Source organism: Brassica rapa, chromosome A08 (assembly GCF_000309985.2).
Source record: "Brassica rapa cultivar Chiifu-401-42 chromosome A08, CAAS_Brap_v3.01, whole genome shotgun sequence".
In the NCBI taxonomy this organism is placed as follows: Eukaryota; Viridiplantae; Streptophyta; class Magnoliopsida; order Brassicales; family Brassicaceae; genus Brassica; species Brassica rapa.
In genome coordinates this window covers 10,922,753-10,983,700 of record NC_024802.2, presented here as the reverse complement: position 1 = coordinate 10,983,700, position 60,948 = coordinate 10,922,753, and the positions used below count along the sequence as shown (strand labels likewise).

General features: G+C 35.6%; 9 protein-coding genes, 2 long non-coding RNA genes, 1 other non-coding gene and 1 pseudogene across 15 annotated transcripts; 5 read left to right on the top strand and 8 right to left on the bottom strand.

Annotated features, from left to right (window-relative positions):
• Positions 1-3,607: 3,607 nt before the first annotated feature.
• On the bottom strand, positions 3,608-5,870 carry LOC103834316 (two-pore potassium channel 3-like). Its single transcript, XM_018653751.2, has one exon. The coding sequence runs from the start codon at positions 4,640-4,642 to the stop codon at positions 3,689-3,691; it is 954 nt and encodes a 317-aa protein (XP_018509267.1). The 5' UTR covers positions 4,643-5,870; the 3' UTR covers positions 3,608-3,688.
• A 2,138-nt stretch (positions 5,871-8,008) lies between these two features.
• On the bottom strand, positions 8,009-12,243 carry LOC103834049. 2 transcript variants are annotated; one of them, XR_004450263.1, is made up of 4 exons: positions 9,226-9,985; positions 8,930-9,094; positions 8,668-8,824; positions 8,009-8,558 (listed from the first exon to the last, which is right to left on the bottom strand). It is a non-coding gene; the product is annotated as an uncharacterized LOC103834049 (long non-coding RNA). The 2 variants fall into 2 exon arrangements; XR_626386.3 differs by having other exon boundaries at positions 8,668-9,094; positions 9,226-12,243.
• Positions 12,244-12,338: 95 nt separating this feature from the next.
• LOC103834315 lies at positions 12,339-17,907 on the bottom strand. The gene is made up of 7 exons (XM_018653561.2): positions 16,594-17,907; positions 15,814-15,857; positions 15,601-15,715; positions 15,445-15,514; positions 14,133-15,363; positions 13,771-14,025; positions 12,339-13,500 (listed from the first exon to the last, which is right to left on the bottom strand). The coding sequence occupies exons 1-7, from the start codon at positions 16,730-16,732 to the stop codon at positions 13,243-13,245; spliced, it is 2,112 nt and encodes a 703-aa protein (XP_018509077.2). The 5' UTR covers positions 16,733-17,907; the 3' UTR covers positions 12,339-13,242.
• Positions 17,908-20,284: 2,377 nt separating this feature from the next.
• Positions 20,285-21,266, bottom strand: LOC117127334. The gene is made up of 2 exons (XR_004450282.1): positions 21,071-21,266; positions 20,285-21,040 (listed from the first exon to the last, which is right to left on the bottom strand). It is a non-coding gene; the product is annotated as an uncharacterized LOC117127334 (long non-coding RNA).
• Positions 21,188-22,295, top strand: LOC103834046 (60S ribosomal protein L32-1). The gene is made up of 2 exons (XM_009110103.3): positions 21,188-21,411; positions 21,827-22,295. Exons 1-2 carry the CDS (start codon positions 21,322-21,324, stop codon positions 22,136-22,138), a joined length of 402 nt encoding a protein of 133 aa, XP_009108351.1. The 5' UTR covers positions 21,188-21,321; the 3' UTR covers positions 22,139-22,295.
• A 1,189-nt stretch (positions 22,296-23,484) lies between these two features.
• LOC108869316 lies at positions 23,485-25,749 on the top strand (annotated as a pseudogene).
• A 105-nt stretch (positions 25,750-25,854) lies between these two features.
• Positions 25,855-27,767, bottom strand: LOC103834045. Of its 2 annotated transcripts, none has more exons than XR_004450259.1 (4): positions 27,504-27,767; positions 26,567-27,060; positions 26,313-26,473; positions 25,855-26,267 (listed from the first exon to the last, which is right to left on the bottom strand). XR_004450259.1 is itself a non-coding variant. In XM_009110102.3 (4 exons), exons 1-3 carry the CDS (start codon positions 27,586-27,588, stop codon positions 26,381-26,383), a joined length of 672 nt encoding a protein of 223 aa, XP_009108350.2. In that variant the 5' UTR covers positions 27,589-27,767; the 3' UTR covers positions 25,855-26,163; positions 26,375-26,380. The 2 variants fall into 2 exon arrangements, 1 of the variants encoding a protein (XP_009108350.2); XM_009110102.3 differs by having other exon boundaries at positions 25,855-26,163; positions 26,375-26,473.
• A 1,007-nt stretch (positions 27,768-28,774) lies between these two features.
• On the top strand, positions 28,775-30,598 carry LOC103834044 (eukaryotic translation initiation factor 4E-1). The gene is made up of 5 exons (XM_009110101.2): positions 28,775-29,155; positions 29,761-29,926; positions 30,013-30,138; positions 30,228-30,293; positions 30,381-30,598. Exons 1-5 carry the CDS (start codon positions 28,860-28,862, stop codon positions 30,429-30,431), a joined length of 705 nt encoding a protein of 234 aa, XP_009108349.1. The 5' UTR covers positions 28,775-28,859; the 3' UTR covers positions 30,432-30,598.
• Positions 30,599-31,176: 578 nt separating this feature from the next.
• TRNAC-GCA lies at positions 31,177-31,248 on the top strand. Its single transcript has one exon. It is a non-coding gene; the product is annotated as a tRNA-Cys (tRNA).
• Positions 31,249-33,328: 2,080 nt separating this feature from the next.
• On the top strand, positions 33,329-35,942 carry LOC103834042 (AT-hook motif nuclear-localized protein 13). 2 transcript variants are annotated; one of them, XM_033277380.1, is made up of 5 exons: positions 33,329-34,604; positions 34,713-34,768; positions 34,862-34,993; positions 35,080-35,241; positions 35,322-35,942. In XM_033277380.1, the coding sequence occupies exons 1-5, from the start codon at positions 34,001-34,003 to the stop codon at positions 35,676-35,678; spliced, it is 1,311 nt and encodes a 436-aa protein (XP_033133271.1). In that variant the 5' UTR covers positions 33,329-34,000; the 3' UTR covers positions 35,679-35,942. The 2 variants fall into 2 exon arrangements, with proteins under 2 accessions (XP_033133271.1, XP_009108348.1); XM_009110100.3 differs by having other exon boundaries at positions 33,513-34,628.
• Positions 35,943-36,006: 64 nt separating this feature from the next.
• On the bottom strand, positions 36,007-37,225 carry LOC103834041. The gene is made up of 3 exons (XM_009110099.3): positions 36,670-37,225; positions 36,434-36,606; positions 36,007-36,358 (listed from the first exon to the last, which is right to left on the bottom strand). The coding sequence occupies exons 1-3, from the start codon at positions 37,174-37,176 to the stop codon at positions 36,247-36,249; spliced, it is 792 nt and encodes a 263-aa protein (XP_009108347.1). The 5' UTR covers positions 37,177-37,225; the 3' UTR covers positions 36,007-36,246.
• Positions 37,226-40,053: 2,828 nt separating this feature from the next.
• On the bottom strand, positions 40,054-42,048 carry LOC103834040. The gene is made up of 4 exons (XM_009110098.3): positions 41,779-42,048; positions 41,282-41,479; positions 40,993-41,211; positions 40,054-40,643 (listed from the first exon to the last, which is right to left on the bottom strand). The coding sequence occupies exons 1-4, from the start codon at positions 41,839-41,841 to the stop codon at positions 40,449-40,451; spliced, it is 675 nt and encodes a 224-aa protein (XP_009108346.1). The 5' UTR covers positions 41,842-42,048; the 3' UTR covers positions 40,054-40,448.
• A 9,672-nt stretch (positions 42,049-51,720) lies between these two features.
• LOC103834039 (ubiquitin carboxyl-terminal hydrolase 20-like) lies at positions 51,721-57,144 on the bottom strand. Its single transcript, XM_009110096.3, has 8 exons — positions 55,286-57,144; positions 55,080-55,200; positions 54,893-55,003; positions 54,643-54,791; positions 54,235-54,555; positions 54,035-54,154; positions 53,441-53,939; positions 51,721-53,342 (listed from the first exon to the last, which is right to left on the bottom strand). The coding sequence occupies exons 1-8, from the start codon at positions 55,712-55,714 to the stop codon at positions 53,164-53,166; spliced, it is 1,929 nt and encodes a 642-aa protein (XP_009108344.1). The 5' UTR covers positions 55,715-57,144; the 3' UTR covers positions 51,721-53,163.
• Positions 57,145-60,948: the final 3,804 nt, after the last annotated feature.

Here is a 60,948-nt window from a genome sequence, read left to right as displayed (position 1 = left end):
CCTCAGTACCCGAACTGGAACACACCTTTCTGGCAGAGTCCGTACCCGACGTGGCCACAGCAGCAGTTCAACCCCTGGACTCAGCTGCCTTATAATGCATACCCACAATCAGGCATTCTTGGACCACGACCACAACAACCTATCCCTCAGGGTCCGCACAACAGCGCTGATCAGAAGTTAGTCCCGACGGTGGACTTCGCCAATGCCTTCAACACAATGACACTGATTGATCCTTCAGATACACAATGGTACATGGATTCCGGTGCAACAGCTCACCTCTCAAACACGGCAGGTAATCTTAAGTCTGTAGTTAATTCCAGCACCGGAAAAATGGTCACTGTGGCCAATGGTGGAAAGGTTCCAATTAACTCAACGGGTTCTTTTTCTTTTCAAACGCGCACTCGCCCTCTTGCTTTAAAATCTGTTCTTGTTACTCCCTCTTTGATCAAAAATTTAATTTCCGTACGTCGGTTTACCAAAGATAATTCCTGCTCAGTTGAATTTGATCCTTTTGGTTTTTCTGTGAAGGATCTGCAAACACAGGAGACGATTCTCCGCAGTGATAGCACAGGAGAGCTCTATCCCCTTCTCCCGGCCTTCAATAATTCGACTCAGCAACCTTTTGCATTTCTTTCAGCTTCTTCTAATGTTTGGCATCGTCGTCTGGCTCATACCAGCGATGAGAATTTAAATTTGTTGCTTTCTAATTCAGCTTTGTTTTGCAATAAACGCGATTTACCCCATTTATGTTCAGCTTGTCAATTCGGAAAACACACAAAACATCCCTTCATCACCTCAAAAACGATTGTCAACAACCCTTTCGACATCGTTCATTCTGACATATGGACATCGCCAATCCAGAGTCTAAGTGGAATCAAATATTATGTTCTTTTTCTTGATCACTTCTCACACTTTCTCTGGGTCTATCCCTTGAGGTACAAACATGAAACATTCTCTAAGTTTCTGCATTTTTCAAATTTTGTGAAAACTCAATTTGGCAGAGATATAAAGTCACTCCAGTGTGACAATGGAGGTGAGTTTGACAACTCAGAATTTCATGCTTACTTCGCCTCAAAAGGGATAACTTTCCGCTTCTCGTGTCCATACACATCTCAACAGAACGGAAAGTCGGAGAGGATGATACGTACCATCAACAATGCGGTACGCAGTCTCCTCTTCCAAGCAAATCTACCATCTTCTTTCTGGGTAGAGGCGCTTCATACGGCGGTGCATACTCTCAACATCTTACCATCCAAAGCTATCGGTAGTAAGATTCCTTTTACGGTATTATTCAACAAACCTGTCTCTTATTCTCATTTAAAAGTCTTTGGGTGCTTATGTTTTCCTAATATCAACAATTCTCATCACAAAAAGCTTTCTCCTAGATCTTCTAAATGTATCTTTCTAGGCTATCCGAACAATCACAGAGGGTACAGATGTTTCGACTTGACAACAAGGAAGATCATCATCTCACGCAATGTGAATTTCGACGAAAGCATCTTTCCATACGAAGATTCAAAACGCCATAAAGAATCAACGTATGATTTCCTCTCCGCTGACGTCGAACTCTCCCCTCTGTTTCAACAGATATTACTCTCGCCTCCTGCAGTCCAGCCAACACAACCTGCAGCTCTTCCTGAGGCGCCAACTCTCCCTACCCAAGTGGTGCGAGAGGCTCCAAGGCACTCCATGTCTACTCGTTCAAGACATGGAATCACAAAGCCTAAACACATTCTCTCTCTCAACACTCAAACACAATCTCCACTTCCAAAAGGCCATCTTCAAGCTCTCGATGATCCTAATTGGAACCCTTCCATGCATGTTGAGTACGATGCTTTTATTAAAAACAAGACTTTTGATTTAATGCCTCGGCCAGCTAACTCTAACATTGTGCGTTGTATGTGGCTTTATAAGCATAAGTTTGATGCAGAAGGCAATTTTAAAGGTCACAAGTCTCGTTTGGTCGCAAATGGGAGATCTCAAGAACAGGGAGTCGACTTCGATGAGACTTTTGGTCCAGTCGTAAAACCGGTCACAATAAGAACTGTCTTACACCTTGCTTTGACAAATAATTGGCAGGTGAATCAGCTAGACGTCCAAAACGCTTTTCTACACGGCACCCTGGACGAAGACGTTTACATGTTTCAACCTCCCGGCTTCGTCAACCCTGCCAAACCAAACTACCGTCTGCAAGTTGAATCGTTCTATCTACGGCTTAAAACAAGCTCCTCGAGCCTGGAATGCAAGGTTTGTCAACTTCATTACAGCAAATGGATTCACACAATGCAAGTCAGATACAAGCTTATTCATCTACAAAAAAAATGGATTAATGGCGTATCTAATCCTATATGTCGATGACATCATCGTGACGGCTTCCACTACAATGCTACGCGACACGATCATTCAAGTTCTGAAGTCCGAGTTTCCCATGACAGACTTAGGCAGAATAAGTTCTTTTCTTGGCATATCTGTGAAGTTCAACGACAAAGGCCTCTTCTTGAATCAATCCACTTACGCAGACGATATCATCAAACGCGCAGGCATGGCTGAATGCAAACCATGCACGACTCCAGTGGATCTTAAGTCCAAGCTTGCAGACGACGACGGCAAACCAGTCGCGAACGCAACCGAGTATCGCAGCTTGGCAGGGGCGTTGCAGTATCTCACCTTCACTCGCCCAGACATCACTTACGCGGTACAGCAGCTGTGCTTGTTCATGCATGATCCGCGTGAACCTCATCTAGTAGCTTTGCGACGAGTTATCCGTTACCTCCAAGGAACCAAACAAATGGGCTTGCAACTCCTCCGGCATCACGCTCGACTTCGGGCTTCTGTCTTTACCTAGGCGACAACCTCATTTCGTGGTCTGCCAAACGTCAACCCACCGTCTCACGCTCCAGCGCCGAAGCAGAGTACAAAGGTGTTGCGAATGTTGTTGCAGAATCTTGCTGCTACGCAACTTGCTCCTTGAAATGGGAAGACCCCTTCAGCAAGCAACTGTCGTCTACTGTGATAACGTGAGTGCCGTCTACCTCTCCAGCAACCCTGTTCAACATCAAAGAACCAAACACATAGAGATTGACATCCACTTCGTCCGTGAGAAGGTTCTTATGGGCCAAGTTCGAGTTCATCACATCCCATCAAGCTTACAGTTTGCGGACATCTTCACAAAAGGGCTACCTTCTTCACTCTTTTGTGGCTTCCGGTCCAGTCTTGGTGTGACAGAGCCCACGCTGCAACTGCGGGAGGGTATTAGAGGATAACTATCAGTTGTATAGCTTAGATATTATTCCTCGGATATTCTGTTTAGATCAGAGATGATCCCTAGAATCTCTCACGTACTTGTACTATATATGTTCATATCAATACACATAATCATTCAAGGGAAACACATTAACTTACATCGGTGTTATGTCTTTATCTGTTATTTTCTCCATCTCCTTGAGTTAAAGATAATAAAAGATATATCAGACTAGATCTAAAGATTCATTAGAAAGTTAAAGGAGTGTGTCAAAGAATGAGTCACATACCTGACACAACCATTGTTATCAATATCAGCAGCAAAGAACTGAGAGACAGACATTGTCTCACACAGCACTCTCTTAGCCCTCTCCCTATTCCTCTTATCAACTCTCGCCTCAGCCAAGTACAAGAAAGCCCGAGCCACGGCTAAGGTAGACACAAGCAGCTATACCGCGGCGAAAAGCCTACCAGGCAAGGTCTTAAACGCCCTATCTCCGTACCCAACAGTAGTAACCGACATAACCGAGAGATAAAACGAATCCAACCAATCAATCTTCTCGATAAAATGCATTATCCCAACACCAAGAGCAATGCATGAAACCACAACACCTAAAGCCAACGCCACTTTCAACCTAATCCTCATCCTTCCCTTCTTCACATCGATAATATACGATCTTCTCTTATCAGGCTCCTCCCTCCGCTTAGCAGAGTCTAACATGTAGCTCTCTTGAAGGTCAAGAACGTAAGAGACCATCCCGCTAAGCAAAATATCGATAAAACCGAACCCAACGAGAACGAACATGATCGAGAAGAGCTTAGTAACGACACTGTTTGGTGTGATGTCTCCGTAACCGATGGTGCACATTGTAACGATGCAAAAGTATAACCCATCAACGACGGGATGGGTTTGATTCACTACGTAGTGGTCACGGTTCAGCCAGTAGATAAGGACGCCTAAGGAGAGGTAGACGACGAGTAGAGCAAAAGCTTGTCTTACTACAGAACGTGATGATGGCTCGAGTTTGATTTGCTGATGCATTGGGTGGTGGAGATCGTCGATTATGGCCATCGCCGGCGCGGTTTTGGATCGGTGGAGTGGATGGCCGTGCTGCTGTTGTGGAGTGAGGAGGGGATCTAGCGGTGAGGAGTCGGGGAAGGTGTCTGCGGCGGCGGCGGAGGAGGACGGCGAGTGTTTCTGAGAGAGTGAATGGAAGTATTGAGAGGAGTCTCGCGGCGAGGGTCCGAAGATTAAACGGTCTTTGAACTCGGACGGTGTCATCGGAATAGTGACTTCGTCGTTTTCAGGTAAGGGTAATAGAATCGGAGGTGGTTTTCTTATTTTGGGGCTGATCATGTATTCTATGTTGTTGTTGTTACCGTCACCTCCCTCGTTTGACATCTTGTTCTTTTGTCGGAAAAGTTAAAACCTGTGGTGGGTTTCTGCTTATGAGGTTACGGATTTGTCGGAAGAAACTTTATCACAAGGATGCAAGTAGAAGCATTAGAGATGGTCCTTTCTCAGTTTCTTGTGGCTTTACACTGTAGTCAAAGGTGAGTAAAGATGAACCGGCAAGATGTGTCGTTTTCCCAACGAATCTCACATGAGGTGATTCTCCTACCGATTAGATAAAGTACCATTATCAAATTAATTATGTGTGGACACCCAAACATGAACACATGATTAGCTGTCTTAACAAATAGTTAAATCATTATCTAGTGATCTTGCTTTTATAATCCATGCCTCTCAATAGATCCTCAGTTAGCAAGGACTGGCTATGATTAATTGAGACATACTGGTTCGGACCAGGACCGGTCTGGACTAAACAATGTTTTTAAAACCGGATCGAATACCGATTCGGTATAGCTGCTGGTTGAGTGGTCGGACCAGTTCAACCGGATTTTCTATTTCAAAATAAATAAATAAATATATATATATTAGGTGATAATCCGCGCCATGCGCAGAATGAATGGATTAGAAGAAATTATAATTTTTAATCTATAGGTATTAGAAATATAAAAGTCATAGTCACAATATTACATTTTATATAATGAACGATTGAACGAAATGATTTACCAAATATTTCTTCACATTTGTTTTCCTTTGAACTAGGAAAGGGTCGAATTGATTTATCAATCTCTCTTAACATTTGCATGAATCTTATCTCGGTACGAAACAAAACAATATTGTAAGTTTTTAATAATTATATATTGTATTAAAATACATAGTAAATACAATATTCATTCATGTGTAAATGTAATATAAAATACACATATTAGGGTAGTATTGCCCATTTGTAATTTTTCTAATAATGAAAAAATGTATGTACAAAAAAAAATATAAACATACAAAGAAGTTGGGTTAGGCTTCAATAAATATTTGAACCGCCAGTGAAATATAGTATAATAAGGAGTGGAAAGACTTATTCTTGGGTTCACCCTAGGGGTGAACCTCTAGATTCACCAACCAATAGGATTGTGTTATTTTATATTCGAAATCTTTTAAAAAAGAAAACAAAATATTTTCTCAAGCTATAAGTTATATTATATTTTTAAAATAAAAAGGTAAAAATAAATAAATTAAAAAAAGTAGTAACTAAAAAAATATATTTTTAACGTCCTCAGCAAAATACTAAACCCTAAATCCTAATCCCTAAATCCTAAACCCTTGGGTAAAGCTTAAACCCTTGGATAAATCCTAAACTTCAAATCAAAAACACTAAACACTCAAGGGTTTAGGGTTTTAAGATTTAGTGTTTTTGATTTAGAGTATAAATTATCCAAGGGTTTAGAGTTTGCCCAAGGGTTTATAGGGTTTATGATTTAGGGTTTAGAGATTAGGATTTAGGGTTTAGTGTTTTGCTGACGACGATAAAAACATTTTATTTTAAATTCGTGTTTCTCTAACTAATATTTTTTTCTAATTTTTTTAACCTTTTTATTTTAAAAACAAAATATATCTTGACAATATTTTGTTTTCTTTTCTAAAAGATATTGAATTTGAAATAATGAAATCTTATTGGTTGGTGAACCCAAGAATAACTCGAGTGGAAATATCAACACCGTTTCAATATATTCTGAATACGTGAAGGAGTGAAAACCAAACTATAAATATATTCACGTTAGACACAAGATACCGAAGAAAAAAAAAACACTTTCTACAATTTCTTTTGTCTATGTAAGAAAGTATGTTAATAACATCTTCTTTACGTATGGAGACAGATCTTTAAAGAAGAGTTTTGTGAATCTACCATTTGCCTCTCACCAACAAAATCAAAACCAACCATTTTTGCAAAAGAAAGCCTAAATTTTATTGCAGAAAATTTAGTTTATGATTAGAATGCAGATTAGAACTGCATACCTTGGTGTTTATATAGTAGAACCATGCCTTACATTTCTTAAGATGAAAAATATCTAATAAAAAATTTGTATATATGTCATTTAATGTGAAAATAAAAATCGCAAATCTAGTCTTAAAATAACTTACACAATTCGCGGATTTTACCATAATGAATTACCTTTATTAAGAATTATGTGGTCAATTAATATTTTTTTCACTATTCATTGCCATATATTCATTTTACAGTAAATGTAATGAAAAACCTTTTATTATTTTGGAAATCGAATATATATATTAATACTAGGGTCGGATCCGCCCTACGGGCGGATAAGCAAATAAAAAAATATATTTAAAATTTACATGAAATTTTTGGTTTATTTTAATAATAATTTTCACTATTTTTACTACATATTTGACTATTTTTTTATTTTCGAAATTATATATTTGTTACTATATGAAAACAAATATATTTATTTCACTGTGTTCAAAATATTTAATTTTTTTGAATTTAATAGATTTTTAATATAATTCTTCTTAAATTTTATAATTTAAATAATTAGAAGAAAATCCAATTTATTGTATTTTTCTTTAAAAAAAAAAGCAAGTAGCTTAAAATAAGATATTAATTGTTGCTGTTTAATATTTATAAATATCATGTTAGGTTATAATTTATGAATTATGTTTGCGAACATATTCTGAAATCCCTACGAACTACCCGCAAACCTATCGCGATAAACACATGTGTGCCAATAGTAAGGTATGATGAGACTCTTCTCTCTTATTCCATAAGTTTAAATCATAATAATCACACACCACAAACTTTTATAACAATTGTGAATCGAAGATTATGCGAGCATAAATCAAATCTTCATCTACGCAACCCTTAAAACTGAAAATAATACAAACTCCTATGAGAAGTCATTTTCTGTCCCCCCATAAGCTTGTTCTGTATGAGATGACCATCCCTTCATCACAGACGTTGGACACCATTTTTAGGTCGAATTCTTAATTTTTTTTGAATATATATATGTTAGAATTATGTATTAAAATAAGTTAGTATACAAATTTTAAACTATTACTTTATTGTTTTCTGCCTAATAAATCTGAAAATTTTAGAACTTATAGTTTGTTGAGGGTTCTATAATATAACACTATAGAGATGATGGTATAAGTAAGAAATTAATGGTCAGACATGAAAAATTCTCTAGCTAGATTGTTACTATAAAAATTGGTTAAACGATTATAGTTTAACCAATAATTTAAGTGTTACTATTTAGTTTAACCAATAATTAAGTGTTGCTATTTATAAGGCAAGTCAAAATGACCAAAACAACTGAAAACTTTTGTCCACCAAACCAATTTATGGAAAGCCATTACAAATGAAAGGTTAGACGAAAATCAAACTAAATGACAAATTCTTAAGCAAACTACCACCCAAAAGACCAAAACTTTATATTTAAATCTTACAAATCAGGCCATGAAACACAAACCAATTTTTTTTACTCTTGAGGAAATGGAAAGTGTCAAAAACACCATAAAGATTCAAAAGGAACCTCAAACAACAATTGAAATTACACTAAAAACTAAAAAGCGAATAGAAACGCTAAGAGCTTAAAACTCCACCTTCTCTCCAAAAACACATAGCTTCACCATAGACATTCAACTCCACCATCATCTGTTACACGCTGTTCCCCATACCTTCCTCTGCAAGCAAACCATGTAACAAAGAAGGATTACCCTGGGCCACATAGGACTGAAGTCTCATCTCCTTTGTCACGCTTTGAGCAATCAAGAAAGCACCCCAGTTAGCCTCTCTTATCACCATATTCACCTTCCAATCTGTAAGATTACTCAGCACTTCAGTTAACTCCAAACCATACGCTCGAAAGGCTGGCCAGGCACGTGGTCTATTAATTGATCCAACCAATTCTGAAGCTTCTAACTCAAAAATCACATGCTGCAACCTGGTGTATCGTCTCTGTTAGAGGCCAAACGCAAACCAATTAATCTCTTTTCATTTCTTTATTCTTATTTATAAATAAGCTAAGCTTCTTCTACAGGGAAGAAAAATTCTCATTGCTGCTTACCCTATCCTTCTGGTGAAAACTGAAAGCACAGAAGGTATAAACTCAATAAACTCGTGATGAATCTCTTATCTAATGGCATCCCAGGTTTACCTTCCTCCAGCTTGCAGCTAACTTCAGATTCAATCTCTTGGACAACATCTTTAAACCCTTTTTCAACCTACAAATTTCAAACAGACCTCTAGATTTCAATACGAAAAAAAATCCGGATTCATGACAGGAACAAAAGTGTAAGCCATGAAGAACCCTATCACTGCAGCACGACCTGCAAGACAAAAACTTCAAATTTCACCGTTAATTGATGAGTTGATATTCTTGTGATGATATTGCTTCATCCATGCCCACCATTGGATAATCGAGGTATCAAAGAGAAAAAAACCGTTAGTAGTTGTTTCTGAGTTATCTTCAAGCCACTTTCTCCTCTTTGTCTCTATAAGTAAAACAATAGCACACATTAAACAATCAATCACTCATCTCCCTATACCTTATTACAAAACCAAAGCAATAAGCTTACATAAAGTGCATAACTGAAATAAAGATTCGAGCTTTAGAGGATCTAACCATGAACTATCGCCGAATCCCGATCTGTTTTGCCTCGGATTGTTTCAGATCCCAGTTTCCAGTAACTCACTTAGCATCTTGAAAGAATGATCTCACTCGTGGTGGTTGGCAAATCAGTCTCGTCTCCTCCATTATCAGACACAGAGGATCTTTTCGTTGGAGATTTAGCCGGCACCTTCTCTACAGAAACGAAAGCAGGCTTCGGAATCTCCACGGTGGTTGCAGAAAGAGGACCAGAAGAGTGAGAGATCTTGGGGATAAGATTAGGGTTTTGAAGTGAAGCAGAGATCGCTTCCATATAACCGTAAAGTAGAGAGAGCTTGGTCTGATCGAGAAGAAACGGACATGTATAGATATTCAAGTGAAGAATGATAACCTTTATATAGGTGTAGATACACCTTCTTACAGAGAGTAGACACGCCTTTAATGTCAGATAGTGCTTCACATTGATCTGTAACTCTCAGTTTTTCAACTGATTATAAGAGGAAACGGAACAGTGATAAAAAAAACAAAAGAAGAAGAGGAAACGGAACAACGCAGATGAACTCTTTTTTGGTGTTAAGAAGAGGCCAAACCTTAAAACAACGTGTTGTTCATGAACAATATATGGGCCTCTGGGTATCAGGCTTAACTCGGTAATCAAAACAAACAATGGAATGCAGGAGCCCAATGTCTCATTAATGAAACGCAGTGTATTGCAAGAAGGGACACGTGTCAGGCTCTTGTGAGCCGAATTTGTGACGTGTCTGCTGATGTGGAGGGTCCTGGAGAGAAGAAACTCTACTTTATATAATAAGATTAACTCAATTAAGTTGCTTACCAAACTGGTTAACATCTTCCAAATCACGCTGCGTGATTAACTCAATTAAATTGTAATACTATTATATTAAATGGCCACATTTAACCACATTGCGTGGTTAACATGCAAAATATATGTTTGGAAACTTTTGTTTTCAACTATTATAATATAATTATCCTGTATATACTTATATAACTATAATATAATTATTTTGTATATACTATTAAATTATAGTTATATGATTAAATTATTATTTTCTTTTGTATATAGTACGACCATATCAATTATATAATTTAATTATTATATATATATTTATATATTTATTATAGAATTTTTTTGTATATAGTACGACCATATCAACTATATAATATAATTATTATACATATATTTATATAACTATTATATAATTATTATTTTTATATATAGTACGACCATATCAACTATGTAATATAATTATTTTGTGTATATTTATAAAAGTATATAACTATATAATTTACTTTATATCTGTTCGGCTTATGTGGACATTGTAAACACGTTCTATCTAGTTTAATATACAAAATTAATCATCATAAATAATATCATAGTTTTGATAAATAATATAAATTGTAAACACGTTCTATCTGTTCGGTTTGAATGTTTTGTAACAATATATTTATTATAGTTTTCATCGAGCCATTCTTACTCCCACAAATGATGAAGTGGATAAAATAAATGATTACATGCTTTCTTAGTTGCCAGGTAACATGTTTTATCATTTATTCTTATGTTCAACTAACTTTTTATATATCACTAAACAAAAGGATTTACATATGCTTTCAGGAGAAGAGAAGGTTTACCTTAGCTCTGACAGTATTATCCCATCCGATGTTGACATAGAAGAAAATGTAGTATATCCTGCAGAGTTTTTGAACAGTGTTAAAGTGGTTGGACTGCCTAGACATTGTTTGAAGCTCAAGGTTGGTGCTCCTATCATGTGTCTTCGTAACATGGATGTTGCATATGGTTTATGTAATGGTACTAGGCTAATTGTTACTCAGTTATTGCCCCATGTGATAGAAGGTAGAATTATAACCGGAAACAAAATTGTTGGACATCCGGTTTGGATCCCTAGAATGTTTGTCACACCAGCTGACACAAAGTTTCCTTTCAAATGCGTCGAAGACAGTTTCCAGTTATTTTGGCTTTCGCGATAACCATCAACAAAAGTCAAGGTCAAACACTGGAAAGTGTTGGGTTGTTTCTGCCTAGGCCAGTGTTCTGTCATGGTCAGCTCTACGTTGCACTTTCAAGAGTTAAGTCGAGATCTGGATTAAAAATCCTAATAACTGGTAAAGAAGGGAAAACGCAGACAAAAACATTGAATGTTGTCTACACACAAGTTTTTCAGAATATTCCGTAGTCACGGTATGTAATTTTAATCTACTTTCTTTTCAAATACAACATTTTAAGTATATAAACTGTTACAATTATTTATTTTTTGTATTTTCCAGATGGGTAGTGATGAGTTAGGAGACCGATTGTATTCAGGAGCATCTCGTTTTTTGACTATTTCGATGACTGTCTGTCAATTTAATGTTATTTCATGTTAACTTTTATTTAGAAACTTATAAATCTATCAAATAATGTTAACCCGTCAAATTACTTACAAAATTTATTTAATTTTTTGCAGGTTTCTAATTGATTTTTCTTTATTTTTCGACAATTGTACTTCATAATTTATATTGTTTATGGATAATATTTTGAATTTTTTTTTATTATGTTTTCTTTTACTATGTCTACACAAATGTTTTTTTATTATTAATGGAAAAAAAATATTATTCACCAACATTAAAAAATTACGACAAATATACAATACATTTCTAATTAATGATAATATAAAATCTGATACTTCTAAAACTATGCACTATTTATTCCATATTTTGAATGAAAGTTTCTTCGTAAACATACAAATTATTTTGGGACGTTGCAATTATACGTACACACAATATCTACCTCTTCATACTGAAGTTACTTTGTTTCCTCTCGTCCATCTCAAATATTGAGTACAAGTTTTTTCCATGGCTGATGAATTCTCCCAAGACGGTGGTATTATATTATAAAATCTGTTACTTATAAAACTATATAAGATTTAGTCCATATTTTAAATTTTCTTATGCCCGCACAGGGTGCGGACCGGTCACCTAGTTATAATATAATTATCCTGTATATACTCATATAACTATAATATAATTATTTTGTATATAATATTAAATTATAGTTATATGATTAAATTATTATTTTCTTTTGTATATAGTACGACCATTTCAATTATATAATTTAATTATTAATATATATATATATATATATATTTATTTATTATATAATTTTTTTTGTATATAGTACGACCATATCAACTATATAATATAATTATTATACATATATTTATATAAATATTATATAATTATTATTTTATATATAGTACGCCATATCAACTATGTAATATAATTATTTTGTGTATATTTATAAAAGTATATAACTATATAATTTACTTTATATCTGTTCGGCTTATGTGGACATTGTAAACATGTTATATCTAAGTTTAATATACAAATTAGTCATGATAAAGAATCATTGATGCAACTAACTATTATAAATGTTTAAGAAGGTTCATTTATAACAATGGCAATACTTGTAATTATTCTAGTGAAAAAATGGCTTCAGTTAAAAGGTGTGAGAAGAGCTCTTGTAATGACACGTAAAAAATGGCATTTTGGTTAATAACACATGAAGATAAGGTTAGTTTGTAGGAATGCTTCTCTTTTAATAAGAAAGGGATATATAATCATTATATATATATAATCATATATTTACACTATTTGGACCTAAAATGTAGTTCTATATAGTGTGATCTTGTTTTTATAATCCATGCCTCTCAAATAGCAAGGACTAAACGATCACTAGCGTGAAATCTGGTCTAATAATATGATGTCAAGACTGAAGAGTTTAAAGAGTAAAGACAAAAACAAAAACAAAAACAGAATTTCAAGTCAACAAACCAACCATTAAAAAAGTCTTTAACAAACCCCCTCATAAATCTTATTAGCCAAACATGCAAACACACACAACACCATTTTCATAGTTCTGAATCAACTCATCGCTGTTCGGGAATAACAAACATCACAAAAGTAAAAAAGGAAAGAGAAAGCAAGGCATGGAGAGAGGGGTTTTTATTTTGATCACTAGTTGTTATTGGGCCATAGCTGTTCTTGAGTCTGACTAGACGCCTCTCCAGCACTTTGTTGATGATGCTGATGCTGATGCTGATGACGGAGTTGGTCCAGTGACATTAAAGCTTGTTGAGACAGCTGTTGCTGGTGCAGTTGTTGGGCTTGAACGAAACCGGGAGGCTGCATGTTTGGATTAACACTGTAGATGTAAACTTCGCTACTGGGAGCCACACGCATGTGTGGTCGTTGCCAGGCAAATGTGTTTTCGTTCTGCGGATCAAAACAAAAGAAAGAACCTACAGGTTAATAAGGGTTGCAAAATAGATATCCAAAATTCTTCTAACCAAAAGCCAAACAAAAATTCACCTATTAACCTTTATAAACATGGAAACTCACTAAATTTTCACACCAAACGGAGCCAAAACTAAATTCCAGTTCTAATTCAGCATAAACCAAACCATAGAAAACAAAACCAAACCAAACCAAGAAAAGAACTAGAACTTCAGATGCTCACACCAACAAAACAATATATTGGTTTACCTGCTGCTGCTGAAGTGATGAGGCAGAGGGAGGAATAACCACAACTAGAGGAGCCTGATGGTTACCAACAGGAAACCCTTGCTGAAAACCCGGATGCATGTAACCATGGGGCATGAATGGATCACTTATGAAGTTACCATGATACCCTAATGGCATTCCATGTTGATTAAAGTATGGGTATAAGGCGGGATGTTGATAAACAGCTGCTGCTTGTTGTCCTCCACCGGGAGGAGATATACTCTCATCTCTTAGATCCTGCAAGAAGAATTTTTTGTAAGCAATTGGTGTCAAATAATTTATATGGTTAATATCTTTTAAATGAAATTTCGATTACTTAATGGATTTTAAAAGGAGATATTTACCATTACGTTGGTGAAGAAGCTGTCAAGATTCTGCATATATGGATCTTCTTGAGGAGGTTCTTCATGATGTGCCGCTTCTCTTTCAGAATCTGATGAAGCATGGTAGTTTCTAGCGGTCGAATCTATTTGATAGGATGTTTGTTCATCAGTAGCATTATATCTAAGTTCTTCCTCCCCTCCATAGAAGTTAGTGTCCTGTTGTCTGAAAGATGAATCCTCCTCTGTCTCTTGCGTGTCCTCCAAGTTATAATTAAAGCGACTACTAGCTCGGCCTGATCCTATCAAGCCAAAGCTACCAAACCTCAAGTGTGACAATTGCGCAACCTGGTCTAAATCAGGATGAAATGCAACTTGATTTGTTTTCGTCTCGAGGACCTCATCATCCATTTGAGACTCATCCACATGTTGATGAAATGCAACTTGGTCGGCATGTGTTTTAGGTACAGAAAATGGTTTCAAGAGAGAAGGCACTGGATCAGAAACATCTTGCTTCTCAAATGAAGACCCTTCATCTTTCAAAGGAGCTTTGCTTCCACTCTCTTGCTTTCCAAATGAAGACCCTTCATCTTTCAAAGGAGCTTTGCTTCCACTCTCTTGCTTCTCAAGTGAAGACCCTTCATCTTTCAAAGGGGCTTTGCTTCCCCTCTCTTGCTTCTCAGTTGAAGACCCTTCATCTTTCAAAGGAGCTTTGCTTCCCCTCTCTTGCTTCTCAAGTGAAGACCCTTCATCTTTCAAAGGGGCTTTGCTTCCCCTCTCTTGCTTTCCAAATGAAGACCCTTCATCTTTCAAAGGAGCTTTGCTTCTACTCTCTTGCTTCTCAAGTGAAGACCCTTCATCTTTCAAAGGGGCTTTGCTTCCCCTCTCTTGCTTCTCAGTTGAAGACCCTTCATCTTTCAAAGGAGCTTTGCTTCCCCTCTCTTGCTTCTCAAGTGAAGACCCTTCATCTTTCAAAGGGGCTTTGCTTCCCCTCTCTTGCTTCTCAGTTGAAGACCCTTCATCTTTCAAAGGAGCTTTGCTTCCCCTCTCTTGCGTCTCTAATGAACGAGGCACACTGACTTTCTTCTGATGAAGAGGCTTACCCATTTTCACAATCTCAGCCATAGTTTTCTTCCCGGGGTTAGCTTTGGCCCAAGCGGATTGATACGCTGGTGGTGGCAGCGAAGAGGAAGAAGCTGCAGCACCAGTTGAACCCGCTGGTGCTGCTTCCTGAACTTCAGCGTTTTTAGGATCACTAAAAAGCAAAGGAGTTAGACACACACACACACACATGATATTAAACTATGATAAGAGTACCACATGAATAGATGAGAACCTTTTTGGTGCTGAAGAAGAGCCAGCCCAATGGTTGCGTGCTCCCTTCCCTCTTTGAGCAAGTCTTGTCTCTGAACCAAAACAGATCAACAAGTTTAGACATTGGTTCAGACTATCAACCACAACTAAGAGAAGAAAAACATAACCATATTATTACCATTGGAGTTAAATTTGTTGCCGCCACCTCGAGCGGTGTTGTAACTGGACTTAGCACTGTTTCTAGCTCCACGATTTGGGATTCCACGTCTCCATGACTCTGCGTGATATTTAGTCTGACCAAAGAGACAAAACAAGAAAAAAATGAGTCGAAATGGAACTAGTCATCTGAAAACTATAACGGCATTATAATAAACAATATGTAATAACTAACATCTTTATTTTTGTTTCGCTTGCTCTTCACCTCTTGAAAAGCATCTGAAATGTTTGAAACGAAACAGCATTATAAGAAAGTCAGAATTGAACAAGCAGAGAATTATAGAAAAACACATAATCAATACCAAAAAAACTAATTTTATATACTTCCATAATCAGGTAAAAATGAAAATCAGTGTTCTAAATAATGGTTTAGGCAGACGCAAATCGGTAATAACCAAAACTATTTTTCTAAAATCCGATTTAAACGGTTCTAGAAAATCCAAATCGGTTTAAATGGCCACATATCATTTTAAATCAATCCAAATTGGTCTAAATCAATCGAAATTGGTATAAATCGGTTAAATTTCCAGTTTTTTTCATGTGCTTTTTAGTTTTTTTTTTCGAATCACATTTTTAGATAAATTAAAAACAAATAAAAAATATCAAATTGAATTATGATCAATTTAATTGTATCATCATCTTTACTTTCAGTTTGTCTATAATCAAGCGGTGATCCTTTCTCCCCAACTTTTTTTCTTTATGCAAGTTCACAAATTTGTTTGTGTTTTTATTTTGTAAATTCAATTTTGTTTTATATTTACCAAAATATTTGTTATTAAGCGCTGGAAATTTATATATAATGTTAATATAAAATTCTAATCAAAAATTAATAATTTGCAAATGTCTAAGCCCGTCGAGGTCCCCTAGGCGCTAGCCATTAATGTCTATCTATTTTACGAAAATTCACCCGTGAAGCTACAAGAGCTTGAAGGAAAGAAGAAAGACGAGAAAAAACCTTGAGAAATGAGACGAATAACGGTTTCGTTAGGATCCATATGGCACTCCACAAGCATCGTGTAGATCTCTGAGTCGGAACAGTTCACGATCTCTTTCAAACTCTGAATCATCTTTTGAACGCTGCCTTTAGAGCCCATTTTCACTTTCTCTCTCTCTCGAAAACAGAAATCAGATTCGAAATCAAAATGCTTTAAAGTCAAGCTTCTTTATTCAAGCTTGTGATTTTCAATCGTAAGCTTCGAATATTGGGGAAAACTCGTCTTTTATTCTTACGCTCTTTGGGTCTGGGGCTAATAATGGCTTTAGAAGACTAAAAGATTTGAATTTGGAAACAATGTCATGAAAATAGTGATTTAGACAAGAATTATGTATGTATATCTAGGAAAAAATATTTAGTAGATTCATTACTTTTAAAAGATATTCTAATAGTTTTACAAAGTTCACTCGCCGAAGCAGATGCATGGAAAAAATATGAATTCTCGTTTTTAATGTAATGGATATATAAGATAAATATATTATTGCGGCCCAACTTAAATAATACATGTAATATGGGCCTAAAATTTATAAAGCTTGGTTTTTCAGAACGGATGTTAGAATCAATTACGTTGTCTATCTGGTCATTAAGTGAAGGCAAATATTGGTAGGAGCATAAATAAAGTATGAGTACGGTTATTTAAAAGGATGCATAGCATTAACAAGTATCAGGAAACCATAAAACTGAGTCAAATACCAAAAACAAACCAGCAACCGTACGTTTTTATATAATGACATTCTAGGACTGGTTGAAGTTTATAATCTTTTTATATGCGAAACAATAATCTATAACATTTTTTTATTTTTGTTACTTCGATTATGGCCGGCTCTGTGATTTTGAGGTGGCTGATGAAAGATTTTGAGAAGGAAAAAGAAGAACCAGAGTTCAAAAGGAAACTTCTTTTTTAGTGCTGCCGTAAAAATATTGTCTCCAGAAACTTCTCTTGCCTTTAATACTCTTGGTAAAAGTCTCTTGCCATCGAACTTTCTGGATTGTGAAAAATTGTCCATACTTGTTTGCCGAAGTAAAACCTGATTGAATAGTTTTAACTTTTGTACCTCTGAACCCCATTCTCCCTTTTATCTGAAGTATACATAATCGTTTGCAATCACTTGAGCTCCACCTAAACTTTGCAAGGATACTATTTATTTTTTTACATGCTTCCTTGGATAACCTGAACATATTCATAGAAAATATAGACATTGCTAGTGTCATTACTTTCAATAAAACTTCAATTCCACATTAACAATGTGATAGAAATCTCTGTTTTCACTCTTATATTACTGCTGCTCTTACTTTGTCTGTGTAGGTACACAGTTTGCTTCTTCTGCTCCCAAATTGCTCCACTGCTTTTTTATGAGCGCTATATTCTTCGTTAATTCGTCGTAATAGGAGTGTTACGACGAACTACCGAGGAAACGCGTTTCGTTGTTAAACATATGTCGTAATGGAGGATTCATCGTAAAATCCACATAATATTTACGAGGAGAACTCTTCGTCGTAACACAGAAAGAAAGAGTTCGTCGTAATAGCCTCGTATACTCTCGTTGTAAAGTACTCGTTAAACATCGATGTAATTGCCATGTAAAATTTATGAGGACTTTACATGTCACACGATGTAAAAACCTCGTAAAATTTACGACGACTTTACAAGTCTTTCGATGTATATTCTTTGTAAAAGTTACAACAAAATTACATAGTTTCTTATATATATAATTATTATTATATTTGTGAAAATTTTGAAAATTAAAATGTTTTTAATTTAAAAACAAAATGTGATAATTTAAATTTTATAATAAAAAATAACATGTCAAAAAATAATATTTAAATTTATAATACAAACCGAAACAAATTAAAATAAAAACTACGGGATCACATTGCCGAAGTATGTCGCAGAAACGCTCGGATCATGAGAGTCTCGACCAGTAGATTCGGGATGCCTTTGTCGAAGCGCCGCCCGTCTTTCATCCAATGATCTATGCATAAGGGGTTTCCCACCGCCACTAAAGAACCCTAGGATAGGGAAAGATCACTCAATCGAACTAAGGAGATATGAACTCGCCAGAAGAGAGAACTGGTGGACTGAACGGTGACACAAGAAGTGCGGAAAGTCTCTTGATACTACCAGACTTCAGTTGTTTCTTGATATGACGCACAAGTCCAACAAAAGAAGAGTTTCTATACGTTGCTTGATATGATGCACAAGTCCAACGAAATAGAAGTTTGTTTACTCGGAGATAACCTCACCAAGAAACAAAAAGTGTTCTACAAAGAAAGAAGATATAAACTCAAATAAAAAGGGGAAAACTCATTATCTGATTTTGTGGATCTTAGGCCTTATTTGTAGAATTACAAGTTGTGGAGATCCAATGAAAAATGTGCTAAGAAAGACATAAAAGACCGAAAACAAAGACTTGACTAAATAAAGTCTTTGACTGAAACTTGGACTGCCTCTTGATATATCCACGACCAGGACTTTGAAAAGTGAAGGATATGTTCCTGATATGGGCCAAGACATGTCCCTTTGAGGACTGGTCGAAATCCATCTTTTCCCTTAGCCAGTATTTTATCGGTTTCTCCATTTGCCCAAACAAGTCTGTTTTTGAATCTTTTTGAAAACCATCAAGCCCAAGATTTTCTTGTTTTGTTTTTGTAACGGTCTATGATCTTTTTGTAAAACAAAGGAAATGTGATAAAGACGAGTCCCGATAAAAAACAACTAAAATATTTCAAAAATTAACTATATTAAATTTTCTTACGAGTTTTTCTTCGACATCGACTCTAATCTTTAAAAAGAGCATATTCATTAGGGAAGACTAATTTGATCTTTTTTTTTGAAACATCCTCTTTACTTGGCTTGGTTGGATTCAAATTATTTTCACTTCCTTGACTTCATAGAAACAAAAGTATATATAGGTACGCTAGGCAAACGTATTATACGCTATCCTATTTTATTTTCCTACAAGAGTTAATGGGAGATTATTTTATTGGAAATTTAAAACATGAATAATTACCTTTTTCATGATTGAATTGGTCGTTGGTTCAACAGAAAGAAGGTTAGCCATTTCCAGCTTCTCGGGTGGTCTGAATTCGCGAGTACTGAAGATCTCCAGATTTGTAAATGACATAACCATCACATATAAACTCCGTTTGATATGATTCTTCTTCGAGGAGATCCGTAATTGAGTTGAGAATATTATCCAAGTGATTTCATGCGTAGAAACCTCGTGGTTTGGAAGATATGAGTCAAACAATGAGCATATATCTTTACTGCTTCCCATGATCAAGCCATGCATGTTTGTTTTGCCCGGTGCACTATGCAAGGGCACATCATTCCCTCTCTCTTGAAAATGATTTGACCTCGAATCCATTTAACTTGTATCAAAGGGAAATGAATCAGGCAAAAAGAATCTAAAGAACATGTAAAATTTAGTGAAGGAAAATTTTGGAAATAAACTTCTTTAGAGTTTTGATGCCATTTTTCTTAAGTACATGCATTCAGGGCCGGCCCAAGAGGGAGGGCGAGCAGTGCAATGGTCCAGGGCCCATCCCAAAATTATACAAATTTAACTATAGAAAAGGACCCAATTTTTTTGTTTGTTTTCTATCAAGGGTCCATAGTTTTTTTTTTAAATTATCTATAATGAATTTTAAAAAAAAATTGCCCAGGGGCCCATTAGAAGTTTAAGCCGGCCCTGCATGCATCTCAAACCTCAGGCTGATAAGCATGGTCTATGCTTTTGTTCCTTTCATTTCTTTGAGACTGAACATGTTTATCTTGGACACTCAAAACAGAAACTAGAATACCAGGATCATCATATGTGCAAGACATATACTTGCTCAAATATGAAATCAAAGTTTCTTTCCCTAGAATATGTAGCACACGTTTCAGCCTTTCAAAATCCACATAAAAGTAAATATTACATACCAGAATGGTATCAAGGCACAAAATAATATTGAACATTTTTAAAACGTGCCTATCCTTCTCAAAATCAGAACACAAAAGAGTAAGTTCGGATTGAGAATCACTTATCAAAGGTTCACTATGTTTTTCAAAGAATGTATTGCAAACCAGAATAACATCGAAGCTCAAAAACAACACAATTCTCAAGCAATGATCTCAAAATATGCTAAAGTTTATCTGATTCAAAATGCAAGATATCAAGCTTCAAAACAAAATCACAAATAAAATTGGTTTCAGTTTTATGTTATTTTTGTTCCAACAACTTCCTAAGCATGAATTCGTCCAAGGTACATGTGGATGCAAACAAATCACCAGTGATCAGTTCATGTCTTTAAGAGCTTAGACTGAAACCATTTTCTTTGAAGACAAATGAATCATATGATTTACTAGAATAGAAAACAGGCTGTTGCAAATCAAGCTCAAATGACTTTTCAAGATGATCAAAACCTTTGTTATGGTTCATAAACTGATCAAAACTCAAAACAAGACCAGAATTGATGTTATTACCAAGTTGAAAACGTTTTTGAAATAGCAAAAAAGGCGATGCATAAACACAATTCTTGAAAATATTAATAGTTTTAAAGGCCGGAGAAGTATTTATTTGGGCCACAAATAAAGCCCATATTGTTCTGTAATAAAAAACCCTAATAGCCCCTTTAAAAAGCTAATTTAGGGCTTGGGCAGCTGTTGACGTAGTCGCATCGAGAGATCTTAGGAAGCAGCAAAAAATGGCGGTCCCGTTGCTTACCAAGAAGGTCGTGAAGAAGAGGTCCGCCAAGTTCATCAGACCCCAGAGCGACCGTAGAATCACTGTCAAGGTAAAACCCTTTTTCTCATTTCTTGTTCTTGTAGGGTTTTAGAAGATTAATCTCTGTGTTTTCTTGAATCCTTAAGCTTCAGAAATGTAAGATATGATGATAAAACGTGTCGTTGGGACTTCAAGTTTGCATCTTAAATACTTTTGTAAACGCCATTAGGACCAGAAGTGTTCGATTTTGACTATAATTGTGGTTCTGTCTCTGTCATTGTCATTGTGTTTTCTTGTATCCTTAAGCTTCAGAAATGTTCTATATGTCAATAAGTTTGTAGTGGAGTCTTAAAGTTTGCATCTTTATGAGTGACTATTTTAAGTAGTCTTTGTCCACACCGTTAGGACCATAAGTGCTCGAGCTTGACTCTAGTTCTTGATTCTCTCCATCTCATTGTGATTCCTTGTCTTCTTTTTCTTTTCAGGAAAGCTGGAGGAGGCCAAAGGGTATTGACTCTCGGGTCAGAAGAAAGTTCAAAGGTGTCACGTTGATGCCCAATGTTGGTTACGGATCTGACAAGAAGACCCGTCACTATCTCCCCAATGGATTCAAGAAGTTCGTTGTTCACAACACGAGTGACCTCGAGTTGTTGATGATGCACAACAGGACTTACTGCGCAGAGATTGCTCACAACGTCTCTACCAAGAAGAGGAAGGCCATTGTCGAGAGAGCTTCTCAGCTGGATATTGTTGTCACCAACAGGCTTGCTAGGCTCCGTAGCCAAGAAGACGAGTGAAGATTACAAAGCGCTTGAGATATTTAGTTGTTTCTGGTTTGTTGCATTTCGTTATGTGTTTTGTGTTTGCACTCAACAAACATGAATTTTTGTTTTAAGACCGTTCTTGAAGTATTTTATATTCAGTATTTCTCAATCGTTAGGCCTTTAATGGTCTTGAATTCCCTTGCACTGTTATGAGTATTTAGCGGACAGGATAGTTAATTAATTCACACTTGTACAAGAGATCAATTGTTTCTGTTCACAAAACTCAAAAAGCATTCGTCTCGTGAAATGAAATGAAATGAAATTCTTAGCTGCTCGCTTTTAAATAGATTGATTAAGGTTTTATCTTACGTTGAGAAGACTGAGACCAAAGATGAAATAATTGATAATCATAAGCCTTCTTCTGATGTTGGCTCTAAGTACTAATACTAATCTTTGTAGAATAGAACGAGAAATCGCAAAGAAGAGATATTATTGTGTTTCTGAATAATTATCAGTTGAACAAAACTGGCCTAAAAATTCTGACCACCTAGCTTAGTGATTGATCAACTTGGCCATCAACATATGACGCTATACCCCTAAGTCATTGGTCTGTTGTTGACAGGAATAAGAAGAAAAAAAGTACTGTATGTGGAAATTTTGAAATACATCTGGTGAAGAGTCAATCACTCAACTAAATCCGACGACTTGAGTCAGTTAATCACAGTTTATGTGGACAATTATGATGCAATTTTGATACACGGGTAGGCAATATGCACCTACTCCGACGACTTGACGCAAGACTTGCCAAAATCAAGACATGCTGAGTTTCTTTTTTGTTTTCCCTTTTATAAAGAGCTGCATAAGCCATAATCATGCACACTTATCACTTACCACACAAACGAAAAACACTTATAAAGAGCTTCATTGATTCCATCCCTCTCAACAACTCTTTGAAACCAGATAGTAGCCTTTTCAAACTCCAGCATCTTCGTAACCTAACTCTTAGAGATTGCAATCTATCTGGACTCTGGAGAGCTTCCTTCCTCATTAGGAAACCTTTCTCATCTCGCAAAACTCCACCTTTCCAAAAATTATTTAGTAGGTGAAATTCCAGTTTCATTCGGAAACCTAAACCAACTAAGAGACCTAAGCCTTGCTGATAACCAGTTCAGTGGAAACATTCCTTTTTCATTTGCCAACTTTACACAACTCTCTCATTTAGCCACCTCAAATAATCATTTCACTGGTGACTGGTGAGTTCCCTCTTGCACTTGTAAATTTAACCACCAGTTTGTCCGAACTAGCCATTAGGGACAATCTATTTATTCATTGATGTGGGAGGAAACTTATTTTTCGGATCTTTTCCTACGTCCTTGTTCATGAATCCTTTGTTAGGAATTGTTAGTTTAAGGAACAACCAGTTCAAGGTGAGAACAAATGTACAAAATGCTCAAAGAGGTTTATTTAAACAGAAATGGAGATAGCTTATTAAAGCTTTATTGAACAAGAAAGTAAAGAGAAGAAGGAAGCTGAGATTGTCTGCAAGAGTTAAATGTTTATAAAACTGATATTCATAAAGATGAGAGTTTGGCTGCTAGAAACGCAGCCTTGGTTACATTGCAAAGTGACCTTACACAGATATTTATATCAACTCAATATGCTAGAAAACCTAGATACAATGAGCTTAGGTAATGGGCTTCCGGTCTTTATTTGGGCCTTGCTAATACAAGGGACCAATAGAATTTAGGAATACATCTTCCTTTTCTAAGCTTCATATTCTATTCCTTCAACAAAACAAATTTAAAGGTCATATCCCTAAATCCATATCAAAAATTTCTAATCTTAAAAATTTAGATCTTCATGACAACAAATTTCACTGGATCAGTCCCCAATTTAGCCAACCTCGAGTATCTTGACCTTTCCTACAATAAGTTGGAAGGTGAAATACCAGGTTCGTTAGGAGACATGTTGGAGTTGATGCTTTCTCACAACTCTTTCAGCAGTTTTGGAAAGTCATTTGAACTGTCTGATTTGACGCATATCCAGTCAATGGATCTTAGTTCAAATTGTTTTCGAGGACCATTACCTAGTCAATAGCTTTGGCGGTTCCATCCCTCAATGTTTGAGGGATGCTATTGTTGATCTCACAGCACTAAATTTGCAAACACAACAATCTCAGTGGAATTCTTCCTCCAGATGGTACACACTTGGTGTCAGTTGACATCAGCGGCAACCAGTTGGAAGGAAAACTTCCACCATCATTGATCAACTGCATTTCCTTGGAGTTATTGAATGTGAAAAGCAACAGAATCAAAGACACGTTTCCACCTTGGTTGGGTTCTCTACCGTCATTAAATGTCCTAATCCTCCGACAAAACGAACTATATGGGCCGTTGTATCATCCTCGTATGTCCATTGGGTTTCAAAGTTTAAAAATCATTGATTTATCGCATAACCACCTCAATGGAACTTTGCCGCCTTTCTATTTCTCCAACTGGCGGGAAATCACCAATTTAACCAAGCGATCTAGTGAATACATGGGAGATGGTTATAGCACTAATTCGATGGAAATGGTTAATAAAGGAGTCGATATGTTATTTGAGCTGATCCGAACAGACTTCGGAGGTATTGACTTTTCAGGAAACAATTTTGTTAGAAAGATACCAGAATCGATTTGGTCGTTGAAGGGATTGCGTCTTCTCAACTTGTCAAGTAACGGATTCACAGACAATATACCTCAATCATTGGCAAATCTTACAAATCTCGAGGCATTAGACATATCTCGGAAACAGCTGTCAGGTCATCAGATCCATAGACATCTTGGCAGCCTCTCTTTTTTTTTTGTCGATTATGAACTTCTCCCGTAACAATCTCCAAGGTCCGATACCACGAAGCACACAGTTTCAAAGAAAAAATTGCTCAGCATTCATGGATAACCTCAGACTCTACGGTCTTGAAGATATATATGTGGAAATACTCATGTCCCTAATCCTACACCAAAAGAATTTGAAAAAAAAATTGAGCCAAAAGAACCAAGTGATTAGTTGGATATCTGTGGTCGTAGCCTATGTACCTGGCGTGTTCTGCGGGTTGGTGATTGGACATATGACATATCTTTACTCCACATATACACAAGTGGTTCATGTAAAATTCCCTCCAAAACAAGCCCAAACTAGTCACCACACAAGTGCATGTTGGACATCATCTCTCTCTTTTAAGTGTTTGTGAAGCATATATTTATGTGTATTCTCCAGATATACTTTTTATGTTTTATGATTTTTTAGTATAAATTGAAAATGCATTCAGAAACTTCTACCTACATAAAATCAAAACGTGTGAGAGAGTTTTTGTTTGAATTTTAACCTATGATGTGTGTATATGTGTTATCTTGAATGCTTTATGATTATTTTGATTTCAGCATTTCTTAGAAACCATTAACTCACGTCATTTTTAAGTCTTCTTTATCAGAACTTTCCAAGTCGAAAAGCCAACGGAAACTTTTCTTGCTCTAAATGTTAAGAGACTTATTCACACATGTCACTCTTGTTGTGATGTGTGTTATTTGGGCTGAGAGTTTTAATCAAACTCAGCAGAATGGATATGGATTTGTTTTAGCTGACGCGGGTCACCCACTTATAAGAAGATAGGACGAACTATTCTTGATTTGTAGTGTTCTTTTTCTAGAATCTGGTATTGTATTATAGAAATCAAACAATGTAGCTTCCTTCCTACACACATACTCCTTATGAAACCTTAATGCTAAATAACATATATTTTGAGCTCATGTGTAGTGATTTTAATCATACATTAGATTTGCCAACAACAAACACAGTCTCAAAGTCTCAGAACCTGAGAGAACAAAAACAACAATAGACAAGTAATGGTACAGAGCGAAAGGGAAGACATGCCTGCTAATGAAGAAGGCTACTACTACAAGTTGAGTGCTATTTCATATGAGAAAAGATGTACTTAAGTGAAAGAGAGCCATTCATCCAAGTTCCTCAAATTTTAGCATATTGTTTTGTTGCAGCTTGGGAGTTTAAAGGTGACTCAAGTTTCTGCGAAAGAACAAAACAGGAGGGGTCAACAAGCAAATCAGGATTTAGGCTAATTTTCTCTTTACTCGCAGCTCACTCGACAGTGCCACTGATCAACAAAATGCTTTCATATGATACACTATTCCTCGGTTTTAAGTTAGATCACTCACATACATGAGCTATGAATCATAGGAAGACAAATGAAGATCATAAAAGAAAGAATTTGGTGTACCTGAGTTTATCTACTGGATCCTGTCATCACATCAAACAAACCACAACAACTTAACCATGAGGTTCTTTGTGCAACTCCATGTGTTGGTCGCACGGGAGCCTGAGAGAACAAATGGGTTTAGTCTTCTTTTTTTTTTAATAACATAATGAGACACCAAATCACAAAAAAAGGTTAACAATGAGAAACAATCACCTCTTCTTCCTCATGAGAAATGACAACTTCAGACTCTTTGCTGCCTTCAGGAACACATTTGGATTCTTTTTTACTTGAAGACGCCTGCTTAACCTCATCAGATGCAAGAGAAACTTCAGCGGCAGGCTCGTTTGAGAGTACTGAATCAACAGAGGAGATCTCGACAATGTTCTCAGTGTTTATATCGCTAGGTGTAGTCGAATCCATCAAACCGGTATTCTCTACAATCGCATTAGCAGTAGAACCAATGATGAACGGAGCATCTCCAGCAACTGGAACAGGCTGACTTGGCACTGGTGTAATAACTTGAGTCTCCACCTTATCACCATCTTCCCTCTTGACTTCCTGAGACTCATCATCCGAGCTGCTGCTACTACTACCACTACCACTACTGCGACTGCTAGAGCTCTTGTCATGATCATGGCTTGAATCAGTGATCTCTATACGCTCATCAGTATCCTTTACCAATCTGACAGCTTCTTCCTCAGTAGTTCCTGCTTTTAACAAATCCAATCAGCTTCAGAACAGACAAACAATAATAATAAATATCATAGAACAAAGAGTGACTTATTGACTCTACTTCAAGTCAAATCCACACTCTTAGAGAATCAAACTGGAGCAAAGCATCACAGATCCACAGACAACAGTAAAAAGGTACAAACTTTCAATCATAAAACTATCCTAAAGTGATCCAATATGCAAGAATTAGCCAGAAAAAAAAAACAAAGTTTTACAGTGAGTGATTAAAAAGAAAAGATACCCACTTGATTGGATCAAATGAGCACAACAATAAAAATCCAAACTTTTTGAAGAATCGAATAGACCCAAACGTGTGTGTGTGTGTGTGTGTGTGTGATTGAATGAATAATTGAATTACAAAAGACAAAAAGGAAGCAAAAGAGATCATGGGGGTGTGAAAAAAGATGGAAACTTTCACCATGGTTGTTGTTGGGTTTGAGAGTAGAAGAGGCTTCTTCCTGTTTCTTCTTGGCGGCTTTCCTTTTCTTAGCACCAGAAGGCATGATTGATGATTAGGTTTTTTCTTTTTTTCTCTATGTACAGCTATGGAGGATCGTGGGTTGTTGTCTCTTCCTCTTTTCTCTCGGTTAATCTAGAAGAAAACAAAAAGTGTGTCTTTGTTTTGGTGGTGGTGAGGCCGTAAAGTTTCGAAACTCAAATGGGGTAAGTGGGAAACTTTGTGTGGGGTTTTATATTTCTTTCCGCGTTTGTTTCGTTTTGTTATCCGCGTTTGAACCGTTTTACTAATTTTAAGTGATGTACAAACTCGATAATGAACGTCTTAAAATGTGTTAATATAGACACCAAACGGTAATGAGTGTGTTTCGATTTTGAAGCCACAATCCTGCAATTTGGGGTGATAATTTTCATTTGATTCATTGCATTACTGAAGGCTGCAGTAATATCATCTATTTTATTAGAATAGAGCCAAAAACAGCAATTTGGTGGAGCTAAAGGTAGAACATGATCTTACTGAAGTTGTAGTTGGTAATGTGACTACTGTCGGTTTGATTAAATAAACAAAAAACCAACGTTAATAAGAAAACAAAATAAAATAGGTTGTCTATTCAAATTGTTATTGTGTTATGGCAGTTAGGACAAATGATATGGGGAGAGTGGGGACAACAGTCAAGTGGTTGTGAGTTGGCCATGTCAGACATCTCGTTACTACCTATAATTTATAAATTATTTAGGCAGACAGATTCACATAAATTAATTAATTGGTAAATTACTAGTCACGTAAAGGTCTTTTGGCAGTGTTCTTTTGCAGCTTCCAAATAATACAATCTTGAACGCTCATACCATTTAACCAAAGCCGTGGTAGCTTGGCGGTAAGAGTTGACTTGAAAACGGTTGATTTTGAGTTAGATTCCCATCGAAAACAATAATGAAATCATGTCTTGAGTTTTATTACGAATTTTAGAGACTGTCCTGGGAGATTAGTTGGACTTCTGCTGACATACCTTACGGTTAGCAAAAAAAAAAAAAAGATTCTCGTGGAGTATACTACAGTCTACAATCATCAGTCTACTCTTATATGTTATTGTCATTATCGCTAATAAGTAGAAACAAACAGATTCCTGACAGTGAGCCGCAGGAAACCAAAGCCCAATGTAAAAGGCCCGTTATGTTTCGATACTAAGGCCCAATGCCTAGAATATAAATAAACTTTGCAACGCGAACGAAACGCCGCCGTATCTTAACCTAACAAACCCTACGCAAGAAGAAGTACATCCATCGCTTAGAGAGAAGAAGAAAGAGGCAAGTTTTGACAATGGCGGTAGAAGACACTTCCAAGCCTGTTGTCGTTGCGGAAGAAGCGAACCCTAACCCCACAGACCATCCGATTGATCGATACCATGAAGAAGGCGACGATACCGAGGAAGGAGAGATCGCCGGCGGCGAAGGAGACGGAGACGAATCGAGCAAATCCGCCGTTCCGCAGTCGCATCCGTTGGAGCATTCGTGGACCTTCTGGTTCGATAACCCTTCTGTTAAATTAAAGCAGGCGACTTGGGGAAGCTCCTTGCGATCCGTGTTCACTTTCTCCACCGTCGAGGAGTTCTGGAGGTTAGGGCTTTTTACAAAAATCAATAATTTATTCTTACAATTATTATTTAGACATGGGTTTTAGTTTGGTTTTGCCTAGATTATGTTTTCTCGAGGAAAGTTATGTTCTTTCTTCGTGGGTTAAGTGAATCACTTGTTCTTGTTTGTTTCTGAAATATTGCTTTGCTTGTTTGTTTGGTGTTTGAATTATGGAAAAGGAATCTTTTGTTCTTTCAATGACTATGCGGCATGGGTTTTGGTTTAGTTTTATTTAGATTGTTATATCTCAAGGAAAGTTATGTTCTTTGTTGGTGGGTTAGATTCCGTGAAGTCACTTGCTCTTGTCTGTTTCTGAAGAATCACTTAATTGGTGTTTGAGTTTGTAGCTACTGCTTATATGTTAAGGTCATATTTGTTCGCTTGTTATCTTCACAAGAGCTAAAACATTGAACCAGGGAATCATCGGTCTTGTTTGGTTAATGTTGGATGCTATTGTGTTGTTGCGTGTGTGTGTGTATATATACTTTCTTGTGTTCTTCTTTTTGATTTGTGAGTCTCTCTCAAGTCTCAATGGGATTTAAGGACTTGTCTTTGGCTCTATTGACTTCATCTTACTTTGGTTGCAGTCTGTTCAATAACATGAAGGGTCCGAGCAAGTTAGCTGGCGGAGCTGACTTCTACTGTTTCAAACACAATATCGAACCTAAGTGGGAGGATCCTATTTGTGCTAATGGTGGCAAATGGACTATGAACTTCCCGAAGGAGAAGTCTGATAAGCCCTGGCTTTACACCGTATGGTTTTGATTCTTCTTACTTGAACACATGATTCTTGTTTCCATCCATTCGAGTCTGATTGGGTTTTTGTTTTTTCCATGTAGTTGCTTGCGTTGATTGGAGAACAGTTTGACCATGGAGATGAGATATGCGGAGCTGTTGTCAACGTTAGAGGAAAGCAAGAGAGGATTTCCATTTGGACCAAAAATGCTTCCAACGAAGCTGCTCAGGTAAAATATCATTTATTGACAAATAAATGTTAAATTGTCTCTCTTCCGGCTAAAAGACCTGAAATTTCTTGTTTCCTTTGATGTTGCAGGTGAGCATTGGGAAACAATGGAAGGAGTTTATTGATTACAACAACAGCATTGGTTTCATCATCCATGTAAGAAGAGAGCTTTTCTCTTGAATGCTTATTCATAAGTTTTTTTTTTAATATCTCACTGTCTGTATTGTTTTTTTTTTTCTTCAGGAGGATGCCAAGAAGCTGGACAGGGGCGCGAAGAGCGCTTACACCGCTTGAAACCCCAACAACTCTCTCAAAGGTTTACACCGTTTCAAATACAGTTTTGTATGTGAGAGATCTCTATTTACATTTTCAAAACATGACTTGACACTAGTATTATTAATGTATTTGAATGGTCGTCATAAAAATTTACCTTTTATAAATTTAAACTTCTTGAATCTTGATGTTCGTTCCATCGGTATTCATGTTGAAGAAGTATATATTGAAAAATATTCCTTATAAATAGTGCAAGGTAAAAAAAATGAAGAGAAATTCACTATTTTCATTCATTCTCCAAACATTTGTTAAAAACTTACTGGAGTAGACACAAGTTCAGTTGACAAAACTCCTCAAGACTTATTGAGCCATGAAAACCTAAATAACTTTCTATAACATTACTTGTTTAATTGTCAAGAATGGTACATGCGTCCTTTCAATGATGCATGAGTCGGTGTCTTTTCAATGATACATTCACACTTTGGTGTCTTTGGAAATTTTTATTCTCCTATCTTGGAGGCCTGAACAAATCAAAAGGTCGCCAAGCTTGGAGGCTTGGTTGCTACATTTTGTTGATGAAAATATGAATAAGTGAAAAAAAATTTATGAACTAAGTGGTGGGGGGGGGGGAGTAGAGTAGGAGTCTAAAATGTTGGTAGGTTACAATTGTCGTAATCTATATTCTTTACATTTCATTTTAGAAAGTTTACAATAATATTGTTCCCCTTGGTAATTAGTTGTTAATATGCTACAGTATAGTCAAATTGGGTCCATAGCTCAGTGGTAGAGCAATTGACTGCAGATCAATAGGTCACCGGTTCGAACCCGGTTGGGCCCTTCTTTTTAATTATTAATTCTAAAATAATTTCGTTTTGGTTTCCACATAAATACCACCAACTAACACGCCTACACGACTCCTGTAGAATTGAGAGTATGGCTGAGGCGCATGTTGACATCACTCACTGAATTACCCACATGGCCACATGTTTCTGAAAACTCTTACTTACTACCCGCTACCTTTATTTGTTTGTTCACTTGTTCAGTGTCTTCTATCGGCTTGCTCATCTTGAGCTAAATTCATGTGCTCAAGGTTGGTGGGATCTCTCCTCGCTCAGATGCTCCAAAATTTCAGATTTCTCGTGTGTTGTTGTTGTCCACGTCGCTCATATGCTTAGAAGGGCTCATGCTTCTACCATGTATGCGTATTAACACAAAGAAGTTAAGAGTAATACAAGTCAGTGTTACAAAAAAAATTTACAAAGTTTAATAGATGTAAAACTAAGTGCAAAACAAACCCCAAGATCTACTTTGTTTGTCTAATACATTACTAGGATATGTAGCAGTGCTGACTTTGCATTTTTACTAATGTAGGTGTTTCTGGAATTTTTGAAAGTATAAGCTTTCTCCTGTGGTCTAAAGGTAAGCAGTATCTTTCTCAACGTTTTGCTATTTCTTTTTGACTTGCTGTTTACTCTGGCTATTTTTTGTTCTTAAATTGATTTGTTCTTGCACACTTTTTAGACTCAAGGCAATGATGTTCTTTGGTGTGATACTTTGGTGTGATATATGACGGGGAAGGTTTTGGTCAAGTGTGCTGACTTCTCCAATCAAAGAACCTAGACGCACACGCATGTAAGTAAATCTGTAAATATCACGGTTCGTAGCTGTTAGATGAAGACCACCCATCCAAATGGAATTTCAGGTCACACTTAAATCATACGATCAACACGCTAAAATTTACTTTACTATCACTCTTCAGCTGTCTAAAAATCTTTTCTGTTTTCAGGTACCAATGTTCACAGCGTCTGATTCAACGTGTATGGTTTCTTAAGGTACGAGCATGGCTTCAGACTTTTAAACATTGCTTTTTAGCTGCTTGTTGGTCCAATAAGATCCTCCACTTTAGTCGCTAGCATAGACAAAAAAAAGGGTTATGTGCTTTGTCATTGATTATCCCAAAACAGATCACTTTTTTTAATCTTTGGTTCTTTGAATTAACCGGTGAATTCGAATAATTTCGTGACATGTATGGGAGAAGAGTGGATATGACACGGTCAAGTGGGTACTTTCATACATAACCAAAGTTGGTTACTGCGAAAATCAAATGTTGAAAGTTACAGTTTTTCTTTTACAGGAAACCAATTTGGATCTTCGTTTTGGAAAAAAGGATGTTTTGTATTGCTCAGCTAAATATATGTTGGGTGCCAATATTAGTTTTACATTCCAGTGGGTCTATGTATTTTTATTTGGTGTAGCATTAAAAATTAGTATTTTCAGGTTGTCAATTAATTTGGAATCTATATAGTATATACACATTTCTCTAAATACATCATTTTTCTTAAAATGATGAGGCAAGAGAAGGACATAATGGTCAAAATAAGCTGATGTCATTTTCAGTAGTGATTGTATTTAAGATCTGATGAAGCATATACTTATACTTAAAAAAATAAATTCTGACACATCAAAGTACAAACCATGTTTATTTTGGATTTTCCAAAACACAGTCAATCCAAAATCTTTAGTCTACATGATCTTTTATAAAAAAATATAGACATTATTCTCTTATTAATTCCTTGTGCATTTGTTTCTACTCTAATTACTTGATAAATGGTTTTGTTATTTTCTTCTTGAGTCGAGAATCTTGACTCATCACTTCTGTTGAGTTTTGAGTCTACTCTATTAACATGATAAAAGCCTCCTAACATTCATCTTCAATGTCATTCTGATTTTAGTTGTCTCTTCCAATACCAAACTCTGTTCATTCAATGCAACAATGAAAGTTATGTGAAAAAATCCAAAATAAATAAAAATGCATTAATTTTATAAAAAAGAAACTGAGTTAAAGGAGGACACCAAAACGAAAGAGTACATTACAACTACAAAGTGTAAATGGACTGGTCATCATTTAAGACAGCCTCTATATTCTAAACATCTTCAAGTTAATTTATATCCCACTCTAAAATAAAATTCTCTAAAATAAAATTTAGAGTGAAATTTGTTTTGTCTCCAGTTAGTTTTATAGTACTAGTATATAATAGGGTAAAAATGAGATTATTCTAGAAATGAAATAAAAATACTCCATGTTTTTAGCTATATTCAATTTTCCCTCTAAAAACTTGGAAAAAATAAAACTGAAGTGAAACTCAATTTGATTATATAATTCTCCATTTATATTGGAAAAATTGAAAAATACATTGGAAACATTCTTTTGCATTAACAAACTAAATCCTAACTAAGTTATATGTTTAGATTTATTTCATTAAAATTAAGAATAAATTTTCTTTTTATAAAAAAAAAAAAAACCTCTGAAGAGTGAAACCTCCAAACCAAAGATTTGTTTATGTAATTTAATTATAATCATTTAAAAAATAATAATAATACACAGATCGTCTCTCTCTCTCTCTAATATCTCTGGTGTTAGCTAGCTCACACGCTTTCGCCTAAAACTCAAAAACCTCCACTTTCTCGTCTATTATCTCGGAATTCGCGAAACAGAAAAAAAGAAAAAAACTGGGTCTCACGAGAAAATTATTACCCTAAATTTAACCAAAGAGAAAGTTTCTTCCTTTACTTTCTCCAACCCTTCTTCGATGGATTCAAGAGAACTCCACCAACAACAGCAACAACAACAACAGCAACAACAGCATCAGCATCCCCAGCAGCAGCAGCTTCAACCACCTCCTGGGTTCCTAATGGGCTCCTACAACCGTAACCCTAACGCCGCCGCCGCCGCCGCCGCGCTAATGGGTCCCACCTCCACATCTCAGGCGATGCACCACCGCTTACCTTTCGGCTCTCTCGCACCGCATCAGCCTCAGCATCACCAGCAGCAACAACAGCAACTGCATCCTCACCAGCATCACCAACCTCAGCCGCAGCATCAGATGGATCAGAAGACGCTTGAATCTCTGGGATTCGAGGGATCGCCTTCTTCTGTGGCGGCCCAGCAGCAGCAGCAGCCGATGCGATTCGGGATCGAGCCACAGGCGAAGAAGAAGCGAGGGAGGCCGAGGAAGTATGCTGCCGATGGTAACATTGGTCTCGCTTTGGCTCCGACATCGCCTGCTTCTAATTCCTACGGCGGTGGAGCGGAGGGTGGTGGTGGTGGTGGTGGTGGAGATAGCGGCGGAGGGGGTAATGCGAACTCTTCCGATCTGCCTGCTAAACGGAACAGAGGTCGTCCTCCTGGCTCCGGTAAGAAGCAGCTTGACGCTTTAGGTACTGTCTGAAACTCGATCTAAAACAACTTTTGTTCATTTCTAGATCACTGTCTACTTAGGTTTCTGTGTTTTGTCTGAACAGGAGGAACAGGTGGAGTTGGGTTTACACCTCATGTCATTGAGGTCAAAACTGGAGAGGTAATTAATGTGTCTTGTGTAGTAACTCTTTGATCTTGTGTCGGAATTTTGCTTGTCTTTTGATGTTTTTGCTTTTGGTTAAACTTATGACAGGACATAGCTATGAAGGTAGTGGCGTTCACGCAACAGGGGCCACGCGCGATCTGTATTCTCTCAGCTACAGGAGCCGTGTCTACTGTAATGCTTCGTCAAGCTAACAATCCTAATGGAGCTGTTAAGTTTGAGGTATGCCCTTGTTTGTTCACTCCTTCATTTGAGAACTGGAGTTTTATCTGTGTGATCTTTTATTGAGCTGTTTTTGTTGTTTGCAGGGTCCATATGAGATCATTTCTATGTCAGGTTCTTTCTTGAATACTGAGAGTAATGGTACTGTGACCAAAACTGGTAGCTTGAGTGTATCTCTGGCTAGACCAGATGGTCAGGTTGTGGGTGGTTGTGTTGCTGGAATGCTTGTAGCTGGATCACAAGTCCAGGTCACTCTAATTCTCACACCTTTATATACTCAAGTTGATTCACTGAATCTTCATGATACTGAAGTTGATGGTGTTTATAGGTTGTTGTTGGAAGCTTTGTAGCAGATGGGAAGAAACAGAAACAAAGTGCAGGACGTGTTCAGAATACTCCCGAGCCAGCTTCAGCACCAGCCAATATGTTGACCTTTGGTGGTAGTGGTGGTGGTGGTGGTGGTGGAGGAGGAGGACAAGGAAGCCCTCGGTCTCAGGGACAGCAACATTCAAGCGAGTCATCCGAGGAAAACGAAAGCAACTCTCCATTGCACCGTGGTAACAACAACAACAACAATCATCATGGACTGTTTGGAAACTCTACACCGCAACAACTTCACCAAATGCCACCTATGCAGCAGCAGATGTACCATCACCACCTCTGGCCTGGCCACAATCCTCAATAAGCAGATGATGATGGTTCATGGCTCGTGCTGGCCGGGTTTGCTTTCCTGTTCGTTTTACACATCTCTCCATCAGAATTATCCATAAAGTAGATTGAGCTTTCTTTACTCTCTCGTCTTCTTCTTCCTCCTCCTACTTCTCTTCAATTTAATTTTGGTTTTAGATAAACAGAGATGTTAAGTAGGTCTCATTTCATCTTTTTAGTTTGTTTCTCTTAGTTACTTTTGATTGTGATAATCAGAGACACTTCTTTTTTACTCCTACAATCCAACGAATGATCTCCACTTCAGTTTCAAAATTTCTGATAGAAGAATTGACTTATATCAAACCTTTTAATACAAAACTCTTAATTTATACAAAAGCTTTAACAGAAGCACTTTTTTATTATCTATTAGATATAATAATTACATTCATTTTATTGTCACGTATATATTATATATATGTTTATTTGCTCTTCAGGCAAGTAAAACAAAAACAGTTAGAAAATAGTCAAAATACGTTGAAGGTGTTTGATACATATAGTCCAGTCACAGTCTCCATACTCTTCTTCGTGTTAAGTCTTTTGCTTTGCTAAACGGCAGAAACCAAAGCTGGTGATGCAACCATCAAGTCTTCTTCTTCTTCATCACCATCCTCATCCTCTGCTTCCCACATGAAATGTGCGTATGATCCCATAACCATACTGCAAACAAAACACAACCGTTTTACATTTTGAATTGGGGATTGCCAATGTGATCAATAATCATATATAGCATACCAATCACCAGGAGAAGCAATAACAGCTTGATCAAAGTAACCACGAGCTCGCTTCTCATCTCTTTTCGTCTCCCATATCAACTTCCCATACATTGACAATGCTTCACCATCACCCGGACTCTCAAGTATCGCTCTCCCGTAGTATTCCTCTGCTCTCTCCGCATCTTTCTCCACCTACACGATCCACAACAAACATCAAAACCCTGAAACCAACAAGTTTCTTGATCCACACGTTACCTCATACAAGAACTTGCCGTAGTTCATCAGAAGAAGCGAGTTGTTAGGGTTCGATTTCAACATCTCTCGATAGTAATCACCGATCTTGCTCCTACCATCGTAACCGTCTCCTCCGTTTCCGTTACCGCCGCTGTAACCAGATCCACCGCCACCGGAAACTCCTTGCTCCTCCGCGGGAACACCGCTCTCCTTCCAGATCAGCGATCCCCAGCCGTCGGAAAACCTAATTTCATCCTCCTCCTCCGGAATATTCGCCGGAGAAGGCTTCGATACGACGCTCTTCGACATTCTCTCGGATCTAATCACATCGCTCTCCGATAACACCCTCCGCAGCCCGGACGTAGCCTTGACGTCGATCGAGATCTTTCCGCCGGGGAATCTCTCGCCGCCGTGGCTGGGTAATGATTCGACGGAGTTGTGCCGGGAGATTGTCGTCGACGCCTTCCGCGACGGGATAAACCCGGTTTGAACCGGCATCGAACCGGCTCTCATTAAAAGAGATGTCATCACGAAGATTCAGCTTTTTTTTTTCGTCTTCGATCTTCCGATTAAATCCATCTCTTGCTATATATAGATTCGTTAATCATCCGACTTGTGTTTCATATCAACCGTTGGATCTTTAGACTTTTTTACCTCACGATCTCGCGCTGATATCTCGCCACGTCATCTCTTTCGTATGATGGACTTAAAGGTTGGATAAGTTTCAACCGTCCGATGCGATGACCACAATGGAGGGGAGGAATCAGGTACGTGTTGACTGTGGAGGGTTTGCATGTGAAGGCCCACGAGATTAACTGCTTTCTTAGTGACACGTGGAGTAGGTGGCGGGAGCCGGTGAGTCTAGAGATATTTAACTCTTGGATGGATTCTGTAGATGCACCCAGAATTACGAAACCGTCCTTACCATTATTATCGAATACCATTGGCGCGCCAGAATCATACAAGAAGCTTCAACTTCTTACATTCTTTGGATTTGTTGTCATGTCAATATTATATTATGGCACCTCATATCATGGTGTTTGATAAAATACAAAACGTTTTTATTAACATATACCATCACCAAAACTTTTACATTTTGCATGCATTTCCTTTTTGTTGCATCTCAAACTTTTTTTTTTTGGAACTGAAATGTGTCTCGAATTACTACAATCAAAATGCCGGTTATTAACGATGTGATGAAATCCAATGACTGAGAACCCACAATGATTAGTCTCTATCAGCGATAGATATGACGAATAGTTCATGTCCATAATGCACTTGGGAAAAATGATTTTGATAGGTGAATAATATCACGATCACACAAGATGATATTTCGTTTATCTTGTTTTTGTCTCCAAATCTAGAAGATCATGATTCACTACGGTTACAACCTACAAGTGGCAAATTTTCTTGTTTGATATTTGATAAGATAAGTTTTTTTTTTTGTCAAATTAATGATTACAATATGGTATTTTAGTTTTGTCATTTTGTTTCACATTGTTAAAAGCAACCTTATCTTATAAAAATGGTTATTATACGTAACCATTGAAAATGGAAACAACTTCACTCAACCCACTACTTGACTTAACTGATGACACTAATATAACAAAAGATCAAAAAAGATAAGATCGGATTAAACATTTTGTTTCTTTCCTTCCAAAAGACTAACATCATCCTTGATGAACTTAAGACACGTCCGTGACTGGAACTCTTGTTCACCTTAATGTCAAAAATTATATCACCTTTACTGCCACGATCATCATCAAAACATTACGTCACACCACCGCCTCTCAAGTTATTCCTCACCATTTTCTCATCAGTTTCTTTACTCTCTTCCTCGACAACATGATGCAAAATCTTGGTGTCCACCACGGTGGAGAAGCAGAAGAAACTGATATTCCCCTTTAAACAATTGAAGCTCCTCCTGTTAATACCGGCATCGACCTTCAAATCTTAAACTAAATTTTCACATTTTCTTATTCCTCTGTCAAAAATATACGAGAATAAAATATGGCTTTGAATGTGCCATACGCTTGTTTTTTTTTTTTTTTAACTTTACCATATGCTTGTTCCACTTATGCAAATCGAGCATAAGAGAAAGATGTTAGCGTCTCACTGCACAAAACATCTAAATGTAAGTAATATTGTTAAATATGTATTATATCTCGGAATCCAAAATAACCATTCGTTTATTGGTTCAGTTCCGATTTGGTCTAGGTATCCGCAATGTTTAATAGTATATGAACCATTTGGATTATAGTATTGTGTTTTCTAATTCGGCTTCACTATGGATATTTTCTGTTCAGTATGGTTTGGTTTTATATTTGCAAAATACTTCTGATCTCAAATACCAAAAACAGTTGCTATTTAGTCAAAAAAAAAACAGTTGCTATTACTTTAATTTCTTTTATTTTTTATTCAAAATCCATTTTCTTGATATTGAAACACTAATTTTTTATTTATTTCTAAAAACTTTCAATAATTTTCTATCCCAAAAGTCGATCCTGATGGCTGTAACTGGATGTTAATAAAAGGAATAAGTGGAATTACAGAAATAATAATTAGTGGAATTCAATGGAATAGAATTATTATTCCATTTGTTTCAGAACTATTTTGACGTGGAATGGTTTTTCAAAAGAATGTTGATATTTTTTTTTTGGAATGGAAATGAATAATATGGAATGAGATGGAATAGTCATTCCTTCTTTTCATTGCAACTGGTGAATATTTTATGGAATGAGAAGGAATTAAGTATTCAGGAAGTTTTTATTCCAAAAAAACGCATTTCAGTTGCATCAGTTATCTTTTCTTTTCATTTGTCTAGATATTTACTTCAACACTAGTGTTGGAAGATGGTCTGAACTTGTATGTAGAATAACTGCTGGACTAAACAAAGTTAGACCAGATCGAATTGGTTTACTATATTTGATACAATTTGGGATGGTTTACTGGTGAATAATTTTTCACATCGGAGGACTTTGGTGAACCATTGTGTTATATGCATTCTGTTTCTTGTCTTCTCTCTCTCATTGCTTATTCGATTTTTCAAATGGTTCTCTTCTCAAGAAAGTTAGACCAGACCGAATTGGTTTACTATATTTGATAGAATTTGGGATGGTTTACTAGTGAATAGTTTTTCACATCGGATGACACTTGGTGAACCATTGTGTTATGCATTCTGTTTCTTTGTCTTCTCTCTCTCACTGCTTATTCAATTTTTCAAATGGTTCTCTTCTCAAGAAAGTTAAAAGAGAAAGCAAATCTCACCTTCCCCACCAATTGCTCTCCAACACAATGTCCCATGAGAATTAATACACCGTATGGAATGGATTAAACAAATTTGTTGAATTTTTCAAACAGTTATTTTAAAACAGAGAAATACTTTTCAAACCATAGAAACGAGCGAATATAAAGGCAGCGAATCTCATTACTTATTTTGTTCTTCCAGATGCATGTATGGCACACCTAACCAAACCAAATTTACAACCAAAACTAGTTTTGTTTTATTTCCACTTTTACCACCTTCAAAGCCCTATATCTATATTTACCTTCTACCCTTTTTGCATCACATAAATATACAAAAGCACATTACATATTCACAGACTTACCATTAGCAGGACAAAACCTATATGGCCTTTTCTTCACCTAACACAAGCAAAAGGCCAATTCTTTGGTATATAAAAAAAGATAAGAGACAAAAGCTTATGTCTTAGCTAAACCTTTGTGTGTAATCTTATAGATGAAGAAACTGGCAAATGAGCTTCTGTATTTTGGCTTTTAACACTTTTGCTTCTTTTTATTTATCCCATTGGAGACCGGTGAGGGATTCCCTTTCTTCGCTTGGCGATTCTGCAATGACTAGATGCAGTAAGTGGAGGTGTTGATGGGCTGAAACTCTGAATGTTCTTCCCAATTCCAATGCTGCTACTTGAATCATCTGATTCCATCACAAGGTTCTTCCTTCCCTTTTCAAATCCTCTAGATGCTCCAGCAATCTTTATTTCATTTCCCAAAACACACATAAAAAGTAAAGTTTTATCAGAGAATGATTATGAGAATTGAGAAAGAGCTGCTATAAGAATGTACAAGACAAATCTGACCCATATCAAAAGTTTTGTTCTTTTTTTGGACAAGACTAAACAGGAAAAACTAATGCTTGGAAACGTTAGGTGAAACTGTAAAAGAATAAACCAAATTTGAAGATGACCCATTTCAAAAAGTTTTCATCTTTTTACTCAAAAAAGGCAATGAAATGGTAAGAGATCCTTAAAATGTGTGTACCCAATACCAAAGTTTCTTCCTTTTGACTTTAACACAAATGAAAAAAGATAAAAAAAATTGTACCTTGCAGCCAAGAGAGCAGAAGCGGAAGCTATCATCAACGAGGCTACGATAGCAAACCTTGCAGGTATTGGTCACGCCTTTCCCGGGCCTAGGCTGAGGCCTCTCATTCAAGAAGATGACTTTAGCACTATTGATCACATAAGTTTGGATCCCTGATATATCAATATGCTTTTGTATCTCATTCACCCTTATAACATCATGATAAGAAGATCTCCTTATCTGCAGGACAAAATTCAAAACCTCAACAAAGAAAAAACTAATTTAATTTGAATTATTGCAAAAAGCGTACCTGAATGGTGTGATGATTCTTGTGATGGGCAAGACAGAGAGAGCAAAGCGGACCGTTGGTACAGTCTAAGCAGTACATGTTGCATTCACTCTTGTGAGAGTCAACATGAAACTTGCAGTGACCAAAGAATTTCTCCTGAAGCAGAGGTTTCAGCCATGGCGGCTGCCTGTTATCTTCCTCCTCCGGTCCACCAGCTCCCTACACCAAAACCAGTATTCAATTTTGATGAATTATTTCAAAAAATATTACATGGTTTATGTTTAAACATATCTCTGTTTTCAACATATCTATTAAACAGAGCACTTTACTGATGAACCATTTTACAGTTTTTCTTTCAAAAGGCGATTATTTTAGCCATTTTCAAAATAAAAATCACAAAGCCAGACAAAATATTCAAATAAATGAGAGACTGAACCTAAAAAAGACAAAACATTGCACATTTGGAGAACAGAGAGAAGAAAACTAGAAAACAAGAAAGAGGGTTTTGTTTAAAGTACCATGATTCTTCTGTTCTTAGGCTTGATTTCTCGGATGGTATTCTCTTGATCCTCGATCGCCATTTTCACTAAGAAACCTAAAAGACAAAGTCTTTTTCGAGTAAACGCTTCGAACTTTTTCTATAGAGAGAGAGAGAAAGTGAGGAGTTTTGTTGCAGAGAAGGTTTAGAGGGAGAAGAATGAGGAAGGGAGGAGAGAAGACAGTCTCTCTCTTATCTTAGCAAAGTCGACCAACCAAACCTCCTTTGCCTTTCCTTCTGTTTCTCAATTATGTTTAAAAAAAAAACCTAATATATTATATTTTCTTTTAAATTATGCCAATATGAGGAAAAGTATTTTTCCATATCTTTTTGCGATAGCCTCTTTTTTTTTTTGTCAAACTTTGCGATATTCTCTTAACAAAACAATATTACTAAGCATATCTTACAATGATATAACCACATTCCAACTAAGATTTTAAGTTCTATAAAAATAATGAAAGGATATTTTGGTTTTAATGATCATTTTTCAGAGAACACTGTATTTTAAAATATATTTTTCAACTTTATTATGTATTTTCATATTTTTAAATATATTTGTCATATACTGGAGACTTATCTTCATATGTTATTCCTTTCCGTTACATAGCCTTACCGCACACCATTATTGTTGGTTATACATTAAGCATTTATGTATGAGATAAGAAATTTCCTTTCGTTATTAATATGGACTTTAAAATATTTTTTTTGGGAAAGTTAGTTTTTCGTGTTATAATATTATATTAGCCAAGTGGAGAAAACTAGTGCTCCATTATTGTAGCTTGACATCTCATCTCTATCCTTTACAATCCCATTATATTTTAACTAGATCGTTTTCCGCGCTACGCGCGGATAGTTGTTATTATATATTCTAACTATTTTTGTTGTATGAATATCAAGAACTTTTATAAATTAATATTGAATAAATTAATAATCTCTATAACTCAATAAATTTTGCCGGTCCCAACTTGGACCGGGTCAAAATTTGACACAAATCGATAGAATAATAAGTTTCTAGAAAATTCTACGTAAATATATGGTCCCATTAAAATTATAAATTGATAATTTATATTTATACATATTTTATATAAGTAAAAACCTATTATTACATTATTTGTTTTATATTCACAATGAAATTATCTTTATATTCTTGCCATTTAATATATTTTTGATGAGATTTAGTAATAGTATATCTAAAACCACATTTAAATTATGTGCAATATATATTATATACACCAAATAATATAATAAAATTAAAATGTCAAATTTCAAAAAATAACAATTAATATATATATACTAAAATCAAATATATTTTTATCTTAGAATCAAAAATAAGAAATCTAACTAAGAAAACTTTTGTAAATTAATATCTCTATAAAATAATAAAATTTCAAAGTCCCAACATTATTAATTTGTTGAGGTTATATTGTATTGTAGAATTGTCTGTGTTAATAAACTATTGAGTGTGTAGGATATATTATAAGAAAAGAGACATGCTCTGAATTTTGTTATATGTATATTGCATATAGGTTTTTTTCGTCGCATTTTTTGTAATAACTTTTTTTTTGGTTAGTTGGGCCAAAATATCAAAATTGAATTCATAATACATAAACAGTTCTCAAGATGCCGAGAATTTATTCTTAATTTTGTTTTCTTGATTATAATCTTAGGAGTTGTAGATTGGAAGTTTATCTCTAACTAATGTATTGAACTTTACTTTTATTTTTCCTTTGAAGTCTTTGATGTTTTTATTATTGTGTCAAGGTAAAACTGTGTGGCTGATAATGAAGCGAATAATAATTTTCATGCAAATTATTAATCAGAGTATGTATCAGACTTTTAAGTTTGTATTTTTTTTATATATATTTTAGGGATATACTTGTCGCCATGACAACTTTATATCTCCGACTACTTATGATTTGAAGCTCATTGAACATAAATTATTGGTTGTCCCATAGTGTAACATCCACATCTTGACGATTAGTGCAACACTAAATTTGCGTTATGTCAAAAAAGAATCATCCAAGAGCTTAAGAAAAACAACCTATTTGCTTTAAGTTCTAAGCTTGCTTCTTAGAAAGTAATCAGAAGATTTTAAAGTCAGAACCATTCGTTTGAGATTGGATCATTGAGTGAATATAAGAAATTGCTTATTCATTAAAGTTGACTATAAAAATTGCTACAAATGCAAAAGGATTTCCAGGATGGTTTTAGAGACTCTTATAGCCATTCCTAGTTGCGAGCTTCACCATATTACTACATCTATTTTATACAGGTATATACGCTTAGCAAATTAAATATGTTTTGAATATTAGTTTCATAATCCATATGAAAACAAAGTAAATACTTTTTTTGTTCTTACTTTATATAATATTTACCTAATTACTATATTTTAAACTTGAAAATTTTATTAAATCTTAAATATATTTCTACTTTCAGAATGATACAAACCATGCTAATAAAAATACTTACATTTCTCAGAATTACTAAATGTAGTATTTATATATGATTAGACAAAAAAATATAATTTTATGTCTTCCAATGTTGGTTGGACTCTAAATATTTTGTAATACATGCCTAGCAAATTGTATATATTTAAGAATGTTAGTCTTGATGAAAAGAAAATCACCATTATCTATTCTGTCTGTTATCATTAATGTAAAACAATTATTTACTTAAAATTGTATATATTTTCTTTATTTGTTTCTTTTAATTAATAAAACATTTAAAAAATTTAGAGTTAAGAAAATATTTACTCACGCTTTTTTCTGCACTTTTATTTTACATAGATATTTTTCCGCCTGTTTAATTTTTGTTATTTTGTAAAATAAATTATTATTTTATTTAAATGTTCCTTTAACCTAATAGCTTACTTTCTTTTTGTTTTGTTAATAAGTTTTGAATATTACTCGTTCCGTTTCATAATGTTCTAGAGAAAATTTGATGTTTGAAAATGTAAGATGTTTTAATATTTTTAAGATATTTTTAACTTTCTTGAAATTTGGTTAAATAATAATATTATATTTTAATGTTTTTGATTGGTTTAAATGTATATTATTAAATAATATTTAAATAAAAATTGATTAGTTTTATGACCAAAAGATCGTATAATATGAAATAGAGTAGTACTTTAAAACCTTGTTATCATCAAAAAAATTGTTTAGTGGTGTGATCAAGCATTGACATTTGTTGCTGATCTTTAACGTCTTTTACATCATAAACACGTTGATCCAATCATTCTCCCGAGTCAGGAGCCTATTGCTGGGGGAAGTTAAGCAACCGTACTCTCTTTTCTTAACCTTTTACCTCATCGTCGTGTTCCTTTTGTGTTCTCAGATACCAGCTACTATAGCATATACGGTCTGTGCCTTTTTCAGTCTCCAAGTTCTATTAGCAGGCATAAAAGCCAAGAAATTCGACCAAAGTGAAAAACTGTTCACTGGAACAGATTAAAAACACACGTCTGGTATGTTTAAGCTTCCTCAGCTCTTGGGTTTATGTTATTAGATTCAGGATTCTCAATCAAAGCTTTTTGAGCTTAGAAGCCAAAGATTTTTCCCATAAAGATGTTCGAAGAAAATTCTTATGGAAGCTTTACAGGCAAGAGATGGTAGCTAGGCATCGACCAGTCTCTATACCTCTTTCTTCTAAAAGTTTGGGAGGAGACTATTGGTATTGTTTATCAATCGATCCGCATGTAATGTGTGTACATAAATGTAAAAATTAGGAAAGTCTTTCGTGAAATATATATTTGTACTGATTGTTGCCTGCCTCAGTATCTATATTTCAGCACTCTTTGGTTTCTCTAAAGTACATAAATACATACGTGTAAGAGAGTGATATGGTAAAAAGACAGCAAATCAAATGAAATATGATTGCAACCTTTAACAAAAGTGTTCCTGTTGATTTCTAGCATTTGACGTCCAGCTTTAATAATTTCATACTTTTCCCCCGTATAAACAACTATCAGAATCTAAAGACTGTAAGATTCTTTACCGTGACTTCATCTCAATTTCCACTTTTCTCTCAACCATAGACTTCACCCGGAAATTCCCCAACGATTTGCAGCCTAATCCTCACTGAGAGTAATTTGTGGGTTCAGCAACAAAGAATATGCAGTGCTCATGCTAATTACTCGAGTATCATCAGTCAGGAGCAATGGCCTGAAAACTGAAACTCGTGTTGATGGAAATGCAGTCTTGTTATTGCAGGAAATAATACTCACATCAACCCTAAAGCTTGAATAGGCATCCCACACCACCACGGCACCACATGTACTGAGTTGTAAATCAAGAAATAAGAGAAGCCATGTTACATCTTTGCCTGAAAAGTAAAAGTTCCAAAAGATATAATGAATAAGTAATATTACTTGGATGTTATCAAAGTACGACTTTTGATGTATTTTGTACAACATGAACCACTCTTGCAGCACAAACTCAACGGATGATTCTGCAATTAGAAAGGTCTCATTTGTGTATACTAATCTAAAAATCTGAGTTTGAGATTATGTTAACCCTGAAGGTGAGATTCAATATTTATAAAAATTCCAACTACACACACACAAGAAAAGTTGAAAGCGTTATCCACATAATCAGTTCTTTCATGAGATTATTTAGTAAAGGAAGGATGTATAATGAGTCTTACATTTCCTTCAGTTTCAGAACCCTCATTGATTGACAGATTGTAGAGAAGGACCATTTCTTGTCTTTTTAATCAGTTCTCTGTATTGCAGAGAACTAACATATAGATGGAGTGATCTATTCTTGGTCTTGTTCTTCTTGATTTTATCTTCCATTGAATCTCCTCTTTAATTTATCTGACAAACATAAAACAACAGGCAACAAAGTTGAATTTCCTTTTGGGTCTTAGTGGTTCGATCTTAAACTTAAGCGGCATTCCTCTAACAGACAGCAGGAACAGAGAGCAGCGAGACAGATTCATCAAGACACACACAACAACAAAAACGGTTTCGTTAACCGAGTCACTTCACTGTAACGAAACATGATATAAGTTGGTACATCACAAGTGACTACACTGAAAGTTTCAGACAGAACACCTAAAATATATAAGACGGGACTTTGTTTAACAGTAGAAGATGATGTTCTGATGACAGAAACTCAACACGTTTACATAGTGTTTTCTAGATTATCACGTCGGAACTATCAACTGGTACCTTAGAGAAATAACATAAGATCAGATCAATATCTCAGTCACAAATCTAAACACATCAAGGGGATCTTATGGCAATGCACATTTAGTTTGAGAGTTCATTTTAAGACTAAGACGGCAATAATTGAATCAGTATCAAGAGTATTGGTTCAATACTCTTAGTAGTTAACGATACAGTAATCTAAGAAATTTTTTTTATGGTGGATCGAGAAAGAAGGAGATAAAGGAACGAACCAGCCACGGATGTAAGAGCTGTAACCAGAGTTCGCATCCTAGTAACAGTGATGATCATGATAGCAAGCAGTGATTGTATTGTTGTGGTGGAGGCTGAGGCAGAGCCTACTGAGAAGTACCCTGATAGGCGCATTCTTAAGGAGGATCCAAAGGTGTTTGAGATGGATATCCCAGCGGTAGATACTGAGATTGGTAACATAATCAATTTGATCACCAGGGAAAGAGAGATTTAGAGTCAGCCAGAAGATCAAAAGGTTTGTTCTTCTACCGTAAGGAATTCAAACAAAATAGAAATTGGATGACGATAGTACGAACCTGGAGGAGAATACGAATCATGTGCTTAAGCTTTGGAAATGTTAGGGGTCATTGTTGATTTGGTTTCATCGCCATTAGTTCAGCTTAGGAGACGAAGCAGTTTTTAAAGGAGGAGAAAGAAAGGTGAAACGAATTCATTAAGAGGGGAGTGAAGAACATAATTGATTGTTGAAGAGAGCGAAGCTGTAACAGAGATTTACGGGTATCGGAAACGGAGAAGACGGAATTTAGGATTTGAGATGTGGGCTCGAGCTGGAACTGATATGACGTGGCAAAACAATTGTTTCTGATTGGCTGATTTTTCAAGAGGACGTGGCATGCCTCTCCATTGAGTATATTAACCTTTTAGTATTGTTAGATTAAGAAAAAAATCCCATATTTTTCTTTTTCGTCATCAGTGGTCTCTCATTTGCCCCTCTCTTTTTCTAATATTTTAAAAATACCAGATAGAATATATGTGTAATATATTTCTATAATAGTTTAATTTGTTTAAACAATTAATCCATCTCAATACAGAACCAACCAACTAACAAAAACTCTTTCCGTGTCAAAAATACTTTTAATATAACATCCTTGGGGGAAGTTTCCTCAGGCGAGCTCGAGCAGACGGAACAACCAAAACCACCATCTCGCTCTTTCCATTCTTCGGTGCTATCCTTTTCTTTCTAAAGAAAAAGATGAAGCCAATGCAGATCCTTATTCGCGGTAGCAGAGATATATTTAGTTTGATCCGAAATATAGTCAAATAGCATAACAGTTGGGGAACAAAAAACAGAGTTTATAAGATACCAAAAACTACAAAATCATTTCGGAATTATGTTATTTTCAAATTAGTGTATGTGCATAAGAATGAGTTGGAACAAGTGTGAATCGCACTTTACTTCGCTGTTATATTATTGGTGTTTATGTGTATTAGTGTATATAATAAGAAGATGGATTACATAATTAGATTCCATTGGTATAGCTTTTGTAGCGAGCAATAAGCGGCTCATCAATTGGACATTTTAACCTAATCCATGTGTACTTGTATATAACATTTTAATATGATTCATTTATAAAGAAGAGATTGATGCAGAAATTTAGGTCAAAAGATGGGTGATTATATATAATAACACACTCGTTTGTTTAGTAGTGCTTTCGTTTGGTTGTTGTTCCCATTTAATTAGGTACAACATAGCAAAGTCAGTACTAACTATTCCAGTATACATCACTTGAAAAGGAAATCCTATTTTGATTATAACAAAATCATATAGGCACATAACCTATTTTGTTTTATATACCAAAACTTGTTTGGAATCGTTGTCATGCTTCGTCTGATATGAAAGTACAGTGTTTTAATAAATCAATATGTTCCCTAAACGTAAAATCATATTTAAATCAACTTTAACGAATAAGTTTCTCTTCTTACATATTGAACTAACCACAGTTTTTTGTTCTACTGAAATTCGATAGGTGAAACCTAGAATTATTTATCTAAAGTGGTGAATTCTTATTATTATTACAATAAGATTCACTTATTTCTTTGTTAATTAGACCACCATGTTTCATGCGGATGTATAATTTGTTGACCCGATGATGATAAATCATTGTTGCAACCTTATGATACCTGTAGTCTCTGACTTTAACAATGACTATAATGTAGCATATAATATAATAAGATAAAGACGACAAGTAAATAAAGTAAAGGAAACATATAATACGCATTGTATAGACGTCATATGATAATAAAAGCTTTTTATTCATTTGTCATGCATGATTTAGATGGAGGGAGATGCCAAATTGTTTTTTCAATAGAAAAGTTTGAAAAATGAAACTATTTAGTCAAAACGATAATTTTTCATTGGTGGATTATCTTCTTTGGATTATCTTCTTGTGGCAATTTTGATTAAAACGTATGCAGTCATTTAAACAAGAACGCAGACATCTTATTTGCGTTTTGTTGTCCATTGACTTTGAAAAAAGGACGCCACTTGACTTTCACATTTTGTATAGTCCCAATGCACATTCTTTTTTTTTTTTTTCCGCCAAGAAATTTTGATTGATATAAATCCGGGCTAAGCCCATAGTACATGGCCAAAGGCCCAATTACAAAATTAAAACCTCGAAGCCCATAAACCAGCCGGCTACTCTCTAGAAAATTTAAACCGGCCCACGGCCCAAACCAAACAACCCGACCGACGCGTTTGGGATACTCGCATCAAGGAGGCTGGGTGCATGCCACGTGGAAGCATCTGCGCCCTCGGATCGACACGCGTCGCACACCGTCTCAACCTGATCAGCTCCGCCTCGAAACGCCGCCAGAACCCTAACCGGATCTGCATTCGCCGGTCCTTACCACTCTCAACAACTGTCTTCATAACCGGTGGTCCTCCATGAAAAGCGTCATCGGACTCACCGCGCTCTCCTCAGGACCACCCACACCCTGAACTGTCTTTTCTTGTCGGTGATAACATCCATGGAGAGCTCAATCTTCTTCAGAGAGCACTTCCGATCTGTATAAAATTTTCTCGACCGACAAGAACAAATCCCGAACTAACCTTGAACCGCTAACACCCAAAATCTCCACGGGTTACAAGACGGCAGCGTAGAGCTGTGGTAGCCTCCACTCTCCGGAAACTATACGACGACGGCGGAGCTAAAGAAAGCCTCCCCTTCTCGAAACACTTAACCGACGGCGGTGGAGCAAAAGGAGTCTCCACCTCCCGGAGAAAAACACCGGCGACGACGGAGCTGTAGAAGCCTCCCCCTCCCGTACTCTAACCTTAATCTAAACGAGCCACCTCTCCACCGCATAAGACCTTCTCCACAACCGCGTCTTCACTCCAAGCAACAAGCCGCCATGCATGATGGAAACGGCCGGAGTCACAGCTCAGACAAGGCAGAAGTGGAGAGGATACGGAAGAGAAACACTAGGACGCTTTTAAGAGGACGAAACTCCGGTCCCGGCGACGGCACGCTCGCGTACGCGCCGGCCGAACGTCGGGACCAGCTAGATCTACTTTTCTCTCTCTCTCTCTCTCTCTCTCTCTCTCTCTCTCTCTCTCCGTCCGGTAACCAAATGCACATTCTTTCCTTTTTCATAAATAATTTGTGTTTTTTTTTTCAATACTTGTTTTTGATGATCACATCCCTTATATATTATTTGAGAAGCATTACAACTTCTTTTTGTAGCCACATGTCATCACTAGGATGATTCTTAGAATCATTAGAGAAATATGTTGGTCCATCTAATTATATAATAAGTTTTTTTATTAAACTAACAATAAATTCATTATTAATGTACTTCATTATTTCCTTAAATAAAATTTACGGAATTGCCTAATGTGGCTAAAGTATATATGACATTAATGATTTTGAATAATAAAGATTTGATAAAAATTAGTGTATCTTTTATCATATTTGTTTAATTTTAAACTATTAAATAAATTAAACAACCACAATAACCGTATAATAAAAAAAAATTAGATTTTTTTTGTATATGTTATATTTTGAATTTTGAAAAGCGACTATAAATTACTAAAACTGTTTAAAGTCTTACATTCAAATGATTACAAAATTATATAAGTGAAAAGTATAATTTAATTAGTTATTAAGATTGATATATATATATATATATATCGTTTTAAATTAAACTATAAACCATATAAAATACATAAATCTTTTAGTTTCAAAATTTACTTTGAACAATTTTTTGGTAAACGTTTTGAACGAACATTGATAACTTATTTTTTTTAATTATAAATTATTAAAACTATTAATCTCACAATGAAAATTTTGTTATCAGTAATTTAAATTTTTCTCTATGAAAGATACAAATGATCAAAAAAAACTATATGAAGATGGTTTCGGAACCAGAAGAATGGCCAGCATTTGAAAGCTATATGGAAGACATTAAGCTCTTAAAAAGAAGTTTCATCAACTCAAACATCGTTCATGTACCACGGGTGGAGAACCTACGGGCGGATAGCTTAGCACGCAGTGCTAGGAAACAACCGTCTTTCGTCGTTCACATGGATATGGAGTTACCGATTTGGTTTACAGAGTCAAGTTGAGTCTGTAAATGTTTTTTGCTGTAAAAAAAAAAAAAAACTATATGAGTAGAAATCATCATTTAATAGACATTAGTATTAAAAATATACTATGTATGTTAGTATCATTTAAATTTAATTACATATCCTATCAAATATTAAAAAAAATTGGATTAATAAAATTGATTTATATGTTCACACTAATTTAATTATATATTTAATAGTTACTGACTTTTAATTATTCAATATATATTTATTATTTCATAATATGTAAAAATATTTAATACATAAAATAATTTTTATATATAATGTTCATCCCGCGCAAGGCGCGGGTCTTAACCTAGTATTACCTATTTATTGTTTTTCTATTTCTATTGCTGAGTAATATTTCCCATTACACACATAATTCCAACACAATGTGACCTGTGATAAATCTTAAAAAAAAAATGTGACCTGTGATATAAATGAATTATTTTTCAACTTTTTATTTGTATTTGAAAGATTAATGTTTTACAATTTAATTCATGTGTTTGTTTTAATAATTTATTATAATTTTAAATTCAAATATGGTTGGTATAAAATTTATAATTTAAACAAAACATATGTAAATATTTTTAAAATTTTAATGTGTGAAAACCTTAAAACATCAACAGAGAGAGAGAGAGTATCATCTAATACATTATAATTTATAATATGAAGCAATTAATGTATTATATAATAATACATTAATTAACATTATGCATGTACCTTTCCATGTTAATTTCAACAGGAATCGCTTAAAATATTTTAAAACATATTAACAGAAGTTGTTTTCTTGACATTTAGACAAAAATTCTACAAACAAAAAGGAAAAAAGAATGGATTTAGTCAAAAATTAATCACTTGGCTTGGACACGGCACACCATATCTGACCTGACCCTGGTGGGCTTTCTCCTTATCCTCCATCCCTTTTCTTTATTTGGTTTCTAGAGAAAATTGTATTTTTTTTTGTCAGTTGTTTTTTTGTGAAACTAAAATTAAATATGTACGAAAGAGATTTGAACTTGGGATATTATGGGTGCATAGGTAGAGTTCTTTTTCAGTTGTTAACCAAAATACAAACGAAACAAAGTGTAGACTCGGAAGGAGACTAGTATATTGCTACTCAAATTTGAAAAAAAAATAATCATAGTCCAAATAATCTTCAGGCTTTAACACTTTACTTAGTGTATTTAACTTGGTAAATTTCATTTCAATTGAATTATTGGTTAATCAAGTGGTTTGAAAGTGACCGGAACCAAACCGACCGGCTTTCATCTCACTAACAAATTGTTGTCTACTGTCCTGTGGTCTGGTCTATAGTAGTGATCTTATTAATTTGTCGCCATTAGGCGTTTGAAGTTCGGAGTTAGAACAAAAACAAAGTCATTGACAGAATGATTCTAAAGTTTTTATTAATCAGCAAAACAAGTCAAATCAACCGGAAGTTCCAAAATCAGCTACTATGCACAAAGTATTAAAGTTTGATTTAATCTAATCAAAGTCACCACCAATATTTCCCTTATCACACCTAGAAGATGCTTCTTAGCTAATTAAGCGATCAAGAAAGCTGATAAGATACATGTCCAGACTGCTAGACAATTTCATGATGTTTTTAGTTTTTTTTGTGCAGAACCAGATGTAGACATAGCTTCGCCCAACTCTCTATCACGTGGTGGAGGTTTCTTCATGAGGCTTATTAGTAATGGTTGCTTGTAAGGTTCTTCTTCTTCATAGTTCTTTTTAGCTTCCACTCGTTCGAGTTGAATTTGAAAATTTCCTTCTGCAAAATCATCACACACATAGACCAAGTAAGTACTCAGCTCCATGAGGTTAACATTAATTGAAGAAGGCATAAAACTCAGTTAAAAAGAATGGTACCCGGCTTTTTTGGTGACGAGCCTATCAAATAAGGAGAAAAGGCAACACCAGTTGTAGCTCTTTCAGTGGCAAAACAAGAATCTGCTTCTTTCTCAGTGCATGAGTTGTTGGAATCATCATCAGGATCATGCTGGTCCAAAAGCACTTCCATGGAAGATTCCTCATCACTAGACTCTTCAGATTGAGACAACTCATTATCTTCCTTAGGCTCGTCGGAGTGGGTTCCACAACTCTCTTCTGTCTCGACATGTAATAGGTCTGATACTCCCGCTGAGCCACATCCCTTTTTGGATACATTCTCAGAACTGATTTCAGATGAACACTCCTCGTTGCTAGGATCAGAGACGGACTTTGGCGAAGGATATTCCGAGCTAGTATCTTCTTCGGTCATTGGATGTAACTCTTCAATGGCTGTTGAAAACCATGGAGTCCCTTCTCTTGCATAGAAAAGAATATATGAATTTTGTGATAACACACAATCTTCATCGACTCTAGTGACCTACCAAGGTTTTTCAAAGTCACAGCAAGAGACATGTTAATTTATTTAAACTGTTACATCAATCAATCAATCAACGTTACTACTAGATGTATCACCTGTTTGTCATTAAACTTATGCCATATACTTGGGGCTGACCTCACAAAGGAAGAGTAATGACCATAAGCTAATGATCCATAATGCTTCACAAGAGCATAAAGATAATATTTTGCAGCAACCTAAATTAAGAAATAAAGAAATGTGTTATCTTAGATAAACACAAATAATTCGAAGGGTGATGAGAGACAGTTTGACATACTTGGTCATTGCTCATATATGGTTGCAAGTCTAACTCCAACGGAAACTCGACATAGTTACAGTTCTTCAGCATGAAATATCCATTATTCTTGAATCTCTTCAAGTGAAATGTGATAACCTGTGGCAAATTTTGTAGCAAGAGTCGCTTCTCCTTTGAAACTTTTTCATCACAGTTATCACACTTCATTTGCTCTTCAAGTTTTTCTACACGAGTAAAGGAATCTAGTGCACTTTGAAGGTTATCAACATCTTCAATTTCCAAACTCAACCCAAGAGAATCTTCAAATGTCTCGGAAACGTAGTTGCAGTTGCAGCAACGAAGCTGATACATGTATCCCGAATCAAAATTTAAAACGCATAGGAAAACTGCTTGACAAAAATATATGGTTAATTAGAGTTAACTTCTTACCTCACTGACGAGACGACCACCAAAGATATGTTGAACAAAGTTAACATCATTTCTTCGATTCAAACAACATATCTCCAACTTATTCAGAAACGCATGTAGAAACTCATGTGCGTCTTCTTGTTGGTAACGCCGGAAGTCAGGTGAAAAACCTGCATGTGGTAGTTTAATGATTAAATTCAGAGAAATATATACAAAAAATATAATAAAAATATTATGACGGGAGTTTTTTTTATTTGTGGAGGATACATACAACGGAGATTGTTAAAGAAATAGACCGGAGATATTGAAAATACTGAAGTGGTCTCGAGTGCAACACCAATGTGATATCGAAGAGCCCTTATCACACAGAACCTCTGGTTGCCTAATATCAGATCAAGTACAAGGTTATGTCAAAATAAGAAAAATAAAAAGCCTCATTGTGAGAGAGTCAGTCTTACAGTTACAAGGGTCTTCATATTGGTATGCGTAGAGGCTCTCGATAAGAGGCACGGTGTGAGTGAAACATTGCAAGACTGAGTTAATGAAACAGCTGTTGCCTAGGTTCAAAAGTCCAGCACCCTATATATACGAATTGATGTCAAATTGTAATCAGACAAAACCCTAAAACTGAAACAAAAGAGAATCACAAGTTCAGAAAACATACAACACAAGGGGATTCCACGATCTCTGGAGGTTTTTGTCTGAATCTCCACAAGGGTTGGTTCCCTGAGTCAACATCAGTATCGGATCCAGGTGAAACATTGGGAGACCATTGTTGGCGATTATCTGGAGATTTAGACAAACAAATGTCCAAGTGTGTATCGTTTCTCTTAGAGTGATTTATAGGCTTGTTCATGACTTGAGCATCACTGCACTCGCCGTGCTCAAGACGTAACGGAGAAGGCGCGATTAGGGTTTCGTCCAACGGAGTAGAGAGAGGCTCATCCGAGTTTCGAGGCGGAACTGAGACCTCCTCCGTCGAGAACGAGACCTGATTATTACCAATCGACTCGTCTATGGTTTCGACGGGGTTTGGTATTAACGGCGAACGAGGTAAAATAGATGAAGAGAACTCGGAATTAGCCACCAGCATCGTATTAAGACAAAACCCTAAGATTGAAAATTAGGGTTTCGTCTAGAAGTCGAGAACACTGATTTGGAGAAAGATCGTAAGCGAAGATGAGAGTAAGTTTTAGGAGAGGGTTTGAGTGGAGAAGGGAAATCGAGACGCCATCTTTTATCTCTAAAGTAGAATATAGACGTCGAACATCTGATTGATATGCTTCTTATATACGGTACGTTTGTTTGAGGTCGGTGGTGGCCACACGTTTAGATTTTTTTACTCTATTCTATTCAAGCCAACAATAGTTTTAATAATTTATTGGTAATATATACTACTAATACATACAAAACATTTATATTAAAATATTTTTTAATAATTTAAAGTTACAGATTTTATACAAGGATAAAGCAATTTAGTTGTAGCACAGCCAACCATAAATTTTAAAACCAATTGGTAATATAAGTAACAAGTAATTAGTATCCTTGATTGATAATTTGATTTGTATCCTCCCACAACTACAAAATCAGAATCATCACTAATTTTTTTTCAAGCCATTAATTTTCAGTACTATATACTATCTGCAAGATGACAAAAAAAAAGGATACTATCTGCAAATGTTGTATTCGTGCGTGCTACATGATAGTTGTTAAAAGAAACAAATTTTTAGTTTTTTTTTTACCTTCTACTATTTTTGTATCACTTTTATTTTTTAAAAATAATTATTTTTTTAAACATTTTTTATTTTAAAAATATAGAATTGTTCATAACTAGGTGTTTTACTCGCATATGCAGATATAATTATGTTACAAAATATTTATTAGTATATTTATTATATATTAGGTTTCTTATTAATTTTGAATGATATTTTTAGATAATAATAATATAGAATTCAATTTCTTTTTAGCTCAATTTAGTATTTATGAGTTACCGGAAACAATGCACAGCATATTATCATAACATCAATGTTAATTGCATTCTGATATGACGATTGTGCCATATGAATTTTTCTATGTACGATTTTCACCAATGCAGTGGATCACCATTCAAATGCAAGAGACATGAAAGTGTCTTCATCCAAAAGAGTATCAGTTTTGATTAGATAATCTTCCTCATTGTAATTCGCAGTTTCTTCTATATTGTTGATGTTGTTCATAGTTGAGCTAGAAGAAACATGCTATTACACAAAGTGAAATTCACAACTTTCAACTATATGTTTCTATCGAGGATAATTAATGTTTCAATACTTTGGTGATTGTATCGCGTTTGAAAGCGAGTAGGCATTACAAGAAAATATCGGGATACTGAGGGAAAAAATCGTCGGTATGTCGTCGGAATAACGCTATTCCGACGACATACCGACGAAAAAAGTCCTCGGAAATATCTCCTCGGAAATTCATACTTCCTCGGAATTCCGTCGGAAATTTCCGACGGAATTCCGAGGAAACAAAATTCCGAGGAAACTCCGAGAAACATATGTTCGTCGGAAGGTTCCTCGGAATATACCGATGGAATTCCGATGGTCAAATCCTCGGAAGTTTCGACAAAACATTCCTCGGAATGTTTATCGGAAAATTCCGAGGAACATATGTTCCTCGGAAAATTCCGAGGAACATATTTCCCTCGGAATTTTCCGAGGGAATGGAGTTCCTCGGAAAATTCCGAGGGACAAAACTCCCTCGGAATTTTCCGAGGAACTCCATTCCCTCGGAATTTCGAAAAAATTTATTTTTTTAAAAAAAATTTAAATTTTTTAAATTTAAATTTAAAAATTTAAAATTAAAATTAAAATTGAATAAAACATTAAATAAAATATAGTAGATAATATTCAAAGTTAAATAAAACATTCAGAGTTTTTGGTAAAAAAAAAAAAAACTACGGGTCTTGGATGTTCGGGAACACCTCGTTCGGGTACATCCTCTTCATCATCTCCATCATCTGCTCGTTGAGCCTCTTCTGGGTCTCATAGCCCGCCTGTTGAGCTGCCATCTGGGTCTCCAACGCAGATATCCGATCATCCTTGTCCTTCAGCTGAGCCGTAAGAACTTCCGGATCAACATATGGCGGTGGTGCAGAAGAAGGAGCAGCCGACCGGGAGCGACGACCCAAACCGACCATACGTCCCTTCTTCTTTGGAACCGACTGAAATATAAAAAAAATAAATTTAGATAATATAAATTGATGATAAAATAAAAATCAAGAAATAAATAAATTGAACTTTTAAAAAAAAAACTTACCGATTCAACGATTTCGTTGATTCGAACCCGGGACAAGTTGGTCGAAGCCGTCGAATCGTCATCATCGGTTTGAAGCTGAGACACTTCGTCGTACACCTGAGTTTGGACCAGGTCGACCACGTCCCTCACAAGACCATCATCAATCTGACCGGTCTTCTTGTTGGTATACGCCCTTTTCATTAGGGCGAGATCATCAACCGGCTCGCCCTCATTTTCTTCCGCCTTGAAAAAAAAATAAATTAAACAAACATTAGAAATTTGAAAAAATGCATAAAAAATAAAATTCTGAAACTTAAATAATTAAAGAAAAAGCGGTTGAACTTACCATGCGATCCGCGAGAGTGGCAATAGATTGGGCACCCAAGTTATGCTTGTAGATGCCCTTCCCTTTACGGTCGCTCCTGCGGTTGTTGGAGTTGGTGGAAGAAGTTTCTTTCGTCTCTTCTTTATCCCAATGCTCACACAACTCCTTCCATACCGTGTCGTTCATCGACTTTGGGACCTTTTAATTTAAAAAAAAAAAGTTTAATAATTTAAAAAATAGTTTAATAAATTAAAAATTGTTAATAAATTAAAAACTACCTTGTTTACTTCCCACTTCTTCTTCCACTCGTACATCTGCTTCCCATAGTTGTCCATAACTTTATGGACAAAATGGTTATAGATAGAGAGCGTATCATCGGAATTCCAGTTGAATTCTTGCTGAAATAGTTTAAAAATAGTTTTTAAGCACAAAAATATAAATAGTTTAATAATTACAAAAATAGTTTTAATAAATAAAAAATAGTTTAATAAATATAGAAAATAGTTTAATAATTACAAAAAAAAAGTTTTAATAAATAAAAAATAGTTTAATAATTAAAAAAATAGTTTTTAAAATATTTAAAATGTTTAATAAATATAGAAAATAGTTTAATAATCACAAAAATAGTTTTAATAAATAAAAAATATAAGTAAAAAATTTGAATACTTACCGCAAACTGACGAAACCACAGATGCTGCTTCTCGACGGGGAAGTGAGTGAAAGTCGGATGTCCCTTGTCGAGGGCAGAGTACATCATACGGTTGATCCATGCGCTGATCCCGTTCCCGGATCGGTTGAACCTAATAAAAAGAACAAATTATTAATAATCAATCAAATTTTAAGGAAAAAAAATAAAAGTTTAATTACCATGTTTGACCATGTCCATGTGGATACTCAGTGAGATAGGGAAGATGGTCACGACCGGGCTGTCGAACCAACTCCGCAACACTCATCACTCCCGGAGGACCCGTAGGAGCAGGAGCGGGTATAGCAGCGGGAGCGGGAGCAGCAGGAGCGGGTAATGGAGAAGGAGATGTATGGTAGGAGCTGTGGGGCGAAACGGAATCCTGAACATGGCTGGACGAACCCCGAGACTGGCTCCCCATACCACCCCGGCTACGACGCTGGCGAGGCCGGATCTGATCATCATTAGACCTGTAAATTAAAAAAAAAATAGTTTTAATTAAAAATAATTTTTAATCACAAAAATATAAATAGTTTAATAATTAACAAAAAAAGTTTTTATAAATAAAAAATAGTTTAAAAATTAAAAAAATAGTTTTAATAAACCCCAAAAACAGTTTAATAATTACAAAAAATAGTTTTAAAAATATTTAAAATGTTTAATAATTACAAAAATAGTTTTAATAATATTAAAAATGTTAAATAAATATAAAAATTTATATTTTATATATAAAATACATAAAACGTTTTATTACCACAAAAAAATGATTTTAAATATTATATATATATGATTTTTAATCACAAAAAAGTTTTATAGATTTTAAAAATCATTAATAAATATATAAATGATTTTAAAATGCAAAAAATAGATTTTTATACAAAAAACGTTTTGAATATATACATATATAATTACAAATTCGATTTTTATAACCACAAAATCAATAAAAACCAAAAAAAAATCCAAATCAAGTGAAATACATAATCAAACTCGATTTTACACAATCCTACCATTCAACCTAACAAAAATCTATAAATCTCATTCCAAAATCATCAAATCTACTTCAAAACCATACAAATCTACCCTAAGAGAGTGGGATAGGGTTCTTACATGATTATGGGAGTGGAAATCGCGAGGGAGAAAAGAGAAATCGCCGGAAATCGCAAGGGAGAAGAGAGGAGTCGGCGGAAATCGCAAGGGAGAGAAAGTGAGGCGGAGAGAAATGGGGAAGAAGATCGCGTTCGACCTAATAAAATGACGCGTCCGACGGAAACTATCCGTCGGAATTTCGTCGGAATTATTTAATGCATCCGTCGGAATTTCCTCGGAATTCTTTGATTCAATTTTCGCGAAATATTTGGCGGCTTGGTTTACCCGGTTAAATGAAAATATTCCGAGGAACCATGATTCCTCGGAATACCCTCGGTAATTACCGAGGAAATTCTGAGGAACCAGGGTTTGGGGTTTTAAAACATCGATTATTTTCGCCGTATTTCATTTCTTATACAATTATAATGCATACCATTGAGGATTCTTTGTATAGATGATCATAAACCATGAAATAACACAATTTCAAAAATAATTGTAAGTATTCCCTTTACCGTTTATTAAAGTGTATAAGTGTTTCTCTTATGTTGTGTGGTTTTCGTTCATGGAATCGTAAAAGTGTTTGTTATTGGATAAAACACCAAAGTTCCTAGTTCCAAACATCATAATCTGGTTAAGACACTTAATGAAGGTTATATACATGTTATTCAATCCGTAAAACGTTGTTTTCGGTTTAAAACCCCAAGTTCCTCGGAATTTCCTCGGAAATTTCCGAGGGAATTCCGAGGAAACAATTATCTTCGTCGGGATTTCCTCGGAAAATTCCGAGGAGATTCCGAGGAAAAAGAATCTATAATCAAATCCCCATGTTCCTCGGGATTTCCTCGGAAATTTCCGAGGAAATTCCGAGGAATTCCTTACTTCGTCGGAATTTCCTCGGAAACTTCCGAGGAGATTCCGAGGAAAAGGAATCTATAATCAAGTCCCTAAATCGAGA

What these genes read in the sequence shown, in the direction of transcription:
- LOC103834046 (XM_009110103.3), top strand. Translation starts at nt 21,322, where the DNA reads ATGGCGGTCCCGTTGCTTACCAAGAAGGTCGTGAAGAAGAGGTCCGCC. An exon ending in ACCGTAGAATCACTGTCAAG is followed by an intron (nt 21,412 to 21,826) that starts GTAAAACCCTTT and finishes TTTTCTTTTCAG; the next exon opens with GAAAGCTGGAGGAGGCCAAA.
- LOC103834039 (XM_009110096.3), bottom strand. Translation starts at nt 55,714, where the DNA reads ATGCTGGTGGCTAATTCCGAGTTCTCTTCATCTATTTTACCTCGTTCG. An exon ending in ATAAGTTTAATGACAAACAG is followed by an intron (nt 53,940 to 54,034) that starts GTGATACATCTA and finishes AAACCTTGGTAG; the next exon opens with GTCACTAGAGTCGATGAAGA. An exon ending in CTCGTCACCAAAAAAGCCGG is followed by an intron (nt 53,343 to 53,440) that starts GTACCATTCTTT and finishes ATGATTTTGCAG; the next exon opens with AAGGAAATTTTCAAATTCAA.
- LOC103834316 (XM_018653751.2), bottom strand. Translation starts at nt 4,642, where the DNA reads ATGTCAAACGAGGGAGGTGACGGTAACAACAACAACATAGAATACATG.
- LOC103834315 (XM_018653561.2), bottom strand. Translation starts at nt 16,732, where the DNA reads ATGGGCTCTAAAGGCAGCGTTCAAAAGATGATTCAGAGTTTGAAAGAG. An exon ending in TATTCGTCTCATTTCTCAAG is followed by an intron (nt 15,858 to 16,593) that starts GTTTTTTCTCGT and finishes CAAACATTTCAG; the next exon opens with ATGCTTTTCAAGAGGTGAAG. An exon ending in TCTTCTTCAGCACCAAAAAG is followed by an intron (nt 15,364 to 15,444) that starts GTTCTCATCTAT and finishes TTTGCTTTTTAG; the next exon opens with TGATCCTAAAAACGCTGAAG.
- LOC103834045 (XM_009110102.3), bottom strand. Translation starts at nt 27,588, where the DNA reads ATGCCTTCTGGTGCTAAGAAAAGGAAAGCCGCCAAGAAGAAACAGGAA. An exon ending in CAAACCCAACAACAACCATG is followed by an intron (nt 27,061 to 27,503) that starts GTGAAAGTTTCC and finishes TGTTAAAAGCAG; the next exon opens with GAACTACTGAGGAAGAAGCT. An exon ending in TTTCTCATGAGGAAGAAGAG is followed by an intron (nt 26,474 to 26,566) that starts GTGATTGTTTCT and finishes TTGTTCTCTCAG; the next exon opens with GCTCCCGTGCGACCAACACA.
- LOC103834040 (XM_009110098.3), bottom strand. Translation starts at nt 41,841, where the DNA reads ATGGCGATCGAGGATCAAGAGAATACCATCCGAGAAATCAAGCCTAAG. An exon ending in CTAAGAACAGAAGAATCATG is followed by an intron (nt 41,480 to 41,778) that starts GTACTTTAAACA and finishes GTTTTGGTGTAG; the next exon opens with GGAGCTGGTGGACCGGAGGA. An exon ending in TCTGCTCTCTTGGCTGCAAG is followed by an intron (nt 40,644 to 40,992) that starts GTACAATTTTTT and finishes AATGAAATAAAG; the next exon opens with ATTGCTGGAGCATCTAGAGG.
- LOC103834044 (XM_009110101.2), top strand. Translation starts at nt 28,860, where the DNA reads ATGGCGGTAGAAGACACTTCCAAGCCTGTTGTCGTTGCGGAAGAAGCG. An exon ending in CTTCCAACGAAGCTGCTCAG is followed by an intron (nt 30,139 to 30,227) that starts GTAAAATATCAT and finishes TTGATGTTGCAG; the next exon opens with GTGAGCATTGGGAAACAATG. An exon ending in GCATTGGTTTCATCATCCAT is followed by an intron (nt 30,294 to 30,380) that starts GTAAGAAGAGAG and finishes TTTTTTCTTCAG; the next exon opens with GAGGATGCCAAGAAGCTGGA.
- LOC103834042 (XM_009110100.3), top strand. Translation starts at nt 34,001, where the DNA reads ATGGATTCAAGAGAACTCCACCAACAACAGCAACAACAACAACAGCAA. An exon ending in TTGAGGTCAAAACTGGAGAG is followed by an intron (nt 34,769 to 34,861) that starts GTAATTAATGTG and finishes AACTTATGACAG; the next exon opens with GACATAGCTATGAAGGTAGT. An exon ending in TAGCTGGATCACAAGTCCAG is followed by an intron (nt 35,242 to 35,321) that starts GTCACTCTAATT and finishes TGGTGTTTATAG; the next exon opens with GTTGTTGTTGGAAGCTTTGT.
- LOC103834041 (XM_009110099.3), bottom strand. Translation starts at nt 37,176, where the DNA reads ATGACATCTCTTTTAATGAGAGCCGGTTCGATGCCGGTTCAAACCGGG. An exon ending in ACGGCAAGTTCTTGTATGAG is followed by an intron (nt 36,607 to 36,669) that starts GTAACGTGTGGA and finishes TGGATCGTGTAG; the next exon opens with GTGGAGAAAGATGCGGAGAG. An exon ending in ATTGCTTCTCCTGGTGATTG is followed by an intron (nt 36,359 to 36,433) that starts GTATGCTATATA and finishes TTTTGTTTGCAG; the next exon opens with TATGGTTATGGGATCATACG.